The 57,943-nt window shown below is 31.3% G+C and overlaps 6 protein-coding genes across 7 annotated transcripts; 2 read left to right on the top strand and 4 right to left on the bottom strand.

Annotated features, from left to right (window-relative positions):
* The first annotated feature begins 25,283 nt into the window (after positions 1-25,283).
* On the top strand, positions 25,284-28,576 carry LOC107927350 (NAC domain-containing protein 21/22-like). The gene is given in 3 exon segments (NM_001327274.1): positions 25,284-25,504; positions 27,056-27,321; positions 28,130-28,576. Coding segments are annotated over 3 exon segments (807 nt in total). The 5' UTR covers positions 25,284-25,335; the 3' UTR covers positions 28,502-28,576.
* Positions 28,577-30,345: 1,769 nt separating this feature from the next.
* Positions 30,346-31,299, bottom strand: LOC107927426 (protein G1-like6). The gene has a single exon (XM_016858472.2). The coding sequence runs from the start codon at positions 31,137-31,139 to the stop codon at positions 30,582-30,584; it is 558 nt and encodes a 185-aa protein (XP_016713961.2). The 5' UTR covers positions 31,140-31,299; the 3' UTR covers positions 30,346-30,581.
* A 4,986-nt stretch (positions 31,300-36,285) lies between these two features.
* Positions 36,286-38,826, bottom strand: LOC107939957 (rho-N domain-containing protein 1, chloroplastic). The gene is made up of 2 exons (XM_016873355.2): positions 38,664-38,826; positions 36,286-37,630 (listed from the first exon to the last, which is right to left on the bottom strand). Exons 1-2 carry the CDS (start codon positions 38,701-38,703, stop codon positions 36,525-36,527), a joined length of 1,146 nt encoding a protein of 381 aa, XP_016728844.1. The 5' UTR covers positions 38,704-38,826; the 3' UTR covers positions 36,286-36,524.
* An 833-nt stretch (positions 38,827-39,659) lies between these two features.
* On the top strand, positions 39,660-44,442 carry LOC107939963 (mitochondrial import inner membrane translocase subunit TIM44-2). Its single transcript, XM_016873363.2, has 14 exons — positions 39,660-40,045; positions 40,118-40,224; positions 40,320-40,382; positions 40,517-40,592; positions 41,542-41,586; positions 41,672-42,088; positions 42,179-42,247; positions 42,403-42,467; positions 42,577-42,645; positions 42,728-42,800; positions 42,910-43,014; positions 43,109-43,180; positions 43,286-43,348; positions 43,995-44,442. The coding sequence occupies exons 1-14, from the start codon at positions 39,971-39,973 to the stop codon at positions 44,124-44,126; spliced, it is 1,431 nt and encodes a 476-aa protein (XP_016728852.1). The 5' UTR covers positions 39,660-39,970; the 3' UTR covers positions 44,127-44,442.
* Positions 44,443-44,927: 485 nt separating this feature from the next.
* Positions 44,928-47,237, bottom strand: LOC107939947 (chromatin modification-related protein MEAF6). Of its 2 annotated transcripts, none has more exons than XM_016873333.2 (7): positions 46,957-47,237; positions 46,759-46,853; positions 46,562-46,662; positions 46,080-46,149; positions 45,608-45,635; positions 45,467-45,530; positions 44,928-45,369 (listed from the first exon to the last, which is right to left on the bottom strand). In XM_016873333.2, exons 1-7 carry the CDS (start codon positions 46,967-46,969, stop codon positions 45,270-45,272), a joined length of 471 nt encoding a protein of 156 aa, XP_016728822.2. In that variant the 5' UTR covers positions 46,970-47,237; the 3' UTR covers positions 44,928-45,269. The 2 variants fall into 2 exon arrangements, with proteins under 2 accessions (XP_016728822.2, XP_016728823.2); XM_016873334.2 differs by having other exon boundaries at positions 44,986-45,369; positions 45,467-45,527.
* A 430-nt stretch (positions 47,238-47,667) lies between these two features.
* LOC107927510 (ethylene-response factor C3) lies at positions 47,668-48,676 on the bottom strand. Its single transcript, XM_041098705.1, has one exon. The coding sequence runs from the start codon at positions 48,594-48,596 to the stop codon at positions 47,952-47,954; it is 645 nt and encodes a 214-aa protein (XP_040954639.1). The 5' UTR covers positions 48,597-48,676; the 3' UTR covers positions 47,668-47,951.
* Positions 48,677-57,943: the final 9,267 nt, after the last annotated feature.

Below are 57,943 nucleotides of genomic sequence, written 5' to 3'. Positions count from 1 at the left end.
AAGCCCCCGAAGTTACCTTGCATGGACAGTAAATACAGCTTTAGTAGAACCTCTTCCCCGATGTATTTCACATCACTGAAAAGATAAAATGTCAGCACCAATATTGATCAGATCAGCTTGTTTACCGAAAATCGTCAGCCACATATGTTTCGTTAGCCTTTATAGTACATTCCGATGACTTCTGAGTTTAAGAGTAAAGCTAATACAGAAATGCGGGCTGGCTGTTTGTGCAGTTGCTCCACAACACTGTATTCACTGTGTTTCAAAAACTTCAAAAACTCCTTTGCCTCCTCTTCTTTTATTGGTTCATTTACCAATGGTTCAACTTCTACTGCTTTCCCTTTCCTCTGTTCTTTCTTCCAATTCTCTTCCCTGGACGACTCTGCTTGAGCTCATATCTTTTCCATTGCGCGTGTAAGAACCTATTCCTGATTTCTTTCTGCTTCTTTTCCCAAAATGGTCACATTACACCCGTAATTCCACGGCACCATTTTGTTATCCCTATAAGAGAAATTTGATAGTTTCTGGATTACAATTTTCGGTGTTACCTGAGCCCTAACCTCATTACCTTAGGGCGTGAGATAATGACCACAGGATGATTTGGAGCCTTTGTTCCCAACTCTGTCGCGCATATGCTCCTCATTCTTTCGCATCTTCGTAAAACCTCATCTCCTTGTTATCCATCATGCTTTGAACCAAAGCCTTAAATCCTTTACATTCTTGGATTTCGTGCCCTGTTTTATGGTGAAATTCACAATAATTTCCCATCTCATGCCCTTCCTCAGAATCTGAAATAACCAAACCTCTTTTCGCCATTTCTTTCCAGACCCGTTTCAATGGAGTTTTTACTTCAGCAATGTCAGTCTTGACTTCTTCTCCCGTACCTTCGCTAACCATATTCACCCCCTTATCTGTGTGATTAGGTAACGGATTCTTTGCGTTACGTGAGTCGTCAAGTTTGACAACACCTAAATTGATAAGTCTTCTACTACCTTCTTGAAGGCCGTACAATTTTCTATCGAGTGCCCAGAATTCCCGCATGATAATCACATTGCGCGTTCGTATCATACCATTTTGGATACGGGGTTGTAGAGGACTCAAGTAACGAGGAGCAACAACATGTGCATCGAATAAAGTCTGATACAACTCCTTGTATGACATCGGGATTGGCGTGAATTGGGGCTTTTCAGTAGTTTGCCTAGCTCCCGACTCTTGTCTTGATGATCCCTGTTGATTAGCAACCACTTTCTTTGGTTGATTCACGGTAATTGACCTACCATAAGCATTCACATTATTCACTTCATTTTCTCTTTTCCTCAGGGGTGCCCTCCTATTATTTTCTCCTCCATCTATTTTTCCACTTTTAATGGCATGCTCAATCATTTCACCATTCATGATTATATCGAGAAATTTTTTGAAGTGCTTCCCAACATGTGAGTGATGAACGGGGCTTTCAAAGTATTAATAAAAAGCGTCGTCATCTCTTTTTCCAAAAGCGGTGGTTGCACCTGAACCGCCACCTCTCGCCACCTCTGCGCATATTGTCTGAAGCTTTCGTTCAATTTCTTCTCTAAATTTTGCAGAGTTATCCTGTCAGGCATCATTTCTGAGACATGATTGTATTGTCTCAGGAAAGTCTGTGCTAAATCCCTCCAAGTAGCAATTTTAGCTCGGCTCAGCTGATTGTACCACTTTGACGCTGCTCCCGTAAGACTTTCCTGAAAGCAATGTATTAATAATTGATCATTATTAATATGCCCCGTCATTCTTCTACAAAACATAGTAATATGGGATCCTGGGCAACTAGTCCCGTTGTATTTCTCAAATTCCGGCATCTTAAATTTGTAAGGGAGCACCAAGTCCGGAACCAAGCTCAGATCCTTTGCATCTATTCCATAGCTTTCGATGCTTTCTATTGCCCTAAACTTCTCTTCTATCCATTTCCATTTCTCCTCAAATTGTTTTGGAAATTCCTCCTTCGCCTTGTCCTTTTCAACCATCTCTTCAAGATCTGGGACAGCAATATTATTCGGGCTATCACCGGGATTAAAGCCCGCTCCGGGTTGAAAATTCATTGGGATTGAAGCATCGCCTTGGAACTGCTGGGGCCTAACCGACACAGAGGGTCTCCGCGGATGCAGCTCAGTCTGTACTTGCGCATGCGGAGGCGTGAAACCTGGAGGATAAAGTGGTTCACCATTGTTTTCTTCTTCACTAACAATCACAGGACCTTTACCCTTATCTACTCCCTTCAATAATTGCATCATCTTAGCCACCAGATCATTTTGGGACTCCTCCATCTTTTGCACCATGTCACGCTGAATCTTTCTATTTGCTCTTTCATTTGCGCCTGCAACTGGTCTTGCATTTCTTTTTGAAGTCGCTCTAGCTTCTCCAACCTTTGGTCCATAATTTTTGTCTTAGCTCGGGTGCCGTAACTTTGTTGGTTTCCAGGTTAACTGAAATGATTTTATTCGATTAGGTTTTTAATGGTCATTAATGCATATGATGTGATGCAATGCATGAAAAGAATGCAAAGAAAAAGAGGCACTGATTCTAATTCAACTTCATTAGAAAATTTTACTAGATAAAGAGTTTCTTTACATAAAATAGACTACATATATGGCTTTGCCCTTACACTTAAAGCCTTAACCTTTCTAAGAAGCCAAGCTAATTCTCGGCCTCTGTCCGACTCTGACTCATACTTCAAACTTAATAGATCAGCCTGAACCGCTAGAGTTTGCAGATGATCAGCTACTTCGCGCACTTGAGTCACCGCCTCTCCCATAATATAATCTCTTTCTCCAATCTGCTCTTGAGACCGACGGAATTGTCTTTGCCACTGCTCATTACTTTCTTCCAGAAGCTCTATCCGGATTTCACTATTTTGCAATGCATTCTCTAGCCCTCCTATTTGTCTTTTTAATTCTTCAATTTTCTCTAAGCTCGCCCTTAATTCAACCGTAGCATTACGATTACAGTACTGGTGAAGCGATCTTTCTAGTTCAGTTATCCGGACCTTCAACTCCGTCTTCTCGTCTTGGCAAACTAGTAGACTCTTTCCCAAGACGACTTCTCGAGCCCGAGTATCCTGAAATTTCTTTTTCCATTGATTACCTTTCGTCTTTTCCTCCTGAATTTCTTGTCGCCATTGTTCTGGCGTTTTATCCAAGCCAGCAGCTCTTACCGACCTACGCAACTTCTTGTAATCTGTCTTCAGGCTGTCCAAATCTTCTTCTGCTTTGTTCTTTCCTTTTCTCAATTTATCGGCCTCTAACCTTTGAATGTCCACATCCAGTCCTAACTGCATTTTTTCTTCCTCTAGTTGTTCTATTTTCTTCCCCAATTCTAAACTCCTTTTTTCAAATTCTTGTTTGATGATTTCTATCTCAGAAGGCAAAACTTGTAAGTGTTCCTCCAAAGATCGAGCAGTTTCTGGATTTGACGCCGGGATGTTGTCGTTGATCCTTTGATCACGCCACCGACCATACTCGGGGGTAATTGTCGGACCCACGGCTAAGATCTTCATTCGACGAGTCTGGTTCCAGGCACTAGATATTTCCCGAACCTTCTTTTTGTAATTGTCCTCCCTATAGGAAAAATCATAATAGGCCAACCCCTGCGTTGCTGGTATGAATTGTCGTGATCTATACTGTCTTGATACGAGTAGAGGAGCATATCCGATAGCTCCCCATATCCCGAGCAGCGGAACCCAGTCAAAATCTCCACATCGGTACAATATCTCATCAGGAATTAACCAAGGAGCCCTCCATTCAATATCTTCATCCTGGAGATTCTGGAGTATCTCTATCCATTTTTCTTCTGAAATATCATCCCGTCTTGGCGTGGCCACCAATTCTCCTAGAGGGGAGTAGCTATCAGAGAATACCCGATAAGAGACCTTTTCGACTTTCCAGAAGTGGCTATGGAACCAGGCCAATAAAAGCTGCGCGCATCCAATAAACCTTCCCTCCCCTGCTTTTCGACACGCATTCAAGGATCTAAAAGTTTCAGCGAGTATTGCCAGAACCGGTGTAACCCCTTTACTAAGCCGATCAAACAAATCAGATACAGCCTCGTCTATGTGTCCTAAAGCTTTGGGGAAAACCACTAGTCCATAGATACCTAAAGCGAAAACATCGACCCTTTTCTTTAAGTCAGGATGTACAAGCACCAAATCTCGCAAACTTTTCCAAGGAACACATTTACTGTCGCCCTTCTGTTGGATCCGGGCAGCGACCCACTGCTCGCTCATCCCAGTAATGTTCATTAATTTCTTTAACAACGGAGGGACACAAGCAGCTCTGGAATAAGCCTTGTCGACTTGAATCTTTGGGCACCGAAGCAAGGTCGTATACTCCTCCACAGTAGGCGTCAAATCTACCTTCCCAAAAGTGAAACAACTGTAGGCAGGATTCCAAAACTGAGCAAGGGCTCGGAATAAATACTTGTCCACTTTGACACTAAGCAGATAAGGTAGGTCACCGTAGTTACAATAGAACAGCTGCTTGGCCTCGACATCCCATTGATCCCAGACTTCTTTCATTTCTCGAAGGTCATTCTGGATTACACTGATACGGGTAAAATCCCACAATTCTGACACGTACCCTTCGGTAAGACTATCGCCTTTCTCCCGTTGTGTCGTTTCAGCCCATATTCGCACAGCCGCATTATCCTCTACTTTATCAACAAACCCCTTTTCCATGATAAGCTTTCTACCAATAAACTGAACGTAAATCGACACCTCTTTTAGAATGAATATGCCATGCAATCACAAACAAAGTAAATTAGCATTAAACACAGAATAAGATTTAAAATAAGCGACAAATAAATACAACATTCATTTAGGTAAGCACTAAAAATTTGGAGTAGCTTTACCTAGGTCGGTTCCTATGGCTCATTACATGTGGTTTGGTTCTAAAGTAGGGTACCTGAACCAGCAAATTCCTCGATCCTCACCCATTATAGGCTCATACGGACCAAGTTCGATTCAGGGGGATACATTTCCCTATGGCCATGCGGAGATGAAAATCTCACGAAGACATAGGTACGGATATATCCCGAAAGCGATTCACTATCCCATGCGGAGGTGAAAACCTTACGAAGGCGTAGCTTCTCACTCCCACTTAAAGGTGTGACCAACGGTCATGCAATGCAATGCGGAAAGATACCAAAATTTAAACAAACAGAGCAATTATGAACCCCAATGATGATGATTATGATAAAGACAGATAAAATGCGATGAAAGGATCGTAATTTTAAACCGAATTTTCAATTTTGACAAAAGACAAAAAGTAATCACCACGTGGCTTGACCCTCTTATCGGTATTCCCCAGCGGAGTCGCCAAGCTGTTGACACCATTTTTTTGATGAAAAACGGGGTCGACTTGGATTTTGAAAATAAGAAACGGGAGTCGCCACCAATCCCTTTTTTATGAGGTGTGATTGGATCACCTCGACAAGTGATTGTATTTAATAAACGGTTTGATTTTATTAAAACAACAAATTTGGTCCACGAAATTCAAAAAACGGGTTCGGGAGTCGGTTACGTACGAGGAAGGATTAGCACCCTCGATACGCCCAAAATTGGTACCTAGTTGATTACTTAATGTCTTAATGTCGAAAATTGAGAATTTGAAAGAATTTTAAAAATATGATCCTTGTATTAAAAAGTTGAAAATCTTGGAAAAAGTGGCATATTTCACGTTAATCGAGAAAAGACATCATATCCAGTAAGTTAGGATACAACGTCTCGAATTCTCGATACGCGATTAAAAATGCTTATTTAAAAGATAGGTTTAACCATCTCGGATTTGAAAATGAGATCACGACCAGTAAGTTAGGACGCGATTTTTAATCCCGAGATCATTTAAAATTTGAGTTTAAAAAGATTCGTGTCTTTAGATTTATTATGAAAATCGAAACCCAGTAAGTTAGGGTACGATCTTCTCGAATCTAAACACAGTGCCATTTTTTAAAACAAATTTTGTTATATTGAGTGAAATAAAAACACGAAATCGTAGTAAAAATGTGAAAGCAAATTACATTATTACACATGGCTAAACTACAATGAATACAAAAGTATAAAAATAATATGAACAATAATACTAAAATAAAATAAAGAAAAAGAACAAATCAGTAACATGCGAAATAATAAGCCGTAACATGTAAATAAAATGCGCAAATTCGTATAAATACTATATAAATATATATAATATATACATAAAAAAAATGTGCATGTGAGATATATAAAAAAAATAAAGTAAGATAAAAGAAACCGTATAAAAAAACACATAAATATGTATACGTATATTCGTGAGGAAAAAAGAAAAGTATATAGATATACATATATAAAAGAAAAAAACATTTATGTATATATTAAATAAGTTAGAAACAAATACATAAACATATATGCATATATAAGCAAATATATAATAATAATATTAATATAATAAGACACATATTTAAAATTACATAAGTAAATATGAATGAAAATATATAATGAGAATGACAATGATATAATAATAATAACAATAATGATAATAGTAACAATAAAATAAAATTGCTAAAATATGGGCTAAATCGAAATAAAAACAAAAGAAACTGGGCGAATTCAAAATGAAAGGGACTAAATTACAAAGCGCGCCAAAAGCGAAAGGATCAAATGGGCAAATAACCCAACCGCCTCAAAACGCAGCGCAGCAGTGGGCCAGATGGAAATAAAATTAAAATTATAGGGATAGATTAAAAATAAAAGGAAATAGCCAAAAGGACCGAATTGCAACGCGTTTTAAAACTGGAGGGACTGAGCGCACAAATAGCCCATCCAGCGAAAACACGCGGACCCTCCCCTCGGGTCGGGTCACCGCGCGGGTCAGGGCGTGTCAAAACGGCGCCGTTTTGTGTTTACTATAAATATTAAAAAACCTTAAAAACAAATCAATTTCAGCATTTTTTTTAAACAGAGAAAGAGCTCTCTCCCCTCTCTCTCTCGGTCCCTTTTTGACCGATCATCGGGCCACCGTCCACCGGCCGCCGCGCACGGTGGTCGGAGGCACAAAATCGGATCTTTTCGGTCCCTTTTGAAGCCGATTGCCTCTAGACCACAGATCCATGGTGGAACGTCGAGAAAGATGAGCCCAAGATCCGAAAATGAGGAGAGACCGCTCGTCTCCTCCTCCACCGGCGACGACGAAGACGGGCTCCGACGCCAGCCTTCGAAACGAATAGGTACTTTTCTTTTCCCTTTTTTCTTTTGTTTAAAAGAGTAGTGAAACAAACAAAAATGAATAAAAAAGAAAATAGAAAATGCCAGAACAGAAAAGAAAAAATGGAATCAACCTTTTCAATTTTTCTTCTTTTTATTAAGTTGTTTTTTACCGAAAATCGGAAGAAGCCCCGTTACATTTTCTTTGTGTCTTTATATAGCCGATTACAATACATATTTATCTATTTCTATTATTTTGCACTGTTTTTGCCTCTGCTTTGCGTGTTGTCCTTGCAGGTAATTGTTGGGAGTAGTTGGTGGCAGAGAGCTGGTGGCGTCGGTGGCAGAAGGAGCCCCTAGGGACGTGCGGCGCCTTAGCTGCTGAAACCCTAGTTTGACTTTTGTTGGGCCTTGCTGTAATGGGCTTGTTTGGATTTGGGCTTTGTTTTATTTGGGTTTGGCATTTGGGCTTGTAATGGGGCTGTTTGGGTAGATTTAGTTTGGGTTTAATTAATTTGATTTTTGGGTCTCTGCTTGTTGGGCCCGGGCATAAATTGGGCTATACAATGATTATTCTCTTTAACTAGATTTTATTTCTTCATACTCTTAGCCATTCATCAAATAGAAGAATTATGATGAATGTACTTGAGAGGTCCCTCTATTATAGGGATTTGATCAAATTAATCCCTCTATTATTAAATGGATCAATTTAATCCATGTAATATTAAAAAGAATCAAATAAGGCTAAATTGGAAGTTTTTATGTTTTCGTAAATAAAATCTTTTGTCTGAAATTGAGTTGTAATTGAAAAAAAGTAAATTTTAAGACAGTTTTTATATGGTAACTGTTAACTCTGCTACAAATTGGATTTGTTATTCTTTTTAATGGTATAGAAATTAAATTGATCCATTTAATAATTAGGTAATCCATCACAGGGTATGATATGTAATATTATAATAAAAATCTCATCGTATGGGGTATAGGAATCTTTGTACAGGGGTCTTTTTTTAACAGAATCCTTGAGAGGAATATGCGTCACTGCAAGAATTAAATAAACGAGAATGAAATCCTTTTACACAAATAAACATGGAAATTATTCCATTTGAGGTTAATACATGACTTTGAAAGCTTCTCAAGTTCACATATAAAATCTCATTTGTGGTCAAATTCAAGTAACCTGTAAACCCCAAATCTCTTATTTAAATGCAAGTATTCCCACACAAGAAAATTTGCTGTTAACTTTATATTAAAGAATATATTAGATGTTATGTTACTACCATACTTGATTTTCTCTCTTGTTTTGATTATATTTTTTTGTGTGTATTTTATTGCTATTTATTCTAGAATTTCATGAAAAGAAGCAAATCAGAAGACCAGAATATAATAATTATTATTTAAGTTTAGCTAGTTTTAAATAATTATTCTGAGTTGTTATTAGGAAAAAGCATTGACCAATTTACCGGTTAAGTTCTGTTAAAGGTAGTTTAAATTAAGGTTTTTAGAATAAATTTATTGATTGAATTGATTAGATTATTGGTTTGATCAGTCTGATTGAATAGTCGAATTTGATTAGATAAATTATTAAAAATTATTCTTTAAAAATAAAAATTAGTTCAACCGATATTTTGGTCCAATTGAATTTTTTCGTACCCATTTGTAAGCCAACCAATTCAACCTTTTTTATCATATCAATACTCTAATTCACTTCCGTCTAATTCAAACAATATTGGCTTAAACTGTTTGCTATATGATTCTATATGTTACAAATTACTCAATCATTTCCATCGCAAATCTTTAGATCCAATGACTTAAGGAGCTTTGATTCCTTGAGTAGAACAATTGCATCACAAGAAGTTGGATTGATTGTAGGTTAGTTCATAGGAGCTACCTGCCAAAATAATCATAATTGACATGGTGGAAGAAAATAGGTGAATTTGAACATACAAGCTTAATAATTTTGGTTTTGGATTAGGTTTATTGTTTGTGTGTGACTCCCAAGGTTTAAATCCAAGGTGCCATCACAGACTTAAAAGATGTTATTAGCGTAGCTTAGGACAGATTTATGGCAGTAAAAGTATTATAAATAGATTGTATTTTATTCTTTTATTAAAAGAAAATATTTAAATTAATCTTTATAAATTAGATTAAGAAGTAAATTGATTGTTCTATTAAATTTTTCATCAATTTTTACTATTAAAAATCGGTCTTTATACATAGTCATGAAGTACATATAGCACGTCACATATCACCGTTTAATTATGCTATCAATCATGCCAATTTTTAATAATAGAAATGAATGAAATATAATCTAACCCCTAATATATCTTAACTAAAATTTTGCATATGCATCCTTTCTTAATTTTAATAAATAATAATGAGAATTGGTAGGACATGTTTATATTATATAGAATCTCAGATTGATTGATTGATTGATAGATATATCATTGAAAACATTAGTATATTTGTCGATATTTGGACAGCAAAGCAGTTCAAGATAGAGACATGTCTTCTTTGGAGTAAAATCTTTTACTTGTTATAAGCATATAGTTATTATTCTAATTGATTTATATATGTAAATTTCTTTCAAATGATCATAGCTGAAAGAAGAATTTGTCTTAGGTTATTTACTAAATATATATAATACATGCATCTATTGAATATATAGGTTTATATGTCTAAAAATTCTTACTTTTCTCTTTTGATATATGACATATTAGGCTTGGAGTCATGATTAGTTTATTCAATTTATTTCACTTACGAAATTATTTTTTATTATTTTACATTTTTGCTTATATGTCTAAAAGTGGTGTTTTTATTTTAAATTTCGGATAATATAAATTTTGATTCTTAAATTTTGCAATTAGGTACATTTTAGTACCTGTATTTTTTTAATCTATTTTGGTACTTAAACTTGATAATTAAATTTATTTTAATTTTTGAACTTGAAAATTATAAAAGTTTGATGATGTGGTATTTTGAGATTTCGTCACATCATCTTTTGAAAATTTAAAAACTTATATAAATTTTCAAGTGATGACATGGTACAATCTTAGAATGTTGCATATAATGTTCTAATAATCAGACCAATGGTTAAACTAGTCAAACCATTGGTTCATGATTCAATCAGTTTGATTAGTTTAATTGCTATATCAACAATAATTAAATAATTGATTTAAAACTCATAAAATTTTACAAAATAGAAAATTTTATTAAATCTATTTAACCTGTTTAGCTATTGGTTTGTCTCAATTTTTTTTATTGGTTTCAAGCAACTTCCAATTTAAGTGGTCCAATCGGTTCGACCAACTAATCCAGTCATTCCAAGAACACTGATCACATCACAAATCTTAATAGAATCTAAATTTAAGGATCAAAATGAATCTAGTTGTCAATATTAAAGGCCAAAAATTATATAATCCCTTCAAATTTTCTATGGTTATTATTTCACGTGGAACTAATGCAATCCGTACTTCCATTATTTACAAAATAATGACCTTTCTTGGCTTAGACATCACGGATGCCCCCAGATGACGATGATTATTATAACCGTGAGTCTAATTGCTCTCTCTCCTCTCTTTCCCTCTCCTATATGATTTATCTTCCTATCTTTTCTCCATTATTGAATATAGAAGTACCAGCCTACAGAGCTTTTAGATTTAAATTATTAGGGAAACAAACAAACATTTTGCTTAGATTTCAGTGGAAACAGGTTTAAGCTGCTTAACCACAAGATAAGGGCAGGGACAAGAGTAAAAAAACAATAACTTGCTCACTTCCATGACCATCAGATGATCTGAGATGAGTTTGTTGTTTTATAAATATTTTAGGGGACCAAAAAGCTTTTAACATCATGTTTATAGTAACCTGTTTAGATTAGGATAAGGGATGGAAAGCTTTAAAATCAGATTTATAGTTGTTATACACAAATCATCGTCAACCCGAAATTCGGATAAAATTTGGGTCGCCTACCTGCGACCTGGTCAAGCCCACCAGATGGTATGTGCAAGGCATACAACGAAAGGACAGCTAGGGAGCTCGCGATATCAGCTCGCACGAGTCAAGGGGAGTTTGAGATCCCAACTTGCATATACCCGAGGAGTTCGCATGTAGGGGGCCGTGAGGTCTAGTAGGTGACCCAGAACGGTACATGTGTTCAACATGCCCAAGGCCTACTCAGGATGTCAGTCCCATGAACAGTGGGGGTTAAGTCCATGAACAGTGATAATATGTATAAATACTTGAATGTTCCACAAAAAATTACTCAACAATAGTAATGCAATGTTTGGATTAGAATGAGAGAAGGAAAAACACTAATCCTAAGTTTGGATGGAGTATTATTTTAAATTATATGTATTTTTATAAAAAAAGTTTGAGAGGAATTCATTTATACCAATGCAAAATTAATATTATTTTATACCTTTTAATTTTTTTCTATGATTCATATTTTAATAATCTAATTGGTGAATTTATTGATATAATTGTATTTATATATGTAAAATTTCGAATCAATTTGACATTTTTATTATATTGATATAAAATATTGTCTATATTAATAAATGTATCTAACGGTTGAAAGGTTTTTTTTTTGCATAAATCAAATAGTTAAAATAATTTCTTTACTCTAAACTTGACATGTAAGATTTATAAGAATGGAACATGAAATATGAGGATTAGATCAAGGGTGAAGTAGGAAATTTTGTTTTGGGAGCCGAGATAAGATTGTAAATTTTGGGGGGTCAAAGCTAAATTTTTTGTATTAAAAATACTTAAATTAAATTATTAATTTTTTAAAAGAGCTAAAATTATAAAATTTTCATTTAATCAAATGTTAAAAAAGATTAAATTAGATCTTTTAATTTTAGGTAGGGGGTTATAAAATAATTTTCCAATTAAGCCAAGGGGCCTTGCCCCTTTGGCTATGCCATTCGATAAATATCAATAATAGAAAAAAAACATTAAATGGTGTAAAGTCATGTTATTTTACACTAATGTAAGTAAATTTCTTCTCAAAAAATTATAAATATAAAAAATCATTATGATGAGTAATTTTTATTATTTAAATAAATAAAAAATTATTTAAATTATTTTATTTTTATTAATTTTAATTATCCAAAGAAAATAATATATATTTTTTCCTTTCCTTAATCTTCCTTGCTTACTTTATTTGCTTTTGCTTTATTACTATTAACCATTGTTTTCAAAATCAGATCATGTTGGCTAGATCGAGAACATGTTAAGTATCAATCCGAAATAAAGGATTGGATTGGTTGACTCGTAAACTGGTTGAATTGGGTTAAAAAATTAGTTGAATTGATAGTTAAAAATTGACTATCTTTCTTTATTTTTTTAAATAATTTTTTATTTTTTTAATAATTTATTCAATTGAATTTGTTATACCTCCCCAAAAAATAGGACACATGGCAGATCAGAAGGTCACCCGAGTGATGTACCCCACCTACTACAAATCAGAAGGTCACCAAGAGCTTCACCTCCCGTTCTAACTACCTGGACAAGTGAAAGGTAACCATTCAAGGAAGCTAACCACCCATTCCTCCAAGCACCCGGTCTTCTACTAAGAACATGATCCTTTTGGTAACCAAATCTCATATGGGTTCAACTACTTCATACCACTGAATTAGAACTAATGATAGGGTACGCCTCATCACAAACATCCTTGTCCAATCAAAGACATTCACCCCACACGTCCCACAATTATGGCCTAATTGTGGGTCCAACATGTTAACGTCATCCTGCACGGGACCCCACCTATAGATAGCCCCCAAGACGATGAAGAAGGGATCGACTCTTCAAAATACTTGCTTACACTCTGACAACTTGCCTTCAACACTCGATCTCCTTACTTCCTTCACCTTCACTCTTTATAACCTCTAGTTCTTTGTCTCAATTGAATGAACCAACTCCCATCAACACCGCTACACCCTCCTTCATATCTCATCGCTATTGAACACTTTATGTTAATAGAACCAAACAAACTAATTAAATTAATCAAATTAATAATCTAATTAATTCGACTATCCATCTGGTTTCGAAACCATACTATCAACCCAAGGGATGGCAGCAAATCTCATCCACTCTAAAAATAAAAATTAAAAAGAAAACACTTATATTTCATGGTTGGGTAATTTTGGATATGTGGGACTTGTAAAATTCGGATAATATTGACAACTTTTTTTTTAAAAAAAAAAGAAAAACAAAAGGATCTTTTCATGCGATAATTATGATGCATGGTATCTTTGCTTTTTATTTTTTTGTCAAAGTAAAAAAGTTTTCATGGTTTTCCTTTAAAAAAAAAAAATCTTTTCATATTTTCTTCCATCGGCATGTCTCTGGTTTTGGGTTCATTTAAGAACATTTTGCGGCGGATGCTGGCGTCTTAAATTCTCATAAATCACGTCAACCCTTTCTCCATACACGTTTCCTACTTTTCTCTTCCCATCACAAACCCTTGCTTAATTCCCTTTTCTTATAATTATTAGGTTAAAATAAGTAATAAATCTATTTTTTATATAAATTTAAGTAAAAGTTTGCATATTTTCATTTTTAAGAATTTAATTATTTTAATTTTTAAATTTTTAAATTTAAGTTTAATTAATAATATTGTAACCACATCTTTTAGTTCATTGCTATTAAGTGTTTATTTCAAAATGTCACATCTATCATTTAATAAAAAAGTTTGATAATTTTAATAATTGAATTTAAATTTTGGAATCTGAAAAATAGAAAGATTAATTTTTTTTTTAAAAATTTACATGGGCTAAATTCTAAATTTTTTATAAGTACAAAGATTTATCATATTAACTACAATTGTCGTCATATTAGTGCGCCAAATGGCAACGTATAAGTTGTGCCACATAAATATGATTACGTGATCAATATAAATTTAAAAAAAAAGCGACAAACATAAATCCAATGATATTATACACCCCATTGGAGGTTGGTGTAGGTGAAATTTTGCTATTAGCTCATGTACTATGTGAATGTCGTTGATTTAATTTTTGTATTATAATTTAATTTAATTTAATTTAGTTTTTGTATTTGAAATTTCAATCTTAACTTAAATAGCAGTAATTAAATTCATTAGGTCAGATTTTGCTATTAGTATTATACTATGTGTAAACTATAAATTTAGTATTTGTTAATTTTTTTTCATTTGTAGTCATTAAACTTTTCGAATTTTGAAGTTTCAATCTAATAGTCGTTAAATTCATTAATTAAAATGAGGTGGCTTTTTTTTTTGTGAGATCATGTACAAATAGCAAGTTAACATGGTATTACACGTGATAATTGCTTGTGAGTTTGCCACATAAGATTTTGAAAATAACATAATTTAACTTAACAGATCTAACAACTATCATTTGAAGAGTATTGAAATTTCAAAAATTGAAAAGCACATGGGTTAAAAAAAAACCAAATTAGAGTACAAAGACTAAATGTCACTAAACTATTAGCAAGTTTAACCAAATTTCAATAATCAATACCATAATTTTATTTTTAGTGTAAACTACACTTATTGTCACTAAACTGATAGTAAGTTTACGTTTAGGTCACTTAACTTTAAAATGTTACAAAATGGTTATTAAACTATTTGAAAGTTTTTATTTAATTCACTAGGTTGTTAAGTTTTTTTTTTTAAAGTCTAGCTATCGAGCTCGAAGTGATGACTCAACGGCCGATACAATGGATTAGTACTTGTCAACGAGTAGAAGAACATACTTTAGATCCAAGTCGATTTGACAGTTAGTGCAGGAGATCGGAGAATTCTTTTTTTTTTTTAGAGTTTTAGTTTAGAGATTCGTGACATTTAAAGTTGTTTTATGAATAAAAAAAGAACGGTAAAAGAGAAGGGTAATGAGAGCTTTCGATTGGTGTAGGCGATGCGAATGAAAAAAAGCCATATACAACAACAATTTTAATGATTTAGTGACTTAAATGAAAACTTTCGAATGGTTTAGTGATCATTTTGTAACTTTTTGAAATCGAATGACCAAAATGTAAACTTATTAATAGTTTAACAGCATTAAATGCAATTTACCATTATTTTTATTACTCCAACAAGCAAAATTTAGTTCCACTCGTGGAAATTCCTTTTGATGGAGTAATGGCCAAAAATTTCAATTGCAGAAACTAGAAATCTATCTAGCTTTGTTGAAAAACGAGGTGTCTACTTTGTTCCTATGCCTTCAAATCTTAGACTTAACTTTAAGCATCACCTTTTGGTTTTTGGGTTATAAATCAACAATAATATTCTCAGCAAATATCTTTCTAGATTTTGTGAACTACCCATTAGTTTTTTTTTTTGTTGGTAAAACGACCTTTTCAGTCTTTTTTTAATTTGAATTCGAGTAAATTAGTCCTTAAAAAGATTGAAACATTTTAATCCCTCTCAATTTTGAAAGTGAGTAATTAAAGATAATTAATCATGGTGTTACTATCTTTCATCAACCGTGCATAATTCTGATTGGTATAATAATAAATTTAATCTTCGATTTTGACATATTTTGTTAATTTGATGTTGATTCTAAAAAAATTCAACAAATTTAGCCTCAACATTTAAACATTTGCAAAAATATTGTGGGCTAAATTTGTTAAATCGTAATCAAATTGATAGAATGTGTAAATTATGAGAGCTAAATTTATTATTATATCAATTTAAATTTATGTAGAATTCATGAAGAACATTAACGTTGTGATTACTTGTCCTTAGTTGCTCACTTTCGAAATTAAAAGGGATTAAATTACTTCGAATTTTTTTAGAGGAACCAATTTGCTCAATATTGAAATTGAAAGGGATTGAAGAGGTCCTTTTACCTTTTCTTTCTTTCTTTCTTTTTGAAAAAAAAAGGCAAAAACAATCAATTTCAAAAGTCCAATGACAAGATGTATATTTTTGCTCCAATAATTATGAATTGGACGTTTGTCTTTACAAATTATGTTTCAAACAGTGATACCCCAACAACACCTTTCAGAAAAAAACCAACACTTTTTTTTTTTTGACAAATTAAAAGCAAAAGAAAAGCTTGCTTTTGATAAACTTTTATAGAATAGGATGTACTAATAGTAGAATTAGTTATTAATGGAATTCATCAATGATCTTGTTATTAATGGAATTCATCAATGATCTTATCAACTTGGTATAAATTTCAAAACTAAAGATTCATCTTTTTAGATTGAGTCTTAGTCTGATTCACATGCGTATTGTTGTTAATGAAGAAAAACTTGAATCCGAGTGCATTGAAGCTCGTTATTCTCCTATTTATGGATTGGGAAGAGGCTATGGGTAGTTCTAAGTATTGTGTCAAAAATAATAAATGTAATCAAAACTTATAATGAAATTGTTAAAAAAAATATCCAAATGTTTAACGAATGAGTTTTGAATTAACATTTTATAATTTCAGGGTTGTTTTTTCAAATATATAATTGATTATTTTAACACTAATTCAAAAATTTAAAAAATAAAAATAGGATACCATAGATAAATCTATCATCAATATAAAGTTATATAGAAATTCCATGCATAGTTATGGTAGCTCCTACAATTATTTTGAAATAGGGTAAACTGCACTATTAGTTACTAAACTATAGATAAGTTTTTGTTTTGGTTACTTAACTAAAAAATTACAATTTTGTCATTGAACTATTCAAAAGTTTTCATTAAAGTCATTGGACTGTTAAAATCAATAATATATGGTTTTCTCTGTTTGCACGACTGCACCAATCGAAAGTTCTCTTTCTTCTTCTTTCTACAGTTTAAATTTTTTTATGAAACAACTTTGGATGTCATGAATCTGCAAACTAAAATTCAAACAATTTTTTTCTTCAGTCTCCAATACTGACCATTAGATCGACTTGGATCTAAGGTATGTTCCATACTAACTATTAGATCAATTTGGACCTAATGAATGTTTTTCTATTCATTGATGTGTACTAATCCACCATACCGATCATCAAATCATCACTTGGAGTTCACTGGCGGAACTTAAAAAAAAAAACTTAACAACCTAGTGACTTAAATGAAAACTTTTGAATACTTTAGTGACTTAAATAAAAACTTTCGAATAGTTCAGTGACCAAAATGAAAACTTACCCATAGTTTAGTGACTAATGATGTAGTTTACCCTTTGAAAAAAAAGTATAATATTAAATTTAGCCCTTAAAGTTTACATCTTTTGGCAATTTGGCCCTTATTCCTTTTTTTTAGTTAAATTTGGCTCTCGACTCCTTAAAAAAAGTTGAATTTGACTATCAACCTTTCAAAAAGAGCCGAATTATTGTTTTTAATAGAAATATTGACTAAAACAACAAATTTTTAAGCATGATATCTCGCATGACAGTCCATGTATACTATATGCTATTTTCTTTTGAATTTTATGAACTTTCAATTTTTTTTGAATTCTTTATAAATTTTAAATTATTTGTTGACGTCGCATATAAACAAATAGTTTCATGTTAGTATGTAGTATAAATAGCAACAACGTTAAAAAAATAATGTTTTAGTTAATATTTCTATTAAAAAAATGATATGACTCTTTTTAAAAGATAAATGATCAAATTTAACTAAAAAAATAAAAACCTAATTAATAAAAATATAAAATTGATAACTAAATTTATCATTATATAAAAAATTGACAATCAAACACATGAATTTCAAACCCATCATATAAAATCTAGTTTTCTTTTTTTTTTTCTTATATATATACACATATACTATACATTACATCCTTTGGGCACCAAAAATAAATATACTTATTTACTTAATTGTGTTGGCTTTTGTCCATCCTAGACTCCACTTCGTTGCCATCCATACTTACCTTTTTTTTTTCCTTTTATAAACGGATATTCAGAATTTGTGGTGGCTTTTTTTAACAATGTCATCTCTAAAATTCAAACTTGAGTCTTCTCCCTATGAATGCAATGTGTCTTATTATTGCACCCAACCACTTATTGATCATACTTATCCTTGTATATATAATCCCTACTTACTTTTTATAGTTATTTTTTGGACAAAAGTAAATATGTTTTATTTGTAAATGGTAATACAAATAATTTATTGATAAAATTATTATTTGTCCTCCACCTCCCTGTCAACTGCCATCCTTATAGGCTGTATAAAATATAGGTGGTTGTTTTTTAAGCAATGATTTTGTTAGATAAATTTGGAATTGTATAAAGGGTCTGGTTCTTTCTTCTTCTTTTTTTTGTGTTAATCAAGTTATTATGAATTGTGTTCAACATATTAACTTCAATCATAATTATTAAAATTATATCGGAATTAATTAAATACTCATGATTTGGATATTATTATGGGATATGATTATTTTCTAATAATATCTAAATATATTATATATTATCGTAAACTTTTAGGCATATATTTAGGAATAAATTATATATCTTTCCATTTATTTAGGAATATATTATATATATTTCCTATTCCTACGTGACTATTGCAGTAAAAATATTATGTATATTCTTGAGGTTTATCAATAAGATTAGAAGGGATTACCCTATTTTTGTCATGATATCAGATCAGAATAAGGAGGATGACGGCCAACCATCGACAATAGGTGTTTGGCCATCTAAACTGAGAAATAAGAATATTGCTTGGAGTAACAGACAACCAAAGCACGGGAAACAGAGAACAAAGCTAGAAACACGACAAAAAGGGCACGAAAATAAAATAAAATTAGAGTTTTAGCAACGACAGACACCGTCCACAAAATATATCTACAAACTGAAAAGAGAGAACATGTGAAGTGAATGAAAAGAATAAAGAAAAAAAAAGGTTGATGGGAGGGAGAAAAAGGCGGGTGATAACCAGCTCGAAGGCTGACACCGCCGCGCCACCGGGCAAAACAAAAGATAATAAGCAAAAGGCTTGGAGAAGAAAAAAATAAATAAAAAGGGAAACCTAGGCTCTTGATACCATAACAAGAATAAGGTAATCAATAAGATTAATAGGGATTACCCTATTCTTTTCACTCATCAACAAACGTAGGCTCTTGATACCATAATAAGAATAGGGTAATCAATAAGATTAATACGGATTACCCTATTCTTTTCACTCATCAACATCTTGATAAACTAAGGTTCGAGACTCATCAATACTTTGCTTTAATATATTTAGAAGAGAATAAAAAAAGTGGGCCATCGCATTAAAAAAAGATAAACTATACCCAAAGTTATTAAATTATTAATAAGTTTCTATTTTAATAATTCAATCTAAAAAAAGTTATAAAATAGTCACTAAACTATTCGAAAGTTTTCAATTAAATCACCGGAATGTTAAAATCGCTATTATATAGCCTTCTTTGTTCGCACTTTCTGCACTAATTGAAAGTTCTCATTCTCCTTCTTCTTTTCTTCTATAGTTAAGTTTTTTTTTTCCATGAAATAGTTTTAAACGTCACAAATCTAGGAACCAATATCCAAACAACTTTCTTCTCGAATCTCTGACACTAACTGTTAAATTGACTTGGATCTAATGTATGTTTTTTTGCTCGTTAATGGGTACTAATCCACTGTACCGATCGTTGAATCATTATTTAGAGCTCGCTAGCTAGACATATATATATATATATATAAACACGCTTAACAACTCAAAGAGACCTAAATAGAAACTTTTAAATAATCCAGTGATCATTAATTTTATAACTTTTTGAAGTTGAATGATGAAAACGTAAACTTATTAATGGATAATGACCTTGGATGTAGTTTACCAAAAAAAAACTAAATAAATAATTCCTTGTAATTAATTATTATAAGGACATTGATAATTTTGGAGGAAATATGGATGACTTGATGCTTATTATCCCATAAATTCAAATAATAATTAAGACCATAACTTATGGAAATGTATAAAAGTAAAATTGACTCACTTTTGAAAGGGAAAGGAAATGGCTATGGGAGGGTAATAATAATAATAATAATAATATGGTTCGCTAACAATGTGAGTGAAAAATAATTGCATAATAAATATATATTTTATATATTTAAAAAATAAAAATTTAATCGAATTGGTAAAATTAAAGTTTGAAAATCATGATGATTTGTATCTAAATGTCCCTATATTTTGATTTAAATTGATTTTATATAAATTATATATATAAAATAAAAGAGATTAAAACACTCTCAAAATTATATTTATTATTTGTAAAATGTTATTTATTATTTACCTAATAAATTTACTGCAAATTTTTTATTTTTGGCAAAATGATATTTATTATTTGTAAAATGTTGACATGATATTTTATTAGGTTAAAAAATAAATAAAAATAAATTATTTCCACCTAGATTAAAAAGAAAAATATTTTTTTTGGGGAAAATAAGAAATCCTCTTCCCAAGTATATTTATTTTTTAATTCAGGTGGAAATAATTTAAATTTATTTATTTATTTTTTAACGTAATAAAATGTCATGTCAACAATTGACACATAATTTAACAGAAAATTGTGTCACATAGATAATAAGGCTAGTGAAATGTAAAAATTGATGTACATAAATACACCGAATTAAAATTAATGTAAAACATGTAAATTATATCAAAGTTAATATATAGTTTTAGCATTTATCCCGAGGTTAAATTATTCCAAACACAACAACCTTCTAAATATTTATTTATTTTTGAAGTATTTATTATTATCAAAGGTTTCCAAAGAGGAAGATCAAGCCGTCACTCATTGTCCAACAATACAACAAACTATCAAACCACGCCTAACGCAAGTTCCCTCTTGCAGATTTAAAATATATATAAACCCTAACCCCTAGAATTCACAATCATTTGAATTATTTATCTTAATTTTCTATTTTATTTTTAGAATAATCTAATCCAATATTTATCTCTTTGTTTATTTATCAGTCATTCATGGATTTTTTCCATAAAAAATCTTCATCATCCAAATTAATTATTGTGTTCAACAACACATGGATCTAATTTCAGATTCTTTTTAATTTTTAATTTATAAAAAAACGTATTTTTCGAGTTTAAACTTGAGATTTAATGTTTAAGAAAGTTTAAACAACACAAATCATGTATCCACCCGTTCCTAAAATGAAAAATTTTAATTATGGTATTTTATTATTATAAAATTTTAAATTAATATATGGTAAAATAGTATTTTTAACTCTTATAAAAAAATACAACTAAAATCCGGCTCCCATAAAATTTTATGGTTTCGCCTCTGAATGTAACTCGTTGACATTATTTATTATTTTTTATAATAATTTTCTTATAAATAGATATCTAATTTGTAAGTAAAAATTTTAATTTCATTAAACGGATATTATTGTTTTTCTTTTAATTTGATGAGAAATAAAAAATAAATAAATTTCACATCATCGTAATTCATAAGGCAGTAATGAAATTATAGTTCCATAATTATTAGAATCTAAATTGTATTGATTATTTGGTGACACCCAATCCAGTCATCATCTATTATGTATCTAATTATTACCATATGTTATTATCATGAGATGGTATCTTCTATATGACAAATATCCTTTTGTCCTCATTTTCTTTAATAATTATTATTTTCTTTCAAAATAATTAATTTAATTATTATTGTCCTTTTTTTTAAACTGATCAACCATTTATAGATTTATTGGTATTATTAGTATTATTTTATAAATTTAATTTTATAGGTTTTTTATTCTAAAAAAACATTTTCTAGAAATATTTTCATAATAATATTCAATTATGATTTTTTAATGTTGTAGTGTATCATTTTAGTTGTATAAATAGAATTAAAAAAAATCATAAGCGGGTGCAAGATATTGTCATATCTCTTTATAGAAATATAAAAGACAACAAATAAGATACATGACAATATTCTATACTCGATTATGAAGTTTTTCATTGTTACAGAAATCGTATAACGCTTTTTTTTTTCAAAAACGTTACAAGCAAGAGTTAAAAAGTTTTATATGGCATTTATTTGTTTTTATTTTTAAGTATCAATTAAGGATACGTTGCGATTTATTAATCTCATTTGTGGAGTTAAAAACACTCTACCACTGATATAACAAATAATTATCATATATATTTATATTTTTTACTATATATTCTACAACGGTATATTATCCCATCAATTTTGCTTGTGAAATTTTTGAATTCTTCGTTCATAGTGTACCATGTAGTTTCTTAATAGGGTAAATATACTTTTTTTTTTATATATGAGTTTGGCTTCAATGTTCAAATAGATACATATGTTTTTTTTTGTTTAAATTAGTACCCGAACTTGGCTTCTCTTGCGCATTTTAGTTCATTTTGTAACTCCGTCAAAATTGGATGACATGGACCAATCATATTGTTGCACGTGATAGGTAATCAACTAATGATGTGGCATGTGTGCCATGTGTCTAAACCTGATTGGTCCAATCATTTAACATTAATAGAATTGCAAAAAATGGATAAAAATGTGTGATGAAAGTAATCAATTTGAACAAAAGAAAACATAAATACCAATTTAAACATTAAAACCGAACACAAACACCAAATAGTATATTTACCCCTTATTAATAAAACACCCAGGTCACTAAATTATTAAAAAGTTTACGTTTTGATCACTTCACTTCAAAAAGTTACAAAATGATTATTGAACTGTTCGAAAGTTTTCATTTAAATCACTGTGTTGTTAAAATCGTTGTTGTGTGGCTTTCTTTGTTCGTATCGCCTGCACTAATCAAAAGCTATAATTCTCCTTCCCTTCTACAGTTCAATTTCTTTTCATGAAACAACTTTGGACATCACAATTTTACAAACCAAAATCCAAACAACTTTCTTCTTTGATTTCCAATACTGACCGTCAGATCAACTTAGAGATTTAAAGTATGTTTTTTTACTCATCGATGAATACTGATCCATTGTACCGGTCATCGCTCGAAGCTCGTTGGTAGGACTTAAAAAAAACTTAATTGCCTAGTGACTTAAATGAAAACTTCCGAAAAGTTCAATGACAATTTTATAACTTTTTGAAGTTGAATGACCAAAACATAAACTTAGTAATAGTTTAATAACCTTAGGTGGAATTTACCCTTAATAATATTGATGATAAGTACATCATTAGTGGACCCAGATCAAAGACAAGCCATCAGGATATGGCCCACTGGTTTTTGGTTTGAATCCATCCAAAATTTTTCTTATCTTATCAAAATTTGATTCACTTTGGACTCTCTCTCTCTGATTATCAATTACTGACATTTATTATAATAATAATTATAATTAGGGTTCAATAATTGATATTTATAGACTATTTAAAAAATTGTTTAATTAATTTTATATGATTTTCCTTTTAAACGTTTATTAATTTTAAATATCACTTTAATCCATGTTTAATTATAAATTCATCTACTTCCAATTATTTGTCTCTATTATTGCTCCGATCAATCTCATGGGTCAGATCTTTTGAACCCTTTGATGGAAATGTCAGACCATAAAATTATTATTCCAAACATTATGTTAAAAAAGTACATGATTAAATATAAGTTTTGTTATTTTGATTCCTTGCCCATTTTTTTAGGATATGTGTGCTCGCCATTTACCCTAGTCCGCGAGATATAGTCTAATTAATTATGATCTTTTTTATCTTCAGTTTATTCATATTCTTTAAAAAATATTTGAAAATAGGTGTAATTTTTAATGATATAATATGTTATTTAACACGTCACGTCAATAATTTATGCGAAAATGATGATAATCATTGTCAACCATTATAAAAAATATATATAATGATGATAATAATCATGGCATGACACTTGGATTTTATTGGCATATATTTTATAATTATATTTTCATTCATTATTATCTATACCTTATACTAAAAAGAATTCCTGATAGGTCGGTGGCGGGCTACAAATTTTTAATGTTATTTTAATTTATTTTATATTTAGTTTTGATTTTTTAAAAATTCGTATTTTTTTAGTTTATATGGAATATTGAATATTCCATTCCTAATTTGTATTTACTTTGGTATCGTCTTAATAATAATAATAATAATAATAACTAACTAATTAAAGTAGGGCTGAATATTAAATATTCTATTTCTAATTCTACTTTTATTTTCTTTTCAATAAAATAATTTATCTTCAAAGTTCTTTCTCTTTTCCGCTTTTTTGTTTTTGTTTTTTCCCCCCACAAGTTGTAATATAATTCACATAGAAGTCCAAAATGTTAAATGAATCTTATAAACCACTGACCACATAGAGTATAGAATTGCAATTAAAAATAAAAATTATAAGGACCATGGAACCTTGGTTAGAATTGGTTTTATGAAATATTTGAGCAAATTCAAGAATTTTATGTTAAAAGAATCAAGATTAATGAATTTTAAATCCTTTTGGGACCAAAACTATAGTTTTACCAATATTTTAACAAAAAACCTTTCCTACATCCTTGGATTTTCCTTATTTTAACTGAGCTCGTTTTTTATACACTAATATTTTAGTTTTATAATTTTATTTTTTAAACCACTTTTCATATATATTGAAACTTGACTTTTAATTTTAAGAGTTTAATCTTTCTACTTTTCAGATTTTAGAACTCTGGTCCAATTGTTATATTTAGGTTTATAACGCCATTTTTATTATTATTTCAAAATATCACCCCATAAAATATAATAATCAAATTTCAAGTTTGTGTAGTGATTTTATCCGAAATATATTATAGTAACAATTCCCAAGATTTTCTTTCTTTCTTTATTATCTTACATTAAAAAAAAAGTTCATCTAAATATAAAAGAGAGGTAAAAAGGGTGTTTTGGAATGATTGTATTAATAAATAATTTGGATCTTGTCCATAAAATATTGTTCACAAATAAAGTATATAGCTTAGCTTAGGTTTCTTGTAACTTTGGCTTTTCATTCACATTTATAACTAACTAATTACACAAGCATGACGCCATATATTTGAAAAATAGAATATTGTAAGAAATTCTAACTGAGCAAAGCCATTTAATTCTCATCATACAACATGCATACATACATATATTATCATATCATATCATACAATACCTTGTGTTTAAGTAAAGCTTTTCTGTTTTTCTTTTATTTAAATTTATTTATTTGCCACCCCATTTATATTTGCCATTGTTAGCTTAAAGAGAGAAAGGAAAAAAGAGATGGGGTTAAGGGATATAGGGGCAACACTGCCACCTGGGTTTAGGTTTTATCCAAGTGATGAAGAGCTGGTTTGCCATTATCTCTTCAAAAAGGTTGCTAATGAAGAAATCTTGAAGGGTACTTTGGTTGATATTGATTTGCATACATGTGAGCCATGGCAGCTTCCTGGTACACCATCATCTCTTCTTCTTCTTCTTCTTCTTCTTCCATGCTTTAGGGTTGCTTTAGAATCTTTTATTTATTTTTTCCATAGCTTTTCTATGGTTCTACTGTCTTACTTCTCAGCTTCTTCTGGTTTTCGGGCTTTACTTTTTTGGCTGAAATTAAAAGTTATATAATCATGAAACAAAACCACATTAATTATTTGGTTGATATTTAAGCAAACTAGGAAGGTGATATTTCTCTTAAGCAGTGGCGGAGCGAATGGGACAGGCAGGGGCCACCGTCTGAACAAATTTTCATTTAACCTCTTTATAATTTATAAAATTTTAAATTAGTAATAATAAAATAATATTTTAACTCCTTAAAAATAATAAAAATTTAATTTAATTTTTTAAAAATTATAAAAATATAGTCAATGATGAAATTACATTTTTACTATTATATAAATATACCGTTTAATTCCAACCCCGCAAAAAAATTTTCCATGTTAGAAACAGAACAGCCGATAAATAAACACGTTTCATATCTTTCGAATGCAGTAATATCTTAAACATTTGAGGGGTTTATAAGTAATTTAGGAATTATAGAATTCAGACTTGATTTCATATCGATCGGTTCTCATACTTTACAAAAGCTAAGAAATTACTATAAAGTTTTGTCACTGAAATTTCATATAAAAATCAATAGTTTAGTAATTATGTGTAAGGAATATTTTTTAATTTTAATAAAATAAAGGGATGAGAATTTAAATTAGACCAAATTTATTTATATATATATATATATTTTTTTTTATTTGCATATGTTTCTCCTTGTGAAATAGGGGCCTTATATCACAATTGTCAAACTTAATTAATGGTTTGGATAAAGAAGATCATAATATTTATTTTGGAGTCATAAGGGATAGAGTTGAAATGTTTTCTTTTTCCCTACAATATATATCTACTATGCCTATACTGTTTGTTACACACTTTTTGTATTAGGATAATATTTAAGATTAACTTTATATATTTAAAAAGTTAAAAAAAATAAATTGTTTTACTTTTATTTAAAAGCCTCAATTCAATCATTAAAATTCTTAATTTTTTTCCGTCAAAATTAATTAACTTGATATTTTAATTATGTTACTCTCGTGTCATATGATTGACTAAAAATAAACATGCTAAATTTATAATTTTTTCCTAAAACTACTGATAATTTTAATGAACGAACTAAGATTTTAGCCAATAACTCAAGGGAGTTAGTAAGAGTTCTTGTTGGCATTTGAGGCTTAGGGTTCAAATCGTGACAATTGCATCCCCTCCCCCAATTTCTAATGTACTAAAATAGTTTAAATTTTAAATTTTGTAAAAGTGCAAAGACTAAAAACATATTTTCACGTAAAAATTATTTTTACAAATATAGTAAGTGTTTGCCTATTTTTTTTCATAATTAATTAGACTTAATCTTTTATCATCAAATGTAGTAATAATTTTACTTAAACATGATGTACTAAGATAATATTCAACAAATTATGTAATTTTGTGTGTATGATGGGACTTTGATTTTTTTTAATGAAAGAGGTGGCAAAGCTAAACGCAAGCGAGTGGTATTTCTTCAGCTTCCGAGATCGGAAGTACGCGACGGGGTTCCGAACGAATCGAGCGACGGCATCTGGTTACTGGAAAGCAACTGGAAAGGATCGGACGGTGATCGACCCAAGAACACAAGAGGTGGTAGGGATGAGAAAGACGTTGGTGTTTCACAAGAACCGAGCTCCAAATGGAATCAAAACAGGTTGGATCATGCATGAGTTTCGTCTAGAAACCCCGCATATGCCTCCTAAGGTTAGTTTTCACTCGTTGCTCTTGTCAATGTTACCGTTAGAGGGTGAACTGCTTCTCTTTGGATCCGTCCCTGTATGCAGTATGTTGATCGAATCAATTATTTTTTCATTATTTTTATGAAAGTTTGATGATCTCTTGAGGTAACAACATAAACCAGTTGGATTTTGATTGTTTCGGTTTGATATATTGTGTATAACCTATCAGTCTTGTTGTCAATTACAAACCGAAATTATTTCCTTTCAATACTCACAAGTTCATCGTTTTAATATCTTTTTTAAGTGTTTCCATAGATTCAAACTCACATTCTCATATATAAAGGAAAGTACTCTGCAGAATGAATACCAATTAATCCATTAAGAGTGACAAAAAGCTTGAGGAGCTTGTAATTTTTTGAATTATGCATTCAAGACACGATTTGATGAATTAGGCTAAGTCGTGACATAAAAAGGCATTAGATCAAATGGATAATCATTCCAAAAAAAGCACTCCTCTATATAGGAAATTGTGCATTCGAACATATAGAAACAGACCTCAGAGTAGTAAAACTTTGAAAAACCTGTGAGTGCCAAAAGAGAAAATTTCCAATTTGTGTCTCAATATACAACTCAACAGAAATTTACGACTCATTTATATATACATATGTATTGGCATTGTTGGTTAAGGCAGAAGCCTTGAATCCTTCAACACTTAAATTTGAGTCTCCACCATATGCAATTGCGATACACGAATCTCTTATCCTATCATATACGTATGCCATATATTATATTTGAGTTTTGTCTAATTCTTCATTCGTTGTGCTTTATGACAGGAAGATTGGGTTTTATGTAGGGTTTTTCACAAAAACAAGGGAGACAACATCAACAACAACCCAACGACGATGTTGGAGACATCATCGTCTCGTGCCTTTTCTTTAAGAGACCAAACAAGCTTGCATTATGGGCATCAACTCCAACAAATGGCCACCTCTTTGTCTTTCCCGCAACCCCATCCAAGCCATGGCCAAAGCTTGTTGAGCTTGCTTCAGCAAAATAGCAACAATAATCCCTACACCAATGAAGTAATTAGCTCCAAAGTTGAAGATGAATTCGATTTCTTTTGGGACATCAACACGGTAGAAAACAGCTTGGAAGACATAAAATTCGATAATAATGAGGATGATGATAATGTGGGTTTCCTATGAAAACTGATTGTATTGTTGACCTGTGATGTTGGGTATGGTGTCTTGTCTTGGGACGATATACAAATAGAAAGATTGTGTATTTTGGTTTAGGGTTTATTTATTTATTGTATATAATTTTGGGCATTGTAAAAAAATTATATTTATATATATAAAGCAAATTTTTTACTGATTTTTTTATTTAAATATATATTTCTTTAAATTTAAAGGTTAAAAATGATTGCACAATACATATGGATAGTTCTGAGTATTATACCAGAAAGAGCAAATATGATCAAAACCTATAATAAGATTGTTCAAATGGATACATAAATTTAATTATTGAATTTTTTTATCATTGAAGTCTGAAGATTAACAGTGGGTTTGGATGGATGGTGCGTTTAATTGCGGATAGTGTAAAAATAGCGATGATAGTGAGATTAGATACTGTAGCATGAGACAAAAAGTAAGCTAAACGAACCATACCACACATCACCGCCCATCCAAATCCACACCCAAAGAGTTGAGCTATCGAGATAATTTTTTTGGAAAAATGTATTTATTTTAAAATTTTTAGATGATGTATACTAATATATTAAATATAAACTTTTTTTAAAAAAATCCAAAAAGATTTTGAACAAATTTGTTGTTATCATACAAAATTTTAGTTATAAAAAGTAATAGAACCAAATTGAATATAAAAAAAATAACGGAATTGAATTGAATTGATTACATTAAAATAATAATAACTTAATCCGAACGAATTAAATAATATGGTTTAAATCAGCTTTCGAATGTTCTAAACATTTTTTCTCAATCATAGTTTGTCTAGGGATATGGCCTAATACCTTTCAAAAAGATTAGTTGAAGATCAAAAGTGCTCATCTCACTCGAAAACTTTAGTAGAGAACAATGCAAATTGCAATAACTTGTATGCTAGATGCCGAAAATTATATAGCATGAAGTTTTTGGCTAAATTAGTAACTTAAAAGTAGTAATGGGGGCTAAAATAAGGTATCACCAATAGTTGGAGGAAGAAAAGGTAATAATGATTAATGACATGCAAAGGGTACCTATTTGTATAATTTAAAACATAAAACATATATTATATAGTTAATCTATACAATGATTAATGACATCCGTATATTCCTATATCCAATTATAGCAGTTGATTTCCTAAAGAGTTTTCGATAAATCACGAACATGAAAATGAAAAACTTTTAAAAAATTTAGGTGGAGGGATATTAACACCTTAACTTGAATTATAGCATTTGCTAAATCAGTCACTATGACGATTAAAAAGAGAAGTCAACAAAGTGAATTGGGAAGTTCTCGTTTTTGTTGGTCTCAACCGTTAAGGGATTGGAGCAAACTGAACACGTACGGATGGTTTAATGCACATGATGACGAGGTTTGTTTTAAGATCACTAAGGTAAGTGGATTACATGTCCTAGTTAGAATATGGGAGAGAGGCGTTCAGAAATTATTTGTAGAAAATGCTTAATGATAAAACATTGGAAACTGATGCTAAATTTGGTGTGAATTATTAAAGCATTGTTAGCTAGGGAATGGACTGTGAATGTGATGTATATTCTACGCACGGTAAATATAAGTGTTGATTCTATAGCAGTTTTATGTAGGAACGATTTTATTAGCCTGAAAACTTATAAATTTTCTCTCAAATCGATTGTTGTGAAAGTTCTATAAGAGAATATTAAAATTCATCGGAAGATTATTCATAATTAATTATATTTAGCTTCTTAAAAAAAATTATCATCAAACCTAATCTCTTCATATTTAAAATTCTTCTCAAAATATTAAAAGTTAAAGATGATGAACAAAGCAAATGGCAAATATGAAAAACTAATAAAGTACCTAAAAAAATGCCTTTTTTAAGTACTATTTCAGTCTTCAAACTATTTGCAAGTCAATTACGGATACTAACACTGTTTGCATCAAAAGCAGATTAACCAAGTAATATATAACCCGAGTCAAGATCCGATTAGGATTTGATCCGATCCGACTCGATCTCAATTTACTCATTGTTGAAGCTATTCATATACTAAACTGCACACATAAATATAGGGTTTAGCCAATGCATGTTTCAACATGCACCTGGTGGTGGCGGCCGCGGCGGCGGAAATGGCAGAGATGGGGTTTGTTGATGAGCTGATGATGGTCGTTTACGTTTCTTCTTCTCGTAGCTAATCCCTCTTGCTTTTGACTGTAAATCACGTACCTCACGAAGATAAAGCCTCACAGCTCGTGTCCCAAACGGGTTCGCCTCAGGTTTTCCTCCATTTTCTTCAAAAGCAGCTCGGAGTCGGCCGATGAGAGCATCGAGGCTACCCCAGGCTTGACGGAACGGGCATGGACAAGGAGCCGGTGGGTTCGGGTAGCCATAGAAAGGACATATCGGAGTGTGGACTTTGGTTTTGCCGAACCGGTCGAGGTATCTAAGGAACTCCAAGACATGAGCTCCACTGCACCAAGAGAGTGCCAGTGGGGGCCTGTGGTTCTTTAGATACTGCATGAATGTGTTCCAGTCACGGCGCTTTTGGTTCTCGTAGCGACTCGCGGTTGAAGACGACGATGATGGTGCATGTGAAGCTACACCGTCTTGGGAAATGGAGCTATTATCCATTTCTTGAATTGAATCCATTGTCGTCTACAATGAAACCTGTTGTCGGATTTTTCTTTTCTTTATTAACTAAAACGGGAAATAAGAAAGATTGATAAGAGCACTTCTTTAAGTGATTCAAAGTTATATAGACATAATCAGAAACAGACTGATCGACGAACTGGATTATAAATAGACTGAAATACTGGTTGGGAGAAAATTTTTACATCGATTCAACAAATTTTTAATATACTTTTTTTATTATTAATCTAATTGGTTCGATCTTGAAAATCTTATAATTTAATAAGTGTTTAGTGTAATGATAATACACATCGTCTTAAAACAACTATAAATTCCCGAAATGAATAATTTTCATGTATAATAACACAAACAAAAATAATATTTGGGTTATATAAAATATATTATATATATCCTAAAAAAGAAATGAATTAATTTGATTTGATGGAGTATTTTAAAATTTTGAATTATTTATGATAAATTGAATTAGTTAAATTTTCAATTTTTATATTAATTAATTTTGAGATTTTGAATTCCATTTTGGCAATATGACTTTGTTTTATAGCATGGAGACATTATTTGAAAATTTTCTAAAGCCTGCTTGGTGAATTTTTTTTAAAAGAATAATAATTTTTAATTAAAGAAACTAATTAATAACATTTATAGAGTTTTTAAAAAATATTTTATACTATTTTAGATATAAAATATTTTTATATAATAAAAGTAACATTAATTATAAATTAAATAAAAATAAAATTTACATAACCATAATCAATTTTGGATTTTTCAAACTTTTTTGGTGGGGTGAATTAAGTAAAGACGACAAATATTGGAACTGTAGTTTTGCCTGCCATTTTGTCAGTGAATAGTATCTTTGTCTAAAATTTAGCGTGCTGGGGAGTAAATTTCTTTGATTTGTAATAGCGTGTGCCATGCACGTGTTCCATTGCCTTGTTCTTGTAAATAACACAAATAGAGTATATGGGGATTGATTTTTGATAGAATAATTTTTTATGGAGTAATTTGAACTTTAAATTTCTTAAGTTAGGGTTGGATTATTTCAATTATAAATTTCGAATATTTTAAATTTTTTTGAGTTATTTTATATTAGAATTGATTTAAGTTTAGATATTTTGGATTTGAATTCATTTGTGTTTAAATGGGACGACGTGAAATTATTGATTTTTTTATGAGCAAATTTGAACTCATACAAATAAAAACTTTACAAGATATCAATTTTATTTGATTTTAATATTTTATAGACATAATGATAAACTTCATCTTCAACATTTACATTTTTTTTTTCAAATTGACCATGATTTTTTTAAGTTAAATTTTGCTTTTAAAAAAGAGTCAAATCGATTTTTTAATAGAAATACTGATTAAAATATTACTCTTTTAATTATATTGATGTGACAATCCGCGTAGTAGTCCACAAGCACTTAATGCTGACATAGCACTATTTAACTTATATGCCACGTGAATAAATAATTTAAAAAAATATAAAAAATTAAATTCAAAAAAATAGCATAAAGTACATATGGGTTACAATTTGAGATTCCATGTTTAAAAAAGTAACACTTCAATCAATATTTCTATTAGAAAAATAACAAATTGACTCTTTTTGAAGAGTGAAGGATCAACTTTAACTGTTTAAAAAAGTTATTTAATTAAAAATAATAATCAAATTGACAAAAAATATATATATAAATGACTAAAAACTAAATTTATCATTATACCTATTTTACAATAATTTTCTTAAAAATCTTTATCCAAACCATACATTTTATAACACAAACATATTAAATATATTGAATTCCCTCTTCCAAATACAACCTGGATATCATTAATTTTATCAATAGGACTGTTTGAGAAAGCTTGTACGTTTCTAATTCTAACACATAAATATTGGGTGCCCACATATTTACTTTTATTGACTTTTTTAATGAACATACCGAATTGGATCCCATAAAACAAAGAACACAAAATCGTATTTTAATTTTGAAATAATTGATGAGCTTGTTAATAAGTTTTTCATATGTTATCTATATTTTAAAATATTTTAATTCAATATTTAAAGTATTAATATCGTATCAAGTCTCTAACCATCAATTTAATATTAAATGCTAGTTCAAATTTAACTAGATGCCATGAGCACCATTAAAACACTGACGGGACTCGTAATTCAGTATCAGGTTTGGCAACTTCGACAACAGTGGCGAGAGATGGATCTTGCAATTGGATTCATGGAGTAGGTAGAAATATTGGTGCGTATGGTGTGGAGCAAACGGAGCTTTGGGTGATTTATGACGGGATTATAATGACGTGGGATGCCCAATGACGAGATATCTTTGTGGAAACAGATTGTGCACTTGCTTTTAAAGGGATCACTAGGGAATTGAGAGGGCGTGTCCAGAGAGATTTGATTGTTAGAATTCGAGAATTAATAAGTCATGATTGGAATGTTGTCTGCAAGCAGATCCCAAGAGAGGTAAATTCCGTTGCACATTCGTTGGCTGGTATGATGAAAGAAGTACCGATTGATATACAAATAGTTATAACACCCCCTCTTTGGTCAATCATCTTGTAAGGATGGATAGCATGCTTGCATGCTCGAATCTCGCTATTTCTTGCTAGTATTTTTAATCCTTTTCTTATTAAAAAAAATACATGGATTAAATTATAAATTTGTAAGTGTACCTGTTTTAGGGGCAACTTGACAGTGTTGTCCTTTAATGCATCTAACTAGTGCATAATATTTATAATTTGATCTCTCTGTTTCAAAATATGTCTATCCTAAACTAAAAGGATAACTCACTAAGTTCAAAAACCAATTTAGAATCTATACGATAGTTTAAGTACATTTGTGCTGTTAACCCTATACACATAAAACTTAAGCGTGCGTGCAAATGCCATAAGCAGCGGATCATGGTGTTTACAGTTTGCGGTAGCAATAAGTACACCAATGGCCGACCTGGATCCAGATTTAATGATTTTGGTCTAAAGATGTATCCACTACTTAATAATATGAATTTACTCCTAACTTCCACTGTGCCTGTCCTAACCTCAAATTCCTACCACCTCACATGAAAAAAGAATACCTGGTCAAAAGATAATTTGGGAATCAATTCATATATAAATGTGTCGGTCAAATCTGGTCGAAAAGACAGTAGTATCCAACTACCGAATTGCGAGCTGGTAGGAAGGATCAAATCCAGAACTTTGTTAATCAAGATTTCATTACATCACGGACTCAAATGCAAGCTATTTATATGATTTGGGTTCATGCAATTACCTTGGGTTTATGAACCAGTGGGAAATGTAAAGAGGAAATAAGTTGTGTGGCTTTAAGGGATAACCTTAGGCAGGTCCTTAGCCATTGATATTGGCTTCGGCTTTGTTTTTGGTTTGTGCCATGAATGGCACTCAATGCTTTTGGAACCACCGATTTAAGAAAAAAAAGCACAGAAAATGGGAACATTTGAGATAAAATATCCTTTACCAAGTTCCTATAGCAGATTACAAGAGATTTTGTAGAAGAGTTGTACTAAGAGTCGCATTCCATTTTATCTATTTTACTCAAAAAACGATTAAATTAATTTTTGACCATTAGATCAAAGAGTAAACTGATCATTTTTGTTAAAATTTTTATTCATTTTTACTAATAAAAATTGATATGGCCAACAAAATAACTAGAGAGTTACAAATATAACTTTTGATAGTAAAATTGGATGAAATTTTTAATACAAAAAATTAGTTTGATTTAACTTACAGAGGCTAATTTACCCATTTTTTGAGTAGAGAGACAAAATGCAATTTGATACAAGGACCTTTTACCCACATATCTACACAAACTATAGAACCTACCCGTTACTAGTTAAACTAATGGTGAGTTTGGATGAGCGGTGTGTTTACCTGCGGTTAGTGTAAAAACAGCAGTGGCAATGAGATTAGATACTGTAGCAATACTAGCGTGAGACAAAAAGTAAACTAAACGTACCGCACCGCACCCAATCGTCCATCTAAACTCACCCTAAATGAAGAAAACAAAATGAAAACCTACATTTAATAAGCGAAGCTTTTAAGGAAACATATGAAGCAAATTAAAGAAAATTATAGTAGTGCTGATACAAGTTTTGGGTTGAGAGTTTGGAGATGGTTCACCTCGGAAGGGCAGAGAGCCATAAGGCCGAGTGGTCTTTGGAAGTATGGTGAAAAAGGGGGGCTTGTAGCTTCTCCAAAAAGACGAGTTCTCCATGGTGTTTATGAGATCCCAAAAATGGGGATTCTCCCGTGGGAGGTGCAAAAAATTGGAGAGAGTCCTCATCTTCTTGTAGAAGTTACAACCCCCTCCACTTTTTCACCATACTTCCGAAACCCCTCGGCTTTACAGCTATCTACCCTTCAGGGGTGAATATTCTCCAATCTGTCAACCCAAAACTTGTATCAACAAGTAGCAAATTATAAATATCATAATGCTAATGCATATCGCTGGAGAACTAAAAGACTGCATGAAACAGAACTCAAAAAGGACCCATTTATCAGTTTTCATGTCTTGCCCGATGTAGTGTCTGCAACAGTGAATATATACACACACATATACATATATATGTACCATGTACTTTCTTATGTGCAACAAGAAGATTTTCTTTAGATTAAACAGTAATCAAACCTGCAAGTAAAAAGCAAACACAACTTTTAAGGTTTACTGAGCTTTGCAAGAAAACCTTATGCCTTTTTGATGTCCCTATAAATAGTTGGGCAAGTCATAGAACCCCCTCCATAGATTTCATCACACAAAATATAAGCAATACAATCACAATTCAACTTAACTGGTTAAGTATGACACGAAATTCACTTATCGCATTGATATCCCAGATACAGGAGCAGACAATGCAAGGAAAGGAGCACTTTAACAGAAGAATAGGAAAAAAAACACTAAGCTGCCTACCTTTTCCTTTGCTCTCAGTGGGTTAGGCTGAGACAATGTGACATGGAGTGGATTGGCCCATTCTTGCAAATAGCCAGCACCTTCCTTATACATTTTACTATATGCTAAATTCGATTGCAGGTAAAACGTTAAGGAAAGAAACCGAGGGAAAAATAGAATTCAACTACATAATGAGACAGAACAAAATCTAATGACACCTGACTGGTGAAGCATGTTAAGTACAGAATAAAAGAAGATTGATTCCTCAAATGATTTGCGGAAAACTGTAAAAAGGGTAACCTGACAAAACCATATCGAAACATCCATAGCTTCCCGCCTCTTGGAAGGATTTTTCGGCAGGTTAGTTATACATTTAATAATAAACACAAAATAAGTACCATGAAAAAACAAAATGAGAATCTCACATATCACAACCATCAAAATGCAAGTGATCTTTAGTTTTTCGGCTTCATTACTAACTAGCTCGAGCTACTAAGTATTGCCACCAAATCACTCTTTTTCATTTTGGAAAATCCCTTTAACCCGCGAGATTTTGCAAGCGCTCTGAGTTCTGGTAGTTTCAAAGCACTCAAATCCTCATGCTCAATATGCTGTTCTCTGTCCTCCTCATCAACATCAGAAGATTCATCCTCTGACAACTCATCCAACATGTCAGATTCTTGATAGATTGACTCGGATTCAAGCTCGGGATCGGATTCAAACTCTAGTTCTTCCTCTAATTCAGGCACATCATTGACAGCAGGATGTGACTTGGCCAAACTCAAATTTCTCTTCCTATCAGAATTGACATGTGTCACGGAATTTACCATCTCCTCATCAGAATAAAGTGTCTGATATTTCATTTGTGGAACAGGTGATTTCTTTCGGAAATTTGATGCTGGTCTGCTTAAACTAGGGGCATAGGATTCTTTCGTCTCACTCCTCACTCTATCATTTGAACCAAAAAAACTAAAGCTTTTATCTTCATTTGAAGAGCCATTCACTTCGGGAGTATCTAAATTCAAGTCTCTGCTGCTGCCATTGCTGTTCTTTTTCTTACCTTGTTCGACCGAGTGTTTCCTCAATAACTTAAGGAGAGAATCAACTGTTTCGCTCTCTTTGCCCTTTCCTTGTGAGGCTTCGGTTTTTGTATCTTCTTTAGCAGCAGTTCTTTCTCGAAGTTTAGCTTGGACTTTCCTAAAAAGCTCCACAATCTCCTTCTCTCTTGGACCTGGGGCAGCAGTGGCTTGAAATTTTGTGGAACCAGAAAGGGAAAGCAACGGCCCATTTTTTGAAGATATCATTTCGGATTCATCTAGATTTTCGAAGTTCTCCCTGTCTTCATTTTGTCTATTCTTCCCTCGATATCCAGGTCTTTGCCTCGAGAAGTCAGGGTTTCTCCTATGGCCACCAGGACCTGCTCTGCATACAAAAGATATTATTCCCCTCGAACTACATTTCAAAGATCTAACATTCACCTGTGCACAAATTTTGTGGTCACTATGTGAAGAGCAAGGAGATAGAGTCACTGCTCTTCCGGAAATGCCTGAGTAGGAGAGATATCGGCAGTCTGTCGGTCCATAACCTACAACAGTTCAGTACTGAGTGAGCCAGAGTTAAGAAAATAACTAAAGAAGCAATATTATCTTCGGGTCAAATTCTTTACCCATAAATCACATTCCAAAAATCCAAATAACTAAAAACAACAAAATATGAATCACAAACCAACAATCTGAACCATGAACTACCTTGGGTAAAACCCACAAAGTTGCAAACAATTTAAACAGGAAAAGATGAAAATGAACTTTCAAATCAACCAAAGCATGCTCGTGTGTAGAACATATACTCATATTTGACATTCACCCAAGCCAAGTTTAATCAACTTAGTTTACCCTTCTTCAACATGTAAAAGTACCATAGAGGCCCTTATATTAGGAACCGGATTGCATTTTGCCCCCTCTACTATAAAAAGCAAATTAGTCTCTGTATGTGAGATCAAAGAGCAAACTGATACTTATTAAAAATTCTATTAAAAAGTGGTCTTTATGTGTCACGCCACATGTAATTGACTGATTATTTCATCAGCCATATCAGTTTTTAACCGTCGAAATGGATTAAATGTTTAACACAAAGGGCCATTTGCTCTTTGATCCAAGTAAAGGGCTAATTTACCCTCTCTCTTTTTTAGTAAAGGGGAAAAATGCAATCTTACTCAAAATCAAAAGCATAAATTCAATATTGTTTCTCTTTCCAAAGTGCAATTAGAAAATAACAAAAAAATTAAGCAACTTCCCAAACCACAAAAATACAGATCTAAAAAAATTTAACATATCATCCTGGACTAACATCAAACCAATTCATAGAATCCAGAACGAACAGTCAAAATAATCTAAGGATAAGACTATTGAATAAAAAAAAGGTACCAATTAGAATAAATTCAAAATGAAAAACACCCGTTAACAAAAAATGGGGTGTTCATAAAAACAATCATTATAGCCCTCAACCTCGAGTAGAACAAACATTTCCTTCAATTTCATTTCATTTTCTTAGTAACCAAACAAAAATCAAAACCACACACCCCAAAAGAAATAAATACAGAAGGAGGAGAGAATTTTTACCAGGAATGTTATTGGGGACGAGATGAAGTGCATGCGACATGAGTGAAGCTTCAAAACAAAGCGTTGTGGCGGTTTTGCATTCTTTTTCGCAGGGTTTCCTGTTTTTTTGTTTGATAAAATGATATATAAGCGGAGAGACATTGATAAGGGACTCATTCGGCAATTTGTCATTTTGTTTATGGGTAATTGTGGATCAAGGGTTTAAGAGGCTGCCGGGCCTCATAAGAAAATACCAAAACGGCCCAATTCATTATCCTTTTTTGCATTTCACTACAACCAAGGTAAAAAAACTATTAGTAAGTTTATGATTTGGTTACTCAATTTTAAAAAGTTTTAAAATGGTAAATTATTGAAATATTCGAAAGTTTTTATTTAAATCATTAGATTGTTAAGTTTTTTTTCTTTTTTAAAGTTCAGTTAGCGAGCTCCAATTATGATTCGAAGTTCAATACGGTAGATCAATACCCATCAATGAGTATAATGGCATACTTTAGATCCAAATTGATCTGATGGTCAGTGTTAGAGATCAGAGAAGAAAACTGTTTAGATTTTAGTTTGTAGATTCATGATGTTCAAAACTGTTTCATGAAAAAGATCTGGAATTGTAGAAGAGAAGTGGAAGGAAAGCTTTCGATTTTGTAGATGGTGGGAACAAGAAGGCTATACTACAACAATAGTTTTAATAGTCTAGTGACTTAAATGAAAGTATTTGAATAGTTCAATAACTATTTTGTAACTTTTTGAAGTTGAGTGATCAAAACGTAAACTTACTAATATTTTAGTGACATTGAATGTAATTTATCCTATTTTTTATTAAGGGTTTAATTGAATGCTGTTTCGGATTAGGTGCTAAGTTATTAAATAAAAAAAATTAAAAACAATGTTGTTTTAAAATAGAGGGATTAAATTTTAAATGTGCAAAAACTACGGTGACCTTTGAGCAGATTTTAACCTTTTCTTAAACCTTCAAGAGCGTCCTTTCAAGTAATTTCACACACCTAACATGGGCAACGAAAACCCTAATCTTTTAACTCATCTTTCATATCAAAGAACAAAACTTTATTCTTTAACCAACAGGCGCCACTTGATTCCATTGTTATTTTTTTCCAGGGGAAATTCCAAAGAAAATTTTAGTTAATTTCATTAACCGAACAATCCCCAAAGTTTCATTAACATAAAAATTAATCGAAGTCTCCTTAGTTACCCATATTTTTGGTAAAAAAAATCCGAATTTTATACCACATTCAAATGTATTTGTAAAAGACCAAACCCCCTAGAACGTTTTTCTCAAAAAAATTTGGTTAATTATGGCTAGTAGGAAACTGGTTCGTGATTTTCTCATTGCAAGACAGCCCCTTTTTCATCGGCTTACGACTCAACAGGTACAGAGTTTAAATTTCTGTTTAAATATTTTCCCATATTTTATTTTGTTTGGTGTGGTTTTGGTATTTTAGGGTTCGAATGTAAGATTAAGATTGCTATCTGGAAAAGGTTATTCGAGAAATCGACAGTTCAGTGTCTTCAATGAATTCTCCAAGAAAATTAAAGGCGAAGCTAACAGGTATTTGAAGCTACTTATATATTGCTTCATTTTGAGAAAGGATTAAGAACAAGTCTTTTTTATCTTTATTTTGACGGGGTTGCATCATATTGTAGAAATCAGGATTTTAAGCAATCAGTTGAGGAGCTAAAAGGGAAAGCGGAAGAGCTGAAAGTTAGGTAATTTTTCTCTTTTATTGAAGTAACCACGTTATGTCTTAGTTGTAAATATTAGCATTGTTAGGGTTAATAGGCTGAGACATACCCTTGTATGTCAAGGGGATTGGCCTGACATGGTGAAATGGCGAATGCAGAACGAAGCAGACGTCCGAGCAGCTTTACAAACAGGTCGATGGTGTGTGGACAGGGGCCGAAGCTACAGCTAAAAAGGTTGGGGTTTTAGATTTATCTTCTCTTCATTGTTTACTTAAACTAATTTATAATGACACTATGTTATGTATCTGTTGTGTTTCTTTTCCGAGTCGCATTTGTTTGTAATGCATGTTTATGTGAATTTCTTAGTACCCATAAATTATATGTAGCTTTTAATTGTGTGTTCTGTGTACAATTCATTTTGTGGAGTTAATATGCTAGAATTCGGCCATAGCTTTGGCATCGGGCTGATTTAGAGAAAAAGCTAAGGATGATAATTGAAAAGCGACCTCACTTAGATTTTATATCGCACTATTTTGTAAATATTTAAGTGTGTGTTACCTTATGATGATGAAGCCAGGGTTCTGGTAATTTGGATTCTATATTGGTTGTTATGTGGAACAATATGACTAGAATCATATCTAGCATTCTTGTGTAAAAGTACCATGGAGGCCTCTGTACTAGGAGTCAGATTTTATTTTGTCCCCTCTACTAAAAAATTAGGCAAATTTGTCTTTGTAAGTTAGACTAAAGAGCAAATTGGTTTTTTTGTTATCAATTTCTATTGTTAAAAACTGGCCCCTGTACCTCAACATACATGAGGTACACGTGATGTGTCACTGTATGGTTATTCCATCAGCCACTCCACTTTTTAACGGTACAAATGGATGAAATTTTTAATAGAAAGGGCTAATTTGCTCTTTAATCTAACCTATAGAGACTAATTTGCCCATTTTTTTGGGTAGAAGGGTCAAATTGCAATCTGACTCCTACTATAGGAGCCTCCGTGGTACTTTTACCAGCATTCTTGTTGCTACATGAAATTAGTGTTTTATTGTAATTTTTGTCCTGGTTGTGCGATGTGAAAAATGTTTTGTTTGTTTAAAAATGTGAAGCTTTTGATGGAGCTTTTTTGTTACGTTAGTGATACCTAATTCATATTTGATTGGTATTGTGTCGGTAGTAGGTTTCTGCCAATGTGAAAGAGAAGATTTCAGCTGCCAAAGAGGAGGTATATTTTTTTTAAAGCAAGCTATTTGACCTACATATTATGTCCGTGACCGCTTTTATTAAGTTATTCGATATCACTGATTTAGGTTAAGGGAACTTTCGGGATTGGAAAGGAAGAGTTTTCACAGTCGACCGGTACTTCAGCTCAGCAGGGTGCTGATGCAAAAGATGAAGGCACAACATCATCCAAAGAACAAAATGACCAGCAACCTGGAACGAGTGATGCCGCGGAAACTGTATTTGGAAAATTTAAGTCTCGCATGTCTTCTCCAAAGGTTTCTTCAGCTTTCCAAAGGTTAAAGGAAGCAAAGGTTGTCGATTTAGCAAAGAAGGGTTATGACATTGTTAAGGATGAGTTAAGTGGTAATCCGAGTAAGAGAAAACACCTGGAGTATACCCCACCTCCTTCATCGACGGGTGAAAGAAGTACAAGAACTGATATTGTTGTTTTGCCATCTAAGCAATCCCCTTGGAGTAAAAAGTGGGAGGCGTTCAAAGAGAAAGTAAGTTTATTGTAGTTGTTGAGTTTTACTTGAATATCACTTAAAATTTTCTTCTTATTATTTGAACGAACTTTGTTTTCTTCTGTATAGATGCAAGGTCATCCATTATTCAAGCGTGTTAGTGGGATGAGTGAACCCGTTGTGACAAAGGGCCAAGAGGTAAGTTTCCATCCTATTGCTATTTGTTTCGGTTTTGATGCATGCTCTATATATTTGCCTATACTGTACTGTCTTGATTCGTAAAATCCAGGAAAAGTTATATACCCGAACCTTTCATTGAACTGTTTGAAATTATAATATGGCTGCATTGGCAGATTGCAGAAGATATGCGTGAAAGATGGGAGACCAGTGATAACCCCATTGTTCACAAAATTCAGGAGTATGCTATACTTTTCCGCTTCCACTTTTCTAGTAATCTTTCAACTTACAAATTAGGAAGTTATTGATGCAGTCTTTTTGTTTGCTGATCCCGTAACATGTTTTGACAGTATAAACGAGAGTATCTTTCAAGAAACAGATGCTGCAGCATCATACAAAGAAATACGCCGACGAGATCCGTATGGTCACGTCTCCTTTTGTTTATGCTTCAGTACTTTATGTTCCATTTCTTGACAACCTTCTTTGGTGCATGGAATATAGGTCATTTTCTTTGCCAGAGTTTGTAGCTGAAGTTCAAGAAGCAATCAGACCAGTCCTGAATGCTTATATAAAAGTAAGGGGTTCTCCTGGCTTTATGTTATACCGTTTTATATTTTCCAATAAAAATAATGTCTCGGATAGTGGCTTTCTCTAATATATATATAAATACTTTATACATGCAGGGAGATGTTGAAACTTTGAAAAAGTATTGTAGTCCTGAAGTTATTGACAGGTGCAAAGCGGAGCATATTGCTTATCAGAGCCATGGTATATTTTTCGATAACAAGGTAAGTTGGGATTATCGGGTTCTAAATCTCGTGTTCACTTAGATACTTGATATGAAGCGCTGTTACTAATTCAGGCCTTCACTTTTTGTTGCAGATTCTACATATATCAGATGTAGAAGTTAGAGAGACCAAAATGATGGGGACTTCCCCTATTATCATAGTGGCGGTACGAGTTTTTCTTCTTTTGCTTCTTTGATTACTTAATCAATTTAAGTTTCTTAAGGTTTGTAAAGCTGATGCTGATGGCCTTTTCTTGTTTTGATGTTCGCAGTTTCAAACGCAACAAATATATTGTGTACGAAATAGAGATGGCAAAATAACAGAAGGTGGAAAGGTAAATGAAAAGTTGTTTTTCCGCTTTTCATACTTTTAATTGAACTAGATGGTTCCCAAACTATGGCTTAGATTCTAAATTGGTCCCTGAAACTTCTAAGCAAGTCTTTCTGTCAGCTTGGTCGTTAAATGTTAAGTTGGTTTTGACGTGGAGCATATTTAAAATACATGGTCAATGTTTAAATGTGTACCGTTTTGGATCTGACTGTCAAAAAAAGAAATAGTCTAATATTTTGAGGACGCAATTAGTATGTACGTTTTGAAGTTTGAGGATCAGTTTAGAATCTGGACCAAAGTTTAAGGACATTTAGCATTCTCCAGCCCAAGGGTGGTGCTAGAGAGGGCATCTTATTTTTGCCCCTTTAAAATTTATGAAATATTTAAGCTAGTTTATAGCAAAATTGCTTTTTGCTCCCCAAAAAATAATAAAATCTTGATTTAGTTCTTTAAAGAATTATAAATATATAAGCTATTAAAATGATAAGTTCTCTCATAAAATTAAATATATATGTTACTTAATTTTGGCCCCCAGAAATTTTTTTTGGCTTCGCCCTGTCCACCCACCCTTAATATTGTATTGATCGAAAAAAGAAAGAAAAATATATTTTGATCTTTTATTTACCATAAAACTGTCTGTTTTTTACTAGGATACAATTCACACTGTGTATTATGCATGGGCCATGCAACAAGTGGATGTAGAAGAACTTGGAGAGGGTGCTCTTTATCCAATATGGAAGCTTAGAGAAATGCAACAAATTGGTATACAGGCCCTCATCTAAAAGCTCGATTTTATGCCGATGTCCTGTTATAAATGGATATTGTAAGATTTGACCCCTCGATAATATTTTTTCTGATGATATGATCCTCCTCTCTGGGTTTTGTTAGTTTCTTTACCAGGGAGATTTTAGCTGATGAAATGAATTTTTTATTTATTATTTTCAGCAAATAAAAGGAATTGTTACCAAAGCATGTTCATGTTCATTTATGTTTAAGATCAGGTTTACCTGAAATTGTGAATTGCAGTTCAATGTATGATGTTCCTCATCATTGATGAATCTTAGCACTTTATCAACAAATCTTATGATTTAAATTCAATGGCTCCTTTGTTACTGCAAATTGTTAATTTTTATCCGAATTTGGATATTCAATGGATGGCTAAACCTGAATTGATTTGATTTGAAAGAAGTGGATTTTATCTTCTGAATTTTTCAAACGGATTGGATTTTAATTTTTGAAAAATAGACGCTGAATATGGTAAGTGTGGTTTTTTTTCCAATAGTGGAGTGATTAAGTTATCAACTATTAAAATGATATATTATAAAAGCAATTAATATATTTTATGAAAAATTAAGATTAAAATTTACTCAATTTTAAAAATATTGAAGATATTAATGGCAAAAAGTAAATTGGAACAGAACTAGATAGGTAAAAAATGGATGTATCAACATTTACGGAGATGATAGTTCTTTTTAAAATTACACGTCACAACGGAGCGAATGATAGAAACTAAGCATGCCTACCGCGGACGATGGAATTTTTTATTCATTTAATTTTATCATAAAAAAAATAATCCTTTAAACTTGATCGACCAATTTGAATCTAAACTTGATAAAAAAGATCATACTTAAAATTTTCAAATTCAAAAAATACTACCTTGTTGAAATGGTAATAATACCGCTAAAATGAAACAAGAGAAGAAACTTGTTGCCTGAAACTTGGTCCGAAGCTTTCAACTGTACAAAGTTGATTTACATTGCCATTCAACATTGAACCATATGTACCCCATGATTCAGTTTGAGCACCATGAAAACGTAAACCTCAAAATCCTGAAAATAACATCCGCCATTAATGATCGTTTCAGAACGAACAAGTTAAAAGCTCGAGGAAAAGGCCAAGAAGCATTTCATCAGATAAAAGAGGTTTCAAAATGTGACATCAGGATCATCATCATAGTCAAAATCTGGTTCACTAGAGTGTCTTATTCTCTTGGCTTCTCTAACTCTTCCCTTCTTTGGCTTTCCTCTGTAAAAAAAGAAAAAACACAAGACATGAGTTTTAGATTGTTCTGGGTTTAGAATTTCGGATTAAAGTAAATTCTTTAAAGAATTAATGCACTTACTGCCCATTGGCAAAGTAACCTCCACCCTTAGACCGACCGGCACCATAGTACAACTTCCCATCTGCTAAACACAAAGGAATAACAACCAATGAAACATCAAGAAAGGAAATCTGTTGATGCATCTGCATATTATAGGCTCACCATCTCTACCGGCAGCAACCTCTTCGGCCTGAAAGAAACAATGGCAGAACAAAAATCAGTCGGAAAAACTTGCTCGTGATGGGGACACCATATTATTTATCCATTCAAGCCATTCAATTACTTTTAAGGAAAAATAGCTGCAGTAAACACTAAAAAACTACCATACTGAGAAATTCATCTTTCATGCTGTTGTGGAAACATTTAGCAGGATCTTCTATAGAGTGGACAGCAATATATTAATTTTGATGTATATAGTTGAGGAGTGTGAGAAAGGATTGGTTTATGAAGGCATATAAACTATGGGGCTTTTATATGCAGCAATAGTAACACATACACGAAGCAAAACAAACCCCATCTGCAACTCTATATAACAGAACAATAGTTCAGTGTTGGCATTTGACGAAACCAATTTCCTATCTTACTTCATTTGACATGACAAATAGTAGAAATGCAAGTAAACAAGAACACACACCGCGGGTGAAGTGACAGAAGACAACGAGAATAGCCTATCTTCCGGCTGAAACTTCCTGGACCGCTTCAAGCTGCAAGACAAGTTCAATACATAGTTCATATTCAATATACAAATCCATAAGATAAAATTGCATTGGAACTTTTAGAACTTTAAAAAATTAGCTAAGCTGCAGTGTCCTTGAGCATGCATCTAATAAAATCTACACTTACAAATCATGTTTTTTCCCCCTAAATAAACCCTGAATATATATAAAATTGAACAAAACAGGCAATTTTGGACACAATATGAGAAATGCAAGACATCTGAATTCAACTAGCACAACACATTTAACACGAGAATCGTATTCGTGTAGATTTTCGACACATTCAATAATTCGTGTTTAAGCTAGAATACTAAACGTTATAAGGATATATGAACAAGCAGCTCTACATTCCATGAATAAATAAACTAAGGAAAAAAGTGTTAGAACAGGCAATCCATACAGCGCAGTATTCTTCGATGAAGAGAGGAATCCCTCGAAACCTTTCAAAACGTGACCGCATTGGCTTGGATCCTGCAAATAACTTGTTTCCATATCATATACCTGCATTTAAAAACAGGAAAATTAAAAAAAAAATCAAAATCGAATCAAATCGGGAGGGAAAAAGAAGAACAAGGAGAAAAATGATGAAATCACTACTTGTCTTTCGATGCTTCGTAGCTCTTCTTGAAGCTTAGCTCTTTTATTAAGCAGAGAAGCCAACATCGTTGACGGTGTTGCTGATCCTCTTTGACCTTAAAAAAACAACACAAAGGTTTCAATCCATTAATAATAACAAAAAGGGCAATGAAAATAAAAAAAAAAGATTGAAAAGAAAATGGCGATCGTAACGGCTACCATCGTAATCCATATTTTCGCGCGAAATCGTTGAGAATATTTTAGAACCCTAAAAAAAACCTAAAGTGGAGCTTTCCCCAAATCTTTTTTATGATGGAAGGACCTCTTTGAGAACCGGATCGGATCCCTTTCGAAATTTAAAAGGTCGAAACGAAAAAAATATAGAATCCGATTTCAAAATTTTAAAAAGTTGCCGAAATTTGCGAAATTGTCAGTACGATCATAATCTTCTAGCCAACAGTATTGCGCCATTTATACGCGGGGTATGATGATGGGTCTATAAATAATCCAAAAATTTATGAATATTAAATAATTAGTTTAATCGTTGATTTAATTAGTTTGATGTGATTTACTAAATAGATTTTTTAATTTATTAGTCTATTCGATTCGATTTAAACAATCACTATTTGGGTATTAACAATTGATAGATTTCGCTTATTAAGTTGGTTTTACTCTAAAAATACATATTATTTATTTTTTGAATTTATCTTTAATGTTTAAAATAATATCTGAATTTGATTTTAATGTTCAGTTTATTATTTAAAATTTTTAATTTGATATTTAATGTTTTCTTTGTTCTATTACTGATTCTGATTTCAATTTTTAATTTAGTAAACGAGCACTTTTTGTCCTTTAATTTTGATACTAAATTAAATATTAAATTTAAATTTAAATATTAAATTAAATATTTAAATGGATGAGAAAAAAATATATGCGGCCCACCAGAAGAGGATAATTTCATGTCGGAAATATTAAGAATATACAAAAATGGAACAAAATGCAATTTTATTTTTCTTCTTTTTTAAGATTAACTTTACAAAAAAACAAACCAGAATCAGATAGACAATGGAACAAGATTTAACAGCCCCGAAATCAGCCCCCCTAAAGGAAAAAATGGGACTGCACTAGGATATCAACAAAAAGAAAATCTGAAATGGAATCAAAATATTGAGATTAAAAAAAATACCACGACCCCATCGTCGTCGACACCGTTTTCAACACGAACTAAGAAGCTGTTCCAAGTAATCAGCTCCTAAATCCTCAAACACCACCAGGTTCCGTTGTTGTTGTTGTTGTTTTCCGACCACCTCGTTCCGTTTACTTCTCTTGTTCTTCACCGTCGACGACGACAATGATCTTTTCCTTAAGTAATGCATCTTCTTCAAAGCCACGACAGGTGAACAACCTTCTTCGCACCGATACTTCATTTCTTCAAGCGATTCCTTAACGACTTCCATCGGAAAATTGAGCGTAGCCAACGCTCCTTTCATAGCGAGCGCCGCTTGGTCGTAAGCTAAAGCAGCTTCTTCAGCACTGTCGAATGTTCCTATCCATACCCTAACGCCGTTCCTCGTTGAGTCCCTTATCTCCGCCGCGTATTTCCCCCACGGCCTCTTCCTTACCCCTCTATAATTCCGTTCCCCTTTGGGCTCCGGTTCGGGTTGTTTAACCTCGGAAGTAACCTCTTCGGGTTCGGGTTTGGGTCGTCCGCCTTCAGCCAATAAATCCATCCAAAGCAGTTCTTCTGCGTCGTTGAAGTTGAAGAAAACGGAACTGTACGGCTCCGGCGAGCAAAATGACGACTCAGGCGAGACTTCCGATGTCGTTGAGTATTGAAAGAAAGAAAGAAGATTGTCCATGGTATTTGTTTTAGTTGTCTCTAAGCGGCAACTGGTAGCGAACTGTGTTTTTTTTGTTTGTTTGTTTGTTTGTTTGGTCTCACGACATATTTCAACGACCGGACTCTGTTTATATACCAGTTCGAGAAAAATATTGAACAAGAAAAAAAAAGATTTACGCACGTGAGTCAAATGACGCACGGCTGCGCGTTAGACTCAAAATTGCATACATGTATAGTGACATGGCAGAATAATTGGTTTTTTGCCTACGTGGCAGACATTTGTCACTATATTGTGGAAGGGGCTTTGGAAAAAAAAGTTGGAGTTGGAGACTACCAGAGAAATTTATTAAAAAATAAAATTGCTTTTTAAAAAAAATCAAGGATGAATTAGTTAATAAGACTAAAAATTTGATAAATACAGATAAACTTATTTCGGACTAATTCTGGTTTTAGTCCTTCTATTATGTTAAATTTTAAAATTTAATTTTTTACTTTTATTTGGTATGATTTGGTCCTTTTATTTTTGTTTTATAATGTTATTAGTTGTTATAAATTGATAACATTGATGGTTAATCCCATTAAAGTTAGATAATATAATTTTTTTTTAAATCATGCTAATGTAACATTAACTCAATTCTAAAATCTCATGCCCGGGTAAAAATATATGATCTAAAATGAAGTTAACTCAAAATCTAGATTTCGATATCTACTCCTACGTGAAGTTTCATCATTAATCAAGCCTTTAATGATTTTGACTCATCTACATACATTTTTCATTTTCATTCTTTTTCTTTCTTTAAAAAAATCCTTATTTTTTTCTAAACTTCTTCCTTTCCTCAAAAAACCAACCACTGTCATGAACCATCGTGCACGACATCATTTTCGACCAGCAACGTCTTCAATCAACATCAAGTTCTCACTTCTTTTCCTCGATTTCATATGGTCCTTCCAAAAATCAAACCAAAATCTAATAAGACTTATTAAAAAGTTAAAAATGGTGTCATTCCATAGGAAGGAAAATTTCTAAAAAGAAATCTAATACATTTTTTTTTATTGCTCGTACTCCATCTACATTTCACTTGTAGATACTGTAAAATAAAGTAATAAAACAGTAGGAATTAGTGTGCTACACATAATTACAGGTATAGGGAAAGAGGGTTTCGAAATTGAAAGATATCATAACGCGGAGAAATTTAATACCTCAAATCCATTTTATTAGTTCAACCACAACTAAGAACTTTATATAAGATGATATTTAACAAAAAAATAGAAAGTCAAATAAATAGTTAATTATGGGTATTGTATTAACTATATATTCAGATAAAAAATACTACAATAATATTTGTTATATTTAAATTATTAGATTTGCACATTTTTAATAATCTGAATTTTTTTATTCCTATAATCAAATTTTATATTAAATATAACCTAATATATATATTATTTCTCAAGATATCTATCGGAGTGAACTCAGTAACTAATTTTAAAATTGCTCCATGCCTAATATTTTTTATTATATAAAATGGATGCAATACTTTAATTTCTAATATAATTGATAAAAATATTTTTTCAAAAAAATTAAAAAGTAGGGGTTTCTTAGAATTTTGAAACCAAATCTTTTTTTTAAAATATAATTTATTATTTTATAATTATGAATACGATTACTAAAGAAATTTTTGTATTCCAAATTTGATAATATGTATTAATAAGGAGCTTACCTTTAATTAATATTATTAAAAATATGATAAATAATTACACATGGTAGAATAATACAATGATAAACAGCTGATTATAAGCACCCCACATTAATTTTTTTTTTTTTGTAACTTCAAATTGCTATAATATATATACAATGTGATTCAAGCCACTGTATTATTTATACAATTGAAATTTAGTCACTTTAACAATTTTAATTCAATGACTGTAGTCTAATTTTTAGCATAATTAAAAATATTAAGAAAAATAAAAAAAATTAAGCTTGATTGTCTAGTCGAATAACAGTAAAAAAAATTCGATACAACGAATTAACCTATTGTTTCCATAAGCTTAAAATTAATTAATTAATTAATAAAGGGGACCCCTCATCTAAGTGTTTAAATAAAATGGGTAAGCTTACACAACGCACCACCTCTAATTTGCGTCAACAATTACAACATCGAAAATGACCAAAACGACATTTGAAAACGACAAGTGCGATCACTGCCTTGGTTCTTTCTTCATTTTTTTTTCTTAATTAATGTTCTATTATTAGTCTTTAAGAAATTAAAAAGAAAAATCGAACGAGTTTTAATTCCGTTGGTATTGGTATTATCGTCCGAACAAGAAAACATGGGTTTGAAAGCACTGAAACACGTTCATCTTCCTATCTAAGGGTTGGAAAGGGATTATGAGTAGTTCTAAGCATTGTATAAAAAAATGATTTTAAAACTTGTTGTTAGTCCTTGTACTTGTATAAAATTAGAGATTATTTCAATCCTATTTTTTCAATTTAACAATCTTAGTCCAATCATTATCTTCGTTGGTAATTTTTGTTGAAATTTGTTAATTTAAAATATTTATTTTCTATCAATTATATGAGAATAGTATAATAAAAAAATCAAGTTAACAAATATGGATAGAAAACACTAGCGATTCTAATGATTGGACTGATATAATTAAATAAAAAAAACTTGAGTGTTGAGGGTGGTCTTGGAAGTGTTGTCCATCGGGTAGCCGGTCGAACCTCCAACAACCAAAGGTACTTTCCTCGTATCAGGGTTTAGTCTCTATCCTTCGCAAAGAGCTGTGTACGATTTAAAGAGAAAGGCGCATCGCCCCCTTTGTTGGTGGAGATATAACTTGCAAGACTTGAGAAAAGTGTTAGCATAGGACGTGTGAACAATAATTTAGCTACTTGAGCGCGAGGCGACTAGAACCACCTACCTAATTAGGGTTAAATGGTCGTTACCGTACACAACTTTCCGCGGAGGCTAAGGACAATACTTTTGGTTGTTGGAAGTCCGGTCGGTTGCTCAGCAAACGACACTTCAAAGACTTCTCCCAAAGGAGCCTACCCACTCTTAACAAGGAGGATTTAATTTTTAACTTTTTGAGTATAAAGATTAAATCTCAAATTTTATCAAAATACAGGGACTTACAACACAATTTAACAAAGGAAAATCACTTATCCTAAAGATGAAAAAAGAAAGTCAATATTCATGCAAGAAAAGACTAAGATCAGGGCGTGCTTTCCGTCGTAGTTTCATTGAAGAATATATATTATGGTCCACATTCAGCCTCCCTAAACTATCATATATTTAGAAATATTCGGGTTTCTTAAAACGTTTAAGCTCTTCATATTATCAACTTTTTGGATTAAATTAGGTTTAATCTTTGAAAATAATCATATTATTGTCAAAACCATAAAACTTTTTTAAGTGGGGAAATTAAATTATAATTTTTGCAATAGTAAAAATGTAATTTTACTATTTTAATAGTATATATTTTTATAATTTTTAAAGGATTAAATCAAAATTTTATATTTTTAGGGACCAAAGTGAAATTTTACCTTTACTAATTTAAAATTTTAAAGAGTCTAAATAAAAAAATCATTTTAGGAGGACCCAGGCCCTTGCCAGCCCCCTAGCTACACCCCTGATTTATTGCTTTATCCAAGTTTTTTTAACAAGTTTATAAGTATATATACAATTACAAATAATACATGTTCGAGTAATTATAACTAAAATCGAATGACTACAACATAGGTAAAATTATCACGGAGGCCTCTGTACTAAGAATCATATTGCATTTTGTCTCTTTTACTAAAAAATAGACAAATTAGCCTTTGTACGTTAAATCAAAAAGCAAATTAGTCCAGTATGTTAAAAGTTTCATCCATTTTAAATTACTTTTAAAAATTGGCTTGGTTTACAGAACAATTAGATAGGTACACGTGCAGAGCCAATTTTTAATGGTAGAAATTAATGAAATTTTTAACAGAATGACCAGTTTGCTCTTTGGTCTAACATACAATGACTAATTTATTCATTTTTTGAGTAAAGGGAGAAAAATGCAATTTGATTCTTAGTACAATAGATTTCATGGTGCTTTAACCGTACAAAATATAACTAAAATATAAATAAATCTAGACAAAACTCAAACATGGTAAAATTTAAATCCAAAATAAATATAGGTAAAAGTGGGACTTCAACCCGAAATATCAAAGTTCGTAGGCTTCTACTTTGCCATCCAATTCTTTTTAAAAGTAATATATATTTTTTAAATGACAAGTTACATGCTCAAGTCGGTATTTAATGTTTTTTTTTTCGATTTAAGTTGGTATTTTTTTTTGTTAAAAGTAAATTCATTAATTCATTCAATGAATGGAACCATACAATTCAGGGGAAAAATAACAAACATTCGTCGTAGATGGTGAAGGACAAGCTCCATCAACACAACAAAAGCTTTAGCTTTAGCATCAATAAAACATCATGACATGTTGACAATTGGCTTTATCAAAACTCAAGCATGACATATTTGGAGTGATTGCAAGCACTTAATACGATAAGAAAATCAACCCCAGATGGTTCAAAGCGGCAAGCAAAAATCGACAAAAGAATCGAGCATTCGCCAAACTCGAGAGGACGACAACAAAATCATCCCTAAAATCACTTGTAAAACTAAGGTTAAATGCATAAGCAAGAATAAAAACCGTGCTACAAGAGCAAACAAAAACTTCTAAAACTAAAAACTTATTAAACAATGGAAAAACAAACAAAAAACACATAAAACTTAAGACAACACTAGTCCAAATCGACTCGTGAAATCATTTATTATTCTGAAATACTCTCAAAATAGAAGCATATTAAGAGCTGACGCAGAGCCACCCACTTTTCAAGAAAAATTACTGGTGGCCGGTGGAGTTTTAGTAAACGACAGGTGTCATTTGTCCATCACAACTTATGAACTAATAAAGATACTCATAAAATAGATCTACAAACTGAAAATGGAGAAGACATGTGGAGCGAATGAGAAGAAAAACAAAAGAAGGGTGGGTGGGAGAAAAATGTGGGTAATAGCCAACTTGAAGGCTGACACCGCTGTTGGATAAAACAAAAGATAAAAATCAAATGACCTACAGAAAAAAAAAGTTTTTAGGGTTTTTAAGTTTTATTATTATTTAAGTTGGTACTTAAATTTATATCTTGTTATAAATTTTATCCATTTTTAACGATGTTAATATGTGATGATACATTAATTTAAAATTACATTAAATCATCATTTCTTTTAAAAAATATTTTATAAGAAATTAGTATACATAAATTCTAAAAAATTAAGTGATGATGTGGCATAAGGTCAAAATATCATATTATCAAATCTTAATGGTGTTAAATAAAAGGCATTTGTTAGAAAACAACTAAATTTAGAAGCTAGAATGAGTCTTATCCCTTGGAGAAAATTACCTAGAAACCACATAAGAATCAAGTAGTCAATTAAAAATTTGATATCACTCTCAACATTCAAATTAAAATCAGAGGCCCAATTTCAAATTTTAATTAATGTGAGATAACATTTGCTTTTAGAAATTATTTTTTGGACTTTTTTTTATTACATCATCTATGGTTCCTTTCTAATTATGTATAGATTTTTTTTTATAAAATTTCTCATGTCATTGGTACCTGATTTTTATCTTGAACTCCGAACTTCGAACCTCGAATCTTAAATTCTAATCTCTAAAACCCCTAGCCTTTAGGGTTTAAGATTCAATATTTTGGATTAGGATTTGGTGTTCAGGATTAAAAGATTATCAAAATTATGTGTTAATGACATAAAAATTACTGAAATGTCATTAAATAACTGAAAAAAGATCATGGATGATATGGTAAAAAGAGTCCATAAATCAATTTTTTCTTTACATATAATTTATTTAAATAAATAATGACAAAAAAAAAAGTTTTGAAAGGTTACATTGAGATTTAATTTAATCCATTCATATGATCATTAAAAATTGATATGATAAAGCAATTTGTCGTAGCTTTTTATCCCAAACCGATTACTAATGTTTATAAAATAAATGGTTGGAAAAGGATTAGACCTTGAAAAAGATTTGGCAGTACTAGTTTACCCCACCTTCAATGGATTCATCGTACGTGGTCTGCTCCTAGACTAGACATTCTAATATTTATTCTTCTAAAATAAACTATTATTTTTATATATATAATTTATTTAGTAAGCCCTCGATCACGACTGGTTTATATATCCCCATCAACTTTTGACATCTTTCATTTACTTTACCGCCGGTCTGCGGTGACCAACGGATTAATGTTCATGCCCGGAAATAAAAAATTCGATAATTCACAGGGTCATATTTGAAATATTGATTGTATATATATAGTTGTATAGACCGTTAGAGAATTAGATTTTTTTATTATAATTTTTATAGGATTTTGATATGTGACGGAAAAGTTTTCAAAGAATTGTTCATCGAGAGTTGATGGATTCTTTCAATAGGTTTGGTTTTGAGTGTTTATGCTCGATTTTATTTATGGAATTCAACAATCATGCAAATTCATAATTTATGTTTGGTGGGATTTGAACTTATGTCCTATAGTTAACATATAGGAGTTGAATGGACAATCTAGGTTACCATTTGATCTAGCCATGGAACATGTGTTCAAATTTCACCAAACGCGAATTGTGAATTTTCATAGTGAGTAAAGGTGTTTCCTCTCCGTAAACTGAACAAGGTCTTCGATGGAAGCGGGAGACAAAATTGAGGGATAAAACTTGATGTAAACGCTTTAGAGCTCAATATTGAACTTTATTAAAGAGGATTTATTAATCCTCGTCAGATGACACTTTAAAATCTCCTCAACGAGAGATCATCAAAATCTCCTCAATACACATCATTATAAATTTTTTTTATTTTTTTATTATATGTTACTATATGATTCATAAAGGCAAAAGTACCAAATAAGCTTTTGTACGAGAAGTCAAATTGCATTTTACCTTTTTTGCTAAAAAAATAGATAAATTAATTTCAATACGTTAAATCAAATAGCAAATTGGTCATTTTGTTAAAAGTTTAATCTATTTTTATTATTAAAAACTAGCGTGACTTATAAAATAACCATACAATTAAAAAGGTCGTAATATGTATAGCTTATGCTAATATATAAAAGACTAATTTTTAATAAATATTTAACCTAGCTTATCTTAGCTTGATGGATCTACCAAAGCAATCTATTATTACAATAATAATATTATTGAAATTCAATGATGAAAAGCAGAAAGCAAGTTGGTGGTCCTGGATGATACATATTTATCAGAATCAAGGTGCATGAACTACTCGCTACGTAACTCAGTCGAGCAAATGGGTCTGACGTAATATATATACCAAATAAAATAAAATAAAATAAAATAAAATACAAAACATTTATGGTTTATAAATATAGTAGATTTATCACACCCTTTTTTGGGGTGAAAAATAATTTTTTTTTAAAAATATATTTGAAAAATAAAATGAATTATAAAAAATTATTTAATTAAGAAATTGTTTTAATAAATTATTATTAAAATTAAAATGTTGAAATACCCCTAATTATGTTTTTCTTTTTGCAATTTTAATTTGTTTTTATATCAATTGTTCAAGTTGTAAAAAAGTAAAGTCAGTCCAGTTGGAAGCAACACCAAGACTTAATCACTTCCATTATAAATAAATATAAATATAATATATTAAATACAATTGTAATATTAAAAATAACGTAAATAACTACTTGGATTTTATTTTGATATATAATTATTTGAAATTTAAATGGCTAAGCAACTATATCATTAAAAAAACATAATTATAAACGTGCTAGATTTACATACTAGATATTATTTAATATTTTTTTATGTAATATAATATAAATTACATATTCTTTTTAGCTTTGATGACATATTAAATGCTTTATTAAATAGTTGATTTATATACCGATTAAGTCTTAATTCGATTTTATGGACATTGTTGTTAGTACAGGCAGACGCGGGTTCGAGTGCGTTGAGGCGTATTATCCTCCTATTTAAGGGTTGAGATTGTTTAAAAAATTAATTTATATATGTAAAACAAATACAAATATTAGTAAGAGAAATAAAAAAGTGAAATTTTCCAATCCAATACTAAACATAAAGTTCATTAAAATGCTTAGAGCATGCTTTTTGGTTTCCAAAATAGCTAATTTTATTGTTAAAAATATTAAAAATGCATAATTTTATATTAAATTTAAATTAAATTAAAATTTGAACTGACTTAATTCGAAAATAAATAATTGTCTAAATTTGATTTAATCACTTGATCGTGAACAGGTTTAATGCCAAAGAATTAATTATAATAGATCATCAAAATATACAAATTCGAACCATAGGAGTTAAGTGAGATGACAAGGGTCTCTCTTTAATCAATGGTTAAGGGTTCGATCTTTTCTCAGGGTATACAACAGTTTTAAAACTCGTGGTCAACATCTACCCATTAATGAACCTACAGAATATGAAAAATTAATTACTGAGCTCGCCCCAATAGATACATTGAAAAATAAAAATATTTGTTTTTAAAAGAACTTTTTCAAATATAAAAAGAATTCAATAAAACCAATTTGGTCGTGGGGTCGATAAATTTGAATCTATGGCTAGCTAGAGGTTGCTTTTCTTTCTTTTTCCAAGTAATTTATATAATTTTATTTATATAAATTGAATTTAAATGAATATCAAATACTAATATTCAATTAAAATTCCATTTTGCAATGAATTTACATCCTTTTTCATTTCGGGATAATGTAACTTTTATTACTTGAACTTAGTAAATCTTTTCAATTTGGTCCATGAATTTCTTTTTGGTCCACATTAATCTTGGAATTTGGCAACTTTTTCAATTTTGGTCCATGTGATGACAAGAAACTCTAAGATTGTGTCATGTCATCACCTAATTTTCTAATTAAAAATTATAATTTTTATGTGGGCTAAAATATGCCATTAGTCCTTGTACTTTGAAAAAATTGAGATTTATTCATGGTACTTCAAATTAAGTCCTCTTACTTTTCTAATTTAAAAATCATAGTACAATCATCATCGTCATTGATAGTTTTCATCAAAATTTGTTAACTTAACATGTTTATTTTCTGTCAATCATATGTTACATCATATGAAGATAACTTAATCAACATGCGAAGCTAATAAATTTTGATGGAAAGTGCTAACAATGTTAATGATTGGATTGAGATTTTTAAGTCAGAAAAGTAAAAGAACTTAATTTTTAACTTTTTAAGTATAAAGACTAAATCTCAATTTTTCTCAAAGTACAAGGATTAACATCATATTTTAATATTTTTAGGTGATGACGTGACACAGTAT

Source organism: Gossypium hirsutum, chromosome D08 (genome assembly GCF_007990345.1).
Source record: "Gossypium hirsutum isolate 1008001.06 chromosome D08, Gossypium_hirsutum_v2.1, whole genome shotgun sequence".
Lineage (NCBI taxonomy): Eukaryota > Viridiplantae > Streptophyta > Magnoliopsida > Malvales > Malvaceae > Gossypium > Gossypium hirsutum.
This window is presented reverse-complemented; position numbering and strand designations above follow the sequence as displayed.

Bases quoted from the DNA above. Each gene is read 5' to 3' on its own strand.
- LOC107927426 (XM_016858472.2), bottom strand. From the start codon at position 31,139: ATGGATTCAATTCAAGAAATGGATAATAGCTCCATTTCCCAAGACGGT.
- LOC107939957 (XM_016873355.2), bottom strand. From the start codon at position 38,703: ATGTCGCATGCACTTCATCTCGTCCCCAATAACATTCCTG. The intron at 37,631-38,663 runs GTAAAAATTCTC...GAACTGTTGTAG, and splicing joins CGTCCCCAATAACATTCCTG to GTTATGGACCGACAGACTGC.
- LOC107939963 (XM_016873363.2), top strand. From the start codon at position 39,971: ATGGCTAGTAGGAAACTGGTTCGTGATTTTCTCATTGCAAGACAGCCC. The intron at 42,646-42,727 runs GTATGGTCACGT...CATGGAATATAG, and splicing joins GAAATACGCCGACGAGATCC to GTCATTTTCTTTGCCAGAGT. The intron at 43,015-43,108 runs GTAAGTTGGGAT...TTTTTGTTGCAG, and splicing joins GTATATTTTTCGATAACAAG to ATTCTACATATATCAGATGT.
- LOC107939947 (XM_016873333.2), bottom strand. The intron at 46,663-46,758 runs GTAGTGATTTCA...TTTTAAATGCAG, and splicing joins TACGAAGCATCGAAAGACAA to GTATATGATATGGAAACAAG. The intron at 45,636-46,079 runs GTGTGTGTTCTT...TGTTTCTTTCAG, and splicing joins CTTCTGTCACTTCACCCGCG to GCCGAAGAGGTTGCTGCCGG.
- LOC107927510 (XM_041098705.1), bottom strand. From the start codon at position 48,596: ATGGACAATCTTCTTTCTTTCTTTCAATACTCAACGACATCGGAAGTC.